Source organism: Rhinoderma darwinii, chromosome 1 (assembly GCF_050947455.1).
Source record: "Rhinoderma darwinii isolate aRhiDar2 chromosome 1, aRhiDar2.hap1, whole genome shotgun sequence".
NCBI classification, from domain to species: domain Eukaryota; kingdom Metazoa; phylum Chordata; class Amphibia; order Anura; family Rhinodermatidae; genus Rhinoderma; species Rhinoderma darwinii.
This window is the reverse complement of record NC_134687.1, coordinates 19902388-19974476: the sequence shown is the minus strand read 5'-3', so window position 1 is coordinate 19974476 and position 72089 is coordinate 19902388.

Here is a 72089-nt window from a genome sequence, read left to right as displayed (position 1 = left end):
TTAAGCATTGGACAAGGGCAATCAAATAATCATTGACAATGTTCTGTGCCAAGAGCTGAAAAGACATAACCCATTCTAGTAATCAAAGATTACAATTATAAGAGAGGAAAGATAACGGAACTGCTGAGGGACAGGCCATGCTGTGTTACTGTATTCCAAACTGGTTTTGTCATCAGAAGAAGAAAAACTTCATGTTTCTTGCCTTGACAGTTGCTGGTGATCTAAAGCCAAAGAGGTTGAGTCATCTAGACAACCCCTTTCCATAAGCCCTATTAGGACATTATAGTGGGGAGTGCTCTATGATCCAAAATGGAGAGCCACTAAGTAAAATTGCCTAATGTTTTGGTGGTCCCGAGCTATTCATGCTGCCTCAGATACCCTGGAACCCCCGGAGACAGCGGCTGATCGCCGAGGTTTCCAGGAGCCAGACCTATCTCAGTTTTCTCTGAGTTAGTGGGCGGAGCCTAATGGCTATCATGTCTTCTATACACTGCACATAGTGAGAAGAGGAGAATCATATCTCTATCTATTATATAGGTACAGTTAGGTCCAGAAATATTTGGACAGTGACACAAGTTTTGGCATTTAAGCTGTTTACCAAAACACATTGAATATCCAGTTATATAATCAATATGGGCTTAAAGTGCAGACTCTCAGCTTTCATTTGAGGGTATTCACATCATAATTTTAGGATGGGTTTAGGAATTACAGCTCTTTAATATGTTGTTTCCTTTTATTCAAGGGACCAAAAGTAATTGGACAATTATCTCAAAAGCTATTTAACTGGTTGCAGATGCAGGACGAGAATGCTCGTCCTGAGCGGCGGGTTGTTGCCGCATTTGGATGAGCATTCTCGTCCTGCAGTTAAACTGTCACCGCTTGTAAACAAACGGTGACAGGACAGTGACTTCAGCTGATCGTCACATCTATCGGCGGCGGGACCAATCGCGGCTCCCCCCCCCCCGGGATCGCTGTGATTGGTCAGTCTGACCAATCACAGCAGAAAAGTGAATTGCCGCCTTCCTCTGTGACAAATCTCATCATTTCTGTCACAGTTGTTACAGTTCTGAGGAGATCGGACCTGAGAGACATTAGTGTGTCCCCTCACAAGTGTAAAACACAACACAAACCCGTTTTTTAATTACATAAAGCTCCCTGATCCACCTCCCCTCCCCTCTCCTTTTGGGGACCTGTCAAAAGTTATTTTGTTTGTTAAAAAAAAATAAAAAAAAATATGTGTATATTATATGCATACATATATACTGTACATTATATAGTATATATATTATAAATATACGCTATATATATATCGCACGCAGATGTCTGAAAAGGAGTGTTAACCCCTCCTGCGCTGACGTTTTAGGAGCGGTTTTCTTTTTTAGCATAAAATAAAAAAGTTCAAATTTAAATAATTATTAGTAGTAGTTTAGGTAGGTTACACATATACTTATATACACACACGCATACACCAGATTTCTGATGACATTTCAGATGCGTTTTTTTTATTTGTCATAAAATTTTAAAAAAGTTTAAAAACATAAAAAATAGTTAAAAAGTCAAAAAAATATAAGTAGTTTTATTATAAGCTATACATTTAGTATAGTTTTAAAAGCATGTGAACTCCTTCTTGCGCTGACATTTCAGGTGCTGTTTTTGGCAGTCATAAAAATAAAAAATGATGGCTAAACAGAAGTACACTGTGGAGGAGGCCTACGCCATGCTGTGTTCAGCAGTGAGGCCAGCAGAATTATATCAGGACAGTAATTCCCAAGTGAAGTGCCCCCCACTGGGAAAAAGAGAAAACTATACAAAAAATGTTGCGTCTGTTATAAAAACGGAATGCGAAAAGACACGGGCTATCAGTGTGACACTTGTCCTGATAAGCCGGGATTGTGTATCAAGGACTGTTTTCGCACCTACCATTCCTCCCTAAATTAAAACATTTTATGACTTATTCTCTACGTTTTGTTTTTTTACCCCTTTTTGGCCTTTCACCACTATTTCCAGTACATTACTACCCATTTATGAATTGGACTTAAACAAAAAATAAATAAATAAAATACTTCATTATACCCCTAGATGAATACTGAAGGACAGTTTTTTCTGCTCAGTCACTTCAGAAAATCTGCAAATAAATTGTGCCTGGAATTCATCTAACTAGGCCCAAAAAGCCACAAGGCACTTCTTCAATTTTATGCTCTCCCGTAATTCTAGCTAAAAAAAACGACATGGTCAACATAATCACTATACGCCAAAATAAATACTTTCAGGGTGTAGTTTTCAAAATGGGATGACTTCTATGTTTCTTACATTGTTCCGCTAACTCAAATCCTCTGTAAGTGTGGAGTGGGGCCTATTAGTCATTCAAGCTATGTTCTGAAAGCCAGGGGGTATTACTATTACAGAGTACCCCTGTGCTGCCAATCAGCAGATTACGGCCTAAGTGGCGGTATTTTTGAACACAAGAGAAACCAGGCAATAAAAATTGGAGTACATTTCCTAAGTTTCATGTGCTGAATACGAAACAAAATGTCCTATAAATGACACATTTGTGCACCGGTTATGCATTAATTCCACAAAATGTGGGATCAGACTACTTACCACACCCCAAAATAAATTCCCTGAGGGGTGTAGTTTCAAAAATGGTGTAACTTTTTTGGAGTTTCCACGGAACTGGCACCTCAGTGGCTCTGTAAACATGACACGTGACATGACACCCGAAAACCATTCCAGCAAAATCTGTTCTCTAAAAGCGAAATGGCACTACTTCCCTTCTGAGCCACGCCGTGTGCCCACACAGCAGTTTACGACCACATAGAGGGTATTCCTTTGTTCGGGAGAAATTGCTTAACACATTTTGGGCTCCTTTTTCTCCTATTACCCCTTGTGAAAATGAAAAATTTGGGGTAAATGCTGCGTTAAAGTAGAAAAAAATGCAATTTTTAATTTTCACGGTCCAGTGTTAATCATTTCTACGTAACATCTGTAAGGTCAAAATCATCACTATACCCTTCAATAAATTGCTTGAGGGGTATAGTTTCCAAAATGGAGTAATTTTTGGGGGTTTCCATTGTACTTGTACTTTAGGGGCTTAATGAATGCACATGGCACCTGAAAACTATTACAGCAAAATCCGTGCTCCAAAATCCAAATGGTGCTCCTTCCTTTCTAAGCCCTGCCGTGTGTCGAAGCAGTTTATTACCACATATGAGGTATTCCTGTAATTGGGAGAAGTTGCTTTAGAAATGTTGGGGTTCTTTTTATCCTTTATTCCTTGCAAAAATTAAAAATGTCTACGTTATTTCAGAAAAAAAAGTAGATTTTCATATTCAAGGCCTAATTCCACTAAATTCTGCAAAAAACGTGTGAGGTCAAAATGCCAACTATACCCCTAGGAAAAGTTCTTGAGGGGTTTAGTTTCCAAAATGGGGTCACTTTTGGGGGGTTTCCACGGTTTTGTTCCCTCCAGGACGTTGCAAACACGACATGGCACCGAAAATCATTCCAGCAAAATCTATGCTCCAAAATTCAAATGTCGCTGTTTCCCTTCTGAGCCCTGCCGTGGGTCCAAACAGCAGTTTATTACCACGTATGGAGTATTGACATAATTAGGAGAAATTTCCTTGCTATACAAACGTTGGAGTTCTTTTTCCCCTTTATTCCTTGTAAAAATTTAAAAACAGGGTGGATTTTCAATTTTACAGACTATTTCCAATACATTTAGCAAAAAAAACTGTGGGGTTAAAATGCTAACTATACCCCTCGATAAATTCCCTGAGGGGTGTAGTTTCCAAAATCTTTTGGGGGGTTTCCACTGTTTTGGCACCACAAGACCTCTTCAAACCTGACATAGTGCCTAAAATATATTCTAAAAAAAGAAGGCCCCAAAATCCTCTAGGTGCTCCTTTGCTTCTGAGGCCTGTGTTTCAGTCCTAGACGACACTAGGGCCACATGTTAGATATTTATAAAAACTGCAGAATCTGGGCAATAACTATTAAATTGCAATTCTTGGCTAAAACCTTCTGTGGTACAAAACAAATCTATTACAAATGAATTTTGGCAAAAAAAAAAATGAAATTAGTAAATTTCACTTCTATATTGCATTAATTCCTGTGAAACGCTTAAAGGGTTAAGAAACTTTTTCAATGCTGTTTTGAATACTTTGAGGGGTGCATTTTTTAAAATGGGGTGATTTATGCTGGTTTTCTAATATATAAGGCCTTCAAAGCCACTTCAGAACTGAACTGGTCCCTGTAAAAATAGCCTTTTGAAATTTTTTCAAAATGTGAGAAATTGCTGCTAAAGTTCTAAGCCTTGTAACGTCCTAGAAAAATAAAAGGCCATCCCAAAAATTATGCATACATAAAGTAGACATATGGGAAATGTTAACTAGTAACTATTTTGTGTGGTATAACTATCTGTCTTACAAGCATATACATTTAAATTAAGAAAAATTCAATTTTTTACAAATTTTCTCTAAATTTTGGTGTTTTTCACAAATAAATACTGAATTTATCGACCACATTTTTTCACTAACATCAAGTACAATACGTCACCACAAAACAATCTCAGAATCGCTTTGATAGGTAAAAGCATTCCAGAGTTATTACCACATAAAGTAACACGTCAGATTTGAACAAATCGGCTGTGTCCTGAAGGCCAAAACAGGCTGTGTCCTTAAGGGGTTAATGGGCTTCATGGGCTCTTCCCTCATTAATCCATCATCAATTAAGCAGGTAAAAGTTCTGGAGTTGGGGGGGGCGTGGCCTGGACGGACATGGAAGGAGTAGCATAAACGCTGAGCTCCTGAGGTGAAAGCCAAATCCGGCTCAAATAAACCTGTCAAAGCTGACTTACCTGCTCCCTGGTCGGTGGAGTGGACCGCGGCAGTGCTCAGAGTCCCGTCCAGCGTGTCGGGGAGCGGCTCCGGCGCCGGTGAAAGGTCTGGCCCTTGTATCGTGGAGGCCGAGGAAGGTGGCGGCCATCTTCTCCTTCTTCTTCCCCTCCTCCTAACGGCGCGAAAGTGCAGGAACGGCTGGGAAGGCAGTGAACGGCGTCTTGTCAGGGTGAGTGAGGAGGGAGCAGGGCACATCTTGAGGTGCTGGCCGACAGTTAATGAGGAGTAGAGCACAGGGAGAGGATTTACAGCAAAATCTCCTGTAGGAAAAACGACCCCCCCTCCCCCAGCGGCCATCTTAACTCAGATTGCCAGCAGCAGAGAACCACAGGGCTGGGAGTGGCAACAACAAAAGTGTATCTGTACAGTACAGAGAGTGAGACACTACACTGCTTCTTCCCTGACACTGATTAAAACCTGTTGGAGTATTACTACGCTTCCAAGAAGAGAATACCTGAAGATTTACTTATATTACATTGGTCTTCTGTGGAAGATATTTCAGTATTGTTGCAGCTTAGAATGAAACAGCGATTTCCCGTGTCACAATGGGGGGCACATCTAAAAGAAATACTAAAGCAAAGCCGTCTAAGCTCACAGAGTTTTTCCCCTCGTCCTCTTCTCAACAAGTGGTGGTGAACCGCCGAATTTCCCTCCCTCCCTCCTCCCCTGCTCCATCTTCTAGGGACGCATCTGTAGAACGTGACACGCAAGTTGACACGGAATCTCAGCCTGTTTCGGAGCATATGATAAAACGTCTTCTGAATTCTTTGAGAGACTCAATCCAATCAGATTTACGGCAAGTTATTGGAGACTTAAGAGGAGATATACAAGCCATTGCCTCGCGGACCGATCATGTGGAGCATAAATTGGAGGAATTTGTGAAATCTCATAACTCGCTCATAGATGCGAACTACACTCTGGAGGAAGAAGTTATGCGTTTATCCACCAAAGTTTTGGATCTGGAGGACAGATCCAGAAGAAATAATGTCCGTATTAGAGGTATACCTGAATTGGTAACACCAGATCTACTAGTGACATTTCTCACGGATCTTATGGGAATCGTTTTACCGCAAAAATCGGCCCTGGATCTCACCATAGATAGGATTCACAGAATCCCTAAACCTAAGCACATTGCCGCTCACCTACCAAGAGATACAATTGCTCGAATCCACTTCTTTCATATAAAGGATGAATTTCTCAGAGGATTGAAGAACTCTCCTGACCTAACTGACCGTTTTAAGGACATTACTTTATTCCCGGATTTATCAGCGGCGACTATGCTACGCCGAAAAGAATTTGCTGTGATGACAAAACTTCTGAGAGATAACGGTATATTGTACAAATGGGGATTCCCAGTAAAACTAATAATCACCAGGAATGGCACGCATCATGTCTGCCTCTCACCAACCTCGGCAAAAGACCTGTTGATTTCTTGGGGGCTCATGGCGTCCCCGTCTTCAAATCCCTGTCCCAGAAATCCTTCTAAGCCGGAGATGATTTCGCCATTGTGGTCTGATGCAAGGAGTAAACCAGATCGGAGACCGCCTGATTGAAAATTGAGGCTTCTAGGGTACGAACGGCACTTCAAGGCTTTCGGAGTTCTCAGGTGGACGGTTCTTTTCTGTCTACAGTTCTTAGGCTGAACTTTTGCCTCCATTTTTCTTTTCCCTGCAAGAGGGAATTTCCTGATTGCAGTGAATGTGCTATATAGCATATTCATATTGGTGGTTTTTCCAAGTTTCCTGTTGTAAGATGTTCTATGTTGGTTCTCCATTGCTATGCATTAACCATAATTACTTTTCTCTTATGTCTTAATGGGTCTTACAATACTTTCTGTAAATGCTCATGGCTTGAATTCTCCCTTCAAGAGATCTTTACTTTGGAAAGAAGCATTCAAGTCTAAGGGAGATGTAATATGTTGCAGGAATCACATTTGTCCTCTAAAGATTGCCATCTATTTAAACATAAAACATTTCCCCATGTGTACTTTGCCTCTAACAGCGGAAAGAAGGCGGGGGTAATTATTGCGGTAAAAGAGTCACTTGCTTTTAAATGCATTTCTGTTGTTTCTGATCCACAGGGTAGATTTATTATTTTAGTATGTGAAATTGATAACCTCTCATACACGTTGGTATCTGTTTATGCCCCTAATGTACGACAACTTCCCTTCCTTAAAAAGGTACTGTCAAAAGCTAAATCGGTGCAGAAAGGGGGTTTAATATTATGTGGGGATTTTAATATAGTGGTAAACAAGGATATAGATCGCTCTGGGGGAAATAAAAGATTGTCTCATGACTTGAGTTCCTGGGTGCAGGAGGAAGACTTACATGACGTATGGCGATACCAGCATGCTTCTGAAAGGGATTACACATTCTATTCTTCCCCACATAAGGTGTACTCTAGGATTGACTATTTTCTGGTGGATAGAGAAGTGTTAACAAATTCGGTGACCTCCTCCCTTGGCCTGATAACCTGGTCAGACCATGCACCAATCTTGCTTCAACTTTCAGATCATTATATTACACCTCAGAGCTCATCTTGGAGGTTGAACACATTTTTATTAAATTCCCCAGATCTCCAAGCCAAAATAGACTTAGCTTTGAAATAATTTTTGGAGATTAATGGCCCATCGGCCTCATCACCTGAACTCCTCTGGTGTACACATAAGGCGTTTGTAAGAGGCCTGTTTATTCAGGCTGCGGCTAAAGCTAAAAGGGCAAGAAATAAAGAATTTGAATTCCTTATCGACAACATACAGAAATTAGAGGCAAAATTAAAAGTTTCTCCGTCTCCCACCTTACGTGACGAGCTAAGACACTTTAGGGACAAACTGCGCAATCACCAACTTTTCCTATATGAGAAAACTTTAAAAAAACTCAAATGGAACTTCTATATCCAAGGTGACAGACCCAGTAAAATTCTGGCAAAAAGAGTGAAACAGCATGTTGCTAAATCCAAAATTTCATGGTTGAACACTTCAGAAGGGACAAAAGTGTATGATCCTCAGGAGATTACCGACGCATTTGCGTCTTATTACAGTACCCTTTATAATCTAAATCAGGATAAACACCTCCCTGAGGTATCCGAAGCGGGGGTGAATAATTTTTTAAGGCAAATTCAATTGCCAACGTTATCAGAGGCCCAAATTAGTCAATTAAATTCTCCTTTTGCGGTCGAAGAAATTAAACTGACCATTCTGCGATCTAAACAAAATAAATCCCCGGGACCGGATGGGCTGCCAAATGAGTACTACCGAACTTTCGCAGACTCGCTGATTCCATATATGCAATCTACTTTTATGAGTATCGCGAATAAGCAGGCCCCTCCCCCTGAGATGTTACAGGCCACGATAGTCACACTCCCTAAGCCGGGTAAATCCCCTGATTCCCCGGCCAATTTTCGTCCAATATCCCTATTAAACTGTGATATAAAATTATTTGCCAAAATATTGGCGAATAGAGTGAATGATTGCTTACCATCCCTAATAGCGCTAGAACAAGTAGGGTTTGTCAAGGGCCGGAAAGCTTGTGACGGGACGCGCAGGATGTTAGATCTTATACAGATAGCCGGAGAATCTAAAAGTGCCTCCCTCTTTATTTCTCTAGACGCCGAAAAGGCATTTGACCGTGTTAACTGGCAATACCTGGAAAGCACATTAGACAAATTTGGTTTCCATTCATTTATAAAATCAGCCATACTTTCACTATATTCCTAGCCCTCGGCTAGGGTTCTGTCTTCCGGGATTCTTTCTAGATCTTTTAACATCACTAATGGGACTAGGCAGGGTTGCCCTCTATCCCCACTAATTTTTACCCTATGTATGGAACCATTTGCAGAAATGATTCGAAATTCTACAAAAATCTCGGGTATAAGGGTAGGAGGAAGAGAACACAAAATCGGATTATATGCAGATGATGTTATTGTGACCTGTACTTCTCCCCTCATATCTCTGACAGAACTACTCAGCATCATTTCTAAGTATCATATTATAAATTAAATGTCTCAAAGTCCATGATGTTACCAATTCATGTAGAGCCTCAATTGAAACGCACTTTGTCCAACTTTGATTTGGCATGGGCAGAATCAGGGTTGGTATACCTGGGGATAAAACTCTACTCCTCGTTGTCTCTGGTTCTGCAGGAAAATTACTCAGGGCTAATAGCAGATTTACGACTGGAGTGTAAAAGACTGAACAAGTTCCAGTTGTCCTGGATTGCTAGAGTCAATTTGGTTAAAATGTTACTGCTTCCCAAATACTTGTATTTTTGTAGGACTATTCCACTGTTAATACCTACTAGCATCACCTCTCAAATTCAACATATGTTTCTCCAATTCATTTGGAATAATAAAAGAGCGAGGGTAGCCAAATCTTTATTGTATCAGAAGGTCAAGGAAGGGGGTTTGAGAGTCCCAGAGGTAACGGCATATAACGTAGCAGCCATCCTAGACCAGTTAGGTTCGTTATGGAACTCCTCGGCTACGTCACTTTGGGCCCAGTTGGAAAATGAGATGTTTCCCCGTTCCTCCATACGTAATCTGATGGCCGCGACATATGTGGGGACAGATAGGTCTAAGGTGTTCTTGGTAACCACATCTGATGCATTGAAATGCTGGAAATTAGAAGTATGCGCAAATCGCTGTACTTATCTAATGATCATATACCATTGCAAGCGTTTCAACCTTTGGTCCCACATGTATTTTTGCAGACATGGGAATCGCTGGGCGTAACAGCCCTCTCAGATTTATATGAGGGAAAACTCTTCAAATCCTTTGAGCAGTTGGTAAAGGAGTATGACGTAAATAAATCCATGTTTTACCAGTATCTCCAGATACGAGATATGATACAAACAATAGCCATCTCAGCTCAACCCACAATTCTTTCTCCATATCATAAATTCCTGTTCAAATGGCAAGGTCATAGTAAGGGTCTAGCTTGTAGCTATGATCTAATTTTGAAAAAACAGTCCTCGGGGAAGTCAGTTCACATATTACGATGGGAACGGGAGATGGGTTCTACGTTTTCCATGGCACAATGGATGAAGGCCTATAGTTGGATTTCTCGTCACTCCAAATGTGTTAACCATATTGAACTCACCCGTAAAATCCACATGAGATGGTACCTAACACCTTCCAGATGTGCACACATATTCCAAGGCAGTTCTAATGGCTGCTGGAGAGGATGTGGTTCCCTGGGTTCCACATTGAATATGTAATGGTCCTGCCCTAGGGTGGGGGTAATGTGGAGGGAGGTTTTTCGCCTCATATTTGAAATTATAGGAGAATCTATTCCGTTCTGCCCGGAATTGGCTATTTTAGACATTGGCTTGGAAGACATAATGGCGAAGCATCGGGTACTGATACACCATGTTTTCATTGCTGCTAGAATGGCAATAGCTAAGTCATGGAAATCAACTATCTCCCCTTCTTTATCGGAGGTGATAGGCAGGGTAAATATAGCATGTCATCATGAATCCATGCTTTTACAATCTACCTCTGGGTATGCCAAGATTTCACGTTATTGGGAGCTTTGGGTAAATTCGAAGTATTACACTTAAGTGCAGAAAGATCGCTGGCACTATGACATAATTAATATTAACATTGGTTTGAAAATGGCATAGTAAAGTTCTTAAGTTCTTTTGTGGTTGTTTTCTGGTTATGATTATGTATATCCTTCAATGACATATCACATGTATGTATTATTGTACGCAGGTCCATGTTCTGGGACCAAGGATGGTTTATATTGTTTGAAATAAGTTGTAAAAATGTTTCAATAAAAATTTATTGTTTTAAAAAAAAAAGTTCTGGAGTTGATTCCAGGTGTGGCATTTGCATTTGGAAGCTGTTGCTGTGAACCCCCAACATGAGGTCAAAGGAGTTCTCAGTGCAAGTGAATCAGACTACGCTAGGCTGAAAAAAAATGAAGACATACATTAGAGAGAGAGCACAAATGTTAGGAGTGGCCAAATGAACAGTTTGGTACATTATTTAAAAAAAAGAGCGCACTGTGATCTTGTGACCTCCAAAAGGCCTGTACTTCCACGGAAGACAACAGTGGTGGGTGATCACAGAATCCTTTCCATGGTGAAGAAAAGCCCCTTCACAACATCTACCAAAGTGAAGAATACTCTCCTGGAAGTAGGTGTATCAGTATCTAAGTCTACCATAAAGAGACTTCATGAGATCAAACACAGAGGGTTCACCACAAGGCGCAAACCATTAATCAGACTCAAAAATAGAAAGGCCAGATTAGACTTTGCCAAACAACATGTAAAGAAGCCGCCCAGTTCTGGAACAGCATGAAACTAAGATCAACCTGTACCAGAATGATGGGAGGAAGAAAGTATGGAGAAGGCTTGGAACGGCTCATGATCCAAAGACACCACATCCTCTGTAAAACATGGTGGAGGCAGTGTGATGGCATTGGCATGCATGGCTGCCAAAGGCACTGGGTCACTAGTGGTTATTGATGATGTGACTGAAGACAGAAGCAGCCGGTTGAATTCTAAAGTGATCAGGGATTTACTTTCTGCTCAGATTGAACCAACTGCACAAGGTTGATTGGACGTCGCTTCACAGACAAAACTTAAGGCAGATAGACCCACAAACAAGCAACAACTGAAAACAGCGGCAGTAGAGGCAAAGTCTATGGGAATGACGAAAACAGTCAAGCACATTGCTTTCCATCATTCTTCTAGATATTGAATGGAGCAGCGCACTCATGCTTGACCGTCTCTCTAGTCAAGCTCCTCCTAACTGCGAAGAGTGCAGTGAGGAGGAACAGTGGTTTTGGACCCTGTTCTCATGATCGGTTGTGGTCCCATAGGATAGGTAATAATTGTCGATTCTAGCAATGCCCCTATATATAAAATAATGATGCAAATGATTGGCTAAAGAAGGTCACATGAATGCTATTCTAGGCATTCTAGCCTCAGTATGTATTACATCATTAGCTGTCGTCACGTAAGACGTCTGTATAAATCACGCGAGTGTCACTATGTTGAGACTCTAGTCTCACAGTGATGATGTAATTATGAAAGAGGTGTATATGACAAGTGACACTAATGTTACGCTAGATTAAAAGGTAAAAAAATATCAAAACAGTTCAGAGAGTAAAAAAACTCTGACAACTCAATAACAAATTAAATGTAGTAACATTAAGGTGAAATAAAGATACCAATATTACATGCTTAGTGTATTACGTAGTATATACAGTATGAGTCTCCTGGTAAAGTCAGGATATTAAAGCTCCTATTCCATTTATTAATCAACTAGATTGGACCCCATACCTGCTCTTTCATTGGAGTTATAGAGGAACAATAAATTAAGATCACAGTTTTTTTTATCTTTGTATTTGCTTATGCAGCTGCCGTTTGGCATTGAGCACTGTTACAGTACCTAGATTACTGTTAACCAATATAACTACTGTAAGTCCTTATCTTGCTCTGTTATTTCCATATACACAGAGGCAAATTTACTAGGACTGTTGTCACTTTCGGGTCCCTCCGGTTCTCACTACAGGCCCTTATGCAGAGCAGCATCAGGGTCTTGTATGCAACGTAGCACTCAACATACTGAGTAGTGGGGCTATTCTTATGAGGGATAGTCTGATCGTGGGGGGCAAGGTGCGGGGCCTGGCATGGGCCTCTACCTTGCTACGCTAGGTAATGAATTTAATGGGCCACTATGGCCCCAGCCCTTCTTGTAGACCACACCCTTGGGTCTTTTATGGCTTTTCTACACCAATAAAACTAACGTAGAGAGGTTGATAGATTTCGCCTTAGTGCTAATAATATTTGACTATTATAAACAGAAGAAAGCCTGCACAATTTCAGATACTTTGAAGAGACTGAATAATTGTAGAAAAATAAGCACATTATATCCATTATTAGAGCATGTTAAATCTGTCAATGTTTTCGCAAATAGATAACAGAATAATCTGGTTCCTGCAGCTGTGTTATTGATGGTGAATGCAGCTATTGTATCAAATATTCTTGAGAAATCTTTGTGAATACGACTTTTACCTGCACATGCTCTGGGATTTGCATGAAAACTCACGTCATAGAATGATAAGGGGGTTATCCAGTTCCTAAATATTAATGTCTTATCCTCAGAATAGGCCATCAATATCTGATCGGTCGGGGTCCGACTTACGAGGACCGTCGCCGATCAACTGTTTTGAAGACGCTGCAGCGCTCATACGAGAGCTGCTTCCCCTTCATTCCTTATCTACTTGTACTGTGAATCACCGACACGCTTGTAGGAGCTGATCACAGTACAACAGCTTTGTCCCATTGAAGTGAATGGGAGAAGACTGTAGTACTGTGAACCGTCGCTACAAGCGTGTCGGCGATTCGCATTACGAGCAGATAAGAAATGAAGGGGAAGCAGTGCTCGTACTAGCGCAGCAGCCCCTTCAAAATAGCTGATGGACCCCGACCAATCAGATATTGATGGCCTATCTTGAGGATGGGCCATCAATTTTTAGGGACTGGACAAAACCTTTAAGTCAGCAACCTTATGCTCTCAAATGTAGCACAGAAATATAAAACATAATGATGTTCCAGCTTGAAGTGTAAAAAAATAATTCAGACATCCTTTGTGGAATCACTTGGAACCTGCAATTTACACTTTAGAATATATTTAGTATCTATTTAAAGGAATTGCTTATAAAAAAAAATCTCTAAATGGTGCATTCTATAGAACTAATACCATTATGTTTACATTTTCTTGCAAATCCACAAGCAGATAGTAGTAGACCGCCATGCAGGGGCGTAACTAGGAAAGACTGGGCCCCATAGCAAACTTTTGACTGGGGCCCCCCCTCCCCTGGGTGTCACACAACCCCCCCCCCCTTGTAGATAGTGCCATTTTTACAGCCCCCGCTGTAGATGACGCCATACAGCCCCCCTGTAGGGAACACCATACAGCCCCCCCTGCAGGGAACGCCATACAGCCACCCCCCCCCTGTAGGGAACGCCATACAGCCACCCCCCCTGTAGGGAACGCCATACAGCCACCCCCTGTAGGGAACGCCATACAGCCACCCCCCCTGTAGGGAACGCCATACAGCCACCCCCCCCCCCCGTAGGGAACGCCATACAGCGTCCCCCCTCCCAACAAAAATGTGACCTACAGTGTGTCCTACAAAATACATGTATCCCCTCTCCACAGGATCTCCACAGGACAGGGGATACATGAGTGATCGCTGTCAGCGATAGGGAGAACGGGGGACTGAAAGTCCCCTGAACTTCTCCATGACTAACCTCTGACTTCCGGCGTCTGCGCAGCTCAATAAAAATGAAAGGAGCGCTGGTCACGCATGCGCACAAGCACGACCGGCGCTCCATTCATTTCTACGGAGAAGCCGACATAGACCCCGGAAGTCTGAGGTTTGTGATGGAGAACTTCAGGGGACTTTCAGTCCCCCGTTCTCCCTATCGCTTCCAACGATCACGCATGTATCCCCTGTCCTGTGGATGTCCTGTGGAGAGGGGATACATGTCCTGTGGAGATCCTGTGGAGAGGGGATACATGTCCTGTGGAGAGGGGATACATGTCCTGTGGAGATCCTGTGGAGAGGGGGATACATGTCCTGTGGAGATCCTGTGGAGAGGGGGATACATGTCCTGTGGAGAGGGGATACATGTCCTGTGGAGATCCTGTGGAGAGGGGATACATGTCCTGTGGAGAGGGGGGGGGATACGTCTTTTGCTCTATTTTGCGCCTTCAGGACCAGACACCGTTTAGCCATTTTTAGCACGTGTTAGTTAAATGGCTATAACGTTTTTATTTGTTGGGCTAACGACATGATTTTTACGACGTTTTTTTCCGTAGACAATGCAGGTTTCTTTTTTTATCGTTTTTATACACACCTTTTTTGCTATTTTAGAATTTTTATTCATAAAGTTTCAAAATAATAGTAAAAAAAATAAGCTTTTTTACGTTTGAGCTATTTGTTTTTGGTAATATAGTTTTACCCTAAAATAGACCTTTTATTTGTGATCGTCATTGTCTACCGTAAATTTTTATATATTACATGTCTATATTAGCGTAATTGGGTCAGTGCTAGCGTTACAACAATGATTGGCGGAGGGAACGTTTTTTTTTTGGGGTGGGTATTTTATGTGTATTTATTATTTACATTTTTTTTGCACTTTATTATTTTTTTATTACTATGGTCTGTTCCTCAAAGGTCAAAAAAGACCTTTGGGGAACTTTATATATTTTTTTTTCTTTCTTTTACACCATGTTTTTCCACTGTAACTGGAGCTGCACAGCAGCCCCAGTTACAGGTGAAATCAGCCCTCTCATAGTGACGATTGTCACTAATAGGGCTGTGCTGGGTCTAGTAAGACCCAGCAGCAGTCTGCCACTAACGGTACCCGGTGATCATGTGACCAGTCACATGATCACCGGGAGGAATAGAGACGGCGCCGCTGCTGCTGTCTCTATTCCTGTACACAGCGCGCATTCAGCGCTGTGTACAAGTCATCAGAGAAGACAGAAGCAGCGAAAGCTGCTTCTGTCTTCTCCTCAGGGTCCCCGGCAGTCACTGACAGCCGGAGACCCGACATTCAGCTGCCCGATCGCGCGGGCAGCAAGTTAAAACCCGAGCCGTAGAAAGTCTATGGCTCGGGTTTTAAGGACCCGTCCCTGACCGCTGGCCGTAAAAATACAGCCAGCGGTCGGGAACCAGTTAGTGGCAGAGCGGGGAGATACCTCCCCGCTCTGCCGTAGTGATCAGTGGCGTCCCGCTGTAGCAGCCATAGCGGCTGCTAGCGGAGCCTCCGGCCATGGTGGGGGCCCGTGCTGGCGGGCGACACGGGCCCCCTCATGCCGCGGGCCCCGTAGCAGCCGCTACTGCTGCTACGGCGGTAGTTACGCCACTGCCGCCATGTACATTAGTCTGTAATTTGTGGACTGCCTTAAAGGCTATGTACACCCTTGAAATAAATATATATATATATATATATATATATATATATATATACATTGATAAAAAATGTATGTTTTATGTGTTTTAAGCAACTTTTAGGGCATGTTTACACTGGGCGGATTAGCTGCGGATTTAATTGCGGAAAATAAGCAGCATAATACAGAAACAGCAAAGTGTTTTTTTAATTTGCAACATGTCAATTTAATTAACGAGCTCATGGCACTTCTGTTGCAGTTTTTCCCATTGATTTCAGTGGGGAGGTAAAAGAAAATGTTAGCAATAGCAAAGGTTAAAAAAAAATATATATATATATTTTTCAAGTTTAAATTAAACTGGTTCCCGACCGCTGGCTGTGTTTTTACGGCCAGCGGTCAGGGTCCTTAAAACCTGCGCTATTTACGGCGCGGGTTTTAACTTGCTGCCCGAGCGATTGGGCAGCTGAATGTCGGGTCTTCGGCAGTCAGTGATTGCCGGGGACTCTGAGGAGAGGATAGAAGCAGCCTTCGCTGCTTCTGTCTTCTCCGATCTATTTACACAGCACTCAATGAACGCTGTGTATAGGAATAGAGGCAGCGGCCACGCCGCTGTCTCTATTGGTCCCGGTGATCATGTGACTGGTCACATGATCGCCGGGATGCCGTTAGTGGCAGACTGCTGCTGGGTCTTACTAGACCCAGCGCAGCCCTATTAGTGACAATCGTCACTATGAGAGGGCTGATTTCCCCTGTAACTGGGGCTGCTGTGCAGTCCCAGTTACAGTGGAAAAAGATGGTGTAAAAGAAAGAAATAAAAATATATAAAGTCGCCCAAAGGTCTTTTCTGACCATATTAATAAAAAAATAAAAGTAAAGTAAAGTGCAAACAAATTAATAATAAATACACATAAAATACCCACACCAAAAAAACGTTCCCCCGTCAATCATTGTTGTAACGCTAGCGCTGACCCAATTACCCTAATATAAACATGTAATATATTACAATTTACGGTTGACAATGACGATCACAAATAAAAGGTCTATTTTGGGTAAAACTATGTTATTACCAAAGAAAAATAGCTGAAAAGTAAAAAAGCTTATTTTTTTACTATTATTTTCAAACCTTAAGCCTAAAAATTCTAAAATAGCAAAGAGGATGTGTATAAAAATTATAAAAAAGAAACCTGCATTGTCTACTGAAAAAAACTTCACAAAAATCACGTCGCTAGCCCAACAAATAAAACAGTTCTAGCCATTTTACTAACGTGTGCTAAAAAGGGGTAAACGGTGTCTGGTCCTGAAGGATCAAAATAGCCCGGTCCTGAACTGGTTAATAAAAAAGTCTATGCAAACCTCCCCTTGTGTTGTCAAAGCAATGGCTCCTTGTTGTTCCAACTGTTCTCTGTGCAACCCGGCCTCCTAAGATGACTTCTGTAGCCAATCACAGGCTGTAGCAGTTATGTGGGCTGCATTTTCAAATACTCTAACAGGGCATTCTGAGTTAAGGGGGCTCTCCTTTCAGGGCCCTTATCTCTTAGCCAGAGTGGAGAGTGGTTACAAGGAACATCTCTCATTCTGGAGGACCTGAGATGCTACGCAAACAGCCCATTGATTTCAATAAGAACTATGAAATGCTTAATTTTTCCTGTAGGGGCACCGCAGGGGAATTGAACACTTGTAAGGGCACGTTCAGACGTGGGGGAATTTTTCCAGTGCAAATGTTGGTGGAGATTTGGTGCAATTACGCAACGAATCTGAACCAACATTTGCATATTTGACAGGTAATTCAGATGTTGCAGATATGACAGTGGACTTGCCAAAGATTTCAGTTTATGCATTGCAAAGGCTGAAATCCGCAGTGAAATTCCGCTTCTTCTCTGCAATGGGAAGAGCATGCTGCGGAGGGAAAATTCTGCACCGCAGCCTAATTTCCGCACAGTTACTTTCTGCAACGTCTGAACTAACTTTCATAAAAATGTATAGAAAAAAATGGCTGCTGCAGAATTCCACTGCGGACTGTCCGCAGCGGAATTCAACAGCAATTCCGCCACATCTGAATGTGCCCTTACTTACAATAACTCCCCTACAGATTACAACTCATCGCTGGAAATCTCAGCAAGAGGACACCCTGTGATCAGCTTTACGTTAGTGGACCCTTGTAAAAAAAAATAATAATAATTGTCCAAAGCAGACAAGCCCTGGGTGTTTTAATCTTGAACATTTATGGCATATCCACAGGATAAGCCATAAATGTCCAATAGATGCGGGTCCCCCTTCTGGGACCCACACTTATTTCTAGAACAGGGCCCCCTAAACCCCGTTCTACCTTGCTCGGCACCCGCTGACTCCCGGCCACTTCCCGATTAGGTGGTCGGGATTTATGGAAACAGCCGAGTCCGCTAAGCTATGCTGTTTCCGTACCTCTCATAGAAGTGAATGGGAGTTATGGTAACAGCGAACTGTGCTGTTTTCGTATCTCCCAAGTTCCTGAAAATGCATTGTTCTCCGTGCTACGCCATTCCTGTAACTCCCATTCACTTCTATGGGAGTTAGGGAAATAGCGTAGCTCAGCGAGCTACTTTTAATAATCTTCCCCATAGTATTTACTCTTTTTTTAGTATTAGTGAAAAATGCCAAATTATTTTTTTAATAACATAGGGAAACCCTAATTTACAATTTATATTTGTATCAGCTATTGTCTGCCATTTATTTGAGATATACAGTGACATGTCCATTCATGATGACTGAGATGAATAGAAGTAGCGGCAGTGCTCCCTGCGGTGCTCATTAGGGGGTGTATATAGAAATAAAAAAGGCAGCAACATTAAAAAAATTACCCCTCGTGGGTATTTCTGTATTTCTGACAGCGGGGCATCTGACCAGTGGCTGTATGATTTTCTTTGCTGCTGCTTTCTGCGGCAGGTGGTTGGTAGGGGGTTAACATAAAAACTTTTTCGCAATGGGACATTTTCTGTCAATAGATTCCCTTTAATCCTATAAACCAGTGTTTCTTTTAAGCATTTAAGTAGAACTTGTAGTAAAATATAATGACCAGCTGTGTAAATCCGGTACTTGGTAGCCAGCTGTCTTTTACTTTGAGCCAAATTTGACAATAATTACCAAACAGCTTGGGTATGTTATTCCTCTTTATCCACTCACGAGAACCAGATTTTGGCTGAATAAAAATTAAAAAGTGACATTTGACACAAAACATCTGCTTTGATAAGAGCTTTCAAAAAGTCTGATTGAATTTATCTATAGTAGTTTCATAAATCATTGCAAAATAAAAATTAGCCGTTTTAGGCCTCATGCCGTGTTCAAGGAGGCATACGGAGTATACTACGGGCTTATATTATAGATCAGTAGACATTCCATTTGCCGCTGTACTAATGGCGTATCTTGAAGCTTCTGATCCCCAATGCAAAATGTGTAACAGGACCCCCAATTACCATATGTTATTTATATTACTGGTGTCTTCTTATGTTACAGAGAGGGCTTTGCGCCCTCTGTAACTGGGTGCCTGGGTGGGACTGATTCCTCTGCAATCTTTACAGCTTTGCCCCTATGCAATATGGTGCCTCTGTAAGATATCATATTCTCCCCTAGAAGTAATGCTTCTGTGACAAATGAAAGGCAAGGGAAGTAAGCATGATGTTGTCTCCTTGGCCTACCACTCTGTCTACGGTCCTCAACATTGACTGTTTCTTTGTGCTTCTTCTAAAGAGCTTGAACAGCCCCAGTCTGCTTTGAAATCTTTGCCGGGGAGAGACTTTGCTGATGCAGTATAACTACCTTGTGTCTTGTTGCTGTGCTCAGTCTTGCCATGGTGGACCTGTGACATTAAGCTGTCTTCCACAACCTCACCTTTGTAGCAGAGTTTGGCTGTTCTCACCTAGTTTTAAGCCTCCTACACAGCTATTTCTGTTGTAGTTAATGACTGTGTTTCAACCGAATTTTCATTTTAACTTCAACGCGTTGGATCACTGGTTTTCCATTTTTCCTCCTTCATTGCTGTGTGCCGTCGCGGCGATCCTGGCGCAGCCCGTGGTTGAAATCTACTAATGGTAAGCTGGAGGATTCCTCCCAATATTTCTTGTGTTTCAACCTACTTATTAAAACGTTGATCATTATCAACTGTTTGGTATAACTGGTTAATCAAACACCTGACTATAATCTTACAAAATCTGTGACTGGATGGTTACACCAAATATTGATTTAATTTCGATTTCTCTTCTGTTGATTCACTTTGTATTTTGTTAATTGTTAATAAAAACTATTAACACTTCTATTTTTGAAAGCATTCTTACTTTGCAGCATTGTTCCACAACCGCTTTTTATATATATATATATATATATATATATATATATATATATATATATATATATATATATATATATATATATAGCAACAATTCCAAAAGACAAGACAGCACTCCAAATTCAGTGATAGATAGGATCACTTTAATCACCTCTTGCGACGTTTCAACACTACTCAATGGGGTCTTTCTCCTATATGTTTCTTGTACTTCTCCTTACTTTGGCTGAACATTACTGGATAATCACTTGAACAAGTTGGACTTCCTATAGAATACTTACTGAATTTTCCAAACTATATTAATCATCCCCTATAATGTAGGATACAATACTACCAACAGGACTCTCTATTGATCCCAGAGAGTCCTAAAAGTTCATTATAATTCTTGAAGATTTTTTAACTCCATCAATGTTTCTTATTGTTCTCGGTGCTTTTATACAAATCTTCAGACCTTGAACAACCTGAATAATTTGTCAACTCACTATTAAAATTGCTTGTGGACTGTTTCAAGGGGCATTCAGACCAGACCTTTGAGATTTCCAAACTAGTGCACAAATAAAAAAAAACAACAATTATTGCAGTTTAATGTTACGGAGACCTCTATAAAAAGCAGTCACAAATGCACATATTTTTTTTTACCAGGGCATCAAAAAGGGGACTCAATGGGGGGAATTTACAAAGACTGACTTTTCATACACCAGCCTTAATAGACTGAAAAGCTGGAGTAAGCTCAGACACAAATATTAAGAGGCAAAAGCCTCTTTCGACCAGGCCATGCTCCATACATTTGGCCAAAAAACTAAAAAAAACACATATACTCACCTCTTCTCTCCTAGGTCTCCCCCATCACTGCAGTGCTGCTTGTACAAGGACCTGACACCGAGCAGTGTCAGGGCCTTTATATGCAACACAGCACTTTAACGTCATCAGTGCGGCGTGCATACAACGTCCTGACACTGCCCGGCATCAGTATCTTGTATGAGAGCTAGTCGAATAATGAGGGGAGCCGGAGGGAAGAAGAGGAGCGGTGAATATCATTTTTTATTATTTTTATTAATTTACCCCTCCAATGGAAGGGACAGGGGATTGTCTGGTCAGGGGGCGGTAAGGTGGGTGTCCAGTGCGGGCCTCTACCTTGCTATGCCTCATAGAGTGGAATCTACGACACCTATGAGCCGATTTCCAGTATAATTTATATCAGTTTTCTGGCGTAAATTATAATAAATTTGTCGTCAGTGGTGGTCACGCCCCCTTTACATGAGACCACGCCTCCTTTCCGCAGAAGTGGTGGGATGGCACAAAAAGGCCAAAAACTTTCAGGCCCTTTTGCAACTTTTTTTGTGTCAGAAATCTGGTGTAGAAAGTTAGATAAATAGCCCCTTGTGTAAGGAAAATTAAGATGAGTGGTCATCAGCCAAAACATGAATACTAATGACTAAAGTACAGGTTAGATGCACAAATATACTAATAAACTACTGTGACTTCTGTAAGTATAAGGGCAAATTGATGGAAACATATTACCCAATTGTCTCCCATTACTCCTTTAATGGAAATAAATAGACAAAAAAAAGTCATGTATGTGGTCCTACAAATGCAAAAAACAGTCCAGAAATCATTTCCATACCCAAACCCACAATACTGCGAGAAAACAGTAGAGACCACTGAATCAAATCTACTAGCCTGACACCAAATATTATCACATCAACTAACAACACATAAATATTATAAGCACTTCATTATGATGATTAATTTGGTTGTGCAGGATTACAAACAGCGCCACTCTTCTCCATGGCCTATATGTGGTATTGCAGTTGCGTTTCATTCACTTAAATAGGGATGAGCTGCAATCATAGACACAAGCCTTGGACAAGAGTAGGTCTGTTACTGGAAATGAAAAGACCCTATCTTCTAATATCCTTTAACCCCTTCCCTCTGCAGCCATTTTTCTATTTTTCATATCATATTCACTTTTTTCACCTTCCAAAAGCCATAACTTTTTTATTTTTTTTTATTTTTTAGTCAATACAGCTATACGAAGGCTTATTTTTTGAGTCATAATTTTTCACGGCACAATTTATTGTACTCTACAATGCACTGGAAAACTGAAAGAAAAAAATAGTGGGGTGGAATTGGAAAAAAGCAGTGATTCCTCAATTGATTTTTGGGTTTCGTTTTCACAGTGTTCACCGTGCGGTAAAAAGTACATGTTAACTTTATTCTGCAGGTCAAAACGATTGCGTCGATACCCAATTAATGTAGTTTTTTTTTAATGTTTTACTACTTTTACAAGAAAAAAACCTAATTGTTAAAAAATAAAATTAGTTTTCTATTGCCATATTTTGAGAGCCATAACTTTTTTAATATTCCATCCGTTGATTGGTGTGAGGCTTATTTTTTTGCCGGACGACCTGTCGTTTTTATTGTTTCCATTATGGGGTGCATATGACATTTTATTAATTTTTTTTGTGGGAAATGCAAAAAAACACGATGTAGATAAGTATATATATATTTTACACTGTAATTACCATGCAGGATAAATAATGTAATAGTCTGGAATTTTACAGATGCGGCGATACCAGTTATGTTATTTATTTATTTTTGTACATATTTTTTGGGGGTAAATTAGAAAAGGATTTTTCTTTTTACTTTTAACATTTTTCTTTTTTTATATCTAAAAAAACTTTATTTAACTTTTTTTATCAGTCCTTGGGGACTTGAACCAGCGATTGTTGGATCGCTTGCACAATATGTATTTGTGGTATATCGTGAAATTTACAGACTCCAGAGCTTCATAGGAGTCGGTAAATATCACAAAATACCGCAATACATATTGTGCAAGCGTTCCAACGATCGCTGGTTCTGCCTGCCTCTGACAGGACTTAATAGAAGCACAAACACGGCAGACCTGGGGGCCTTCATTAGGCCTGCCAGGCTGCCATAACAACCATCTTCACTATTCATATAGCCGACAATCTGAACTTATGGAGCCTGTGAGATTGCCCCCCCCCCTGGCCTCCGCTGTATATATATATATATATATATATATATATATATATATATATATATATATATATATATGTATATATATCTAGAAGAGGGTTAAAAAGAGTATTGCCAAACATGTGTTAATGACTAAGTACTTTGTGCTCTTAATACTTGCAGTCATTTTATTCAACAGCACACCCAGTGGTCAGGCATGGTACAGCAATTTATAAGTAACGTTTATACAGTAGTTTTAGTGTTTTTGATGTCACACTCACACTGTATTAAATAACACTTTTAAGCATGCTACAGATCCAGTACACAGCAGTGGCCATACCACAAATAAATACAGTCTATAGTTCAGTATATTTGCAAGGAAATAAACCAGTGGATTAAGGTTTACATTCACAGATTATATCATATCTATAGCAAACTATAAAGCTTTGCAGAGGCAGGGACAACCTAGAGTTTATATTTTTTCCTTAGTCTTCAATGTATGGCACAGCAGTTCTGAATGTACTACAGGGTCTGGAGAAATTCCCCAAGCAGTATGTGAAAATACCATTAAGGTACTGGAGATCACGTTAAATTTCCCATAATGAAGGCAGAATAAATACCCATATGGCCAGGGACCACCAGTTGGCTAATAACTCTCGAAAAGAAATTATTATAATTGCACTGGAGAGTATAATTTCCCTAACTGTAAAACTGTGTATCCCAATTTGTAAAACCCACATAGACATTTACAGATCTATAGGGACAAGTGTGGAGCGGTGAGAAGTGCTGGGAGGCATCTTAGTCTGGTCGGCTCATTTCTAAAAATGCTATGTGTGTTTTATGTATGCTGCTCACAGTACGTTCTATAAAAAGTGAACCCAAGCCAAACACTGGACAAATAAACTACTCTGGTTATACATTGCTCAAAGAAAATGACTCTGAAAAGTTTCGGTAAGAAGAAAACAGGTTGGAAAATAGCAAATTTCATAAAATATCATAGAAAACATGGCATCAATTACCTCTCTTCACCCTTCACTGCTTTAATTAGCTGAAAGCACCAAGCTCCAGTGGATTTAGAGCAAGAGACGTGCCATGGAATTCTCTGTTTTGGAAATTCCACTTCGAATCAGCTAGGAAAAGATCAAACTTATATAAACATGCAAAAGTAAAGTTCATCAGAAAAAATAAATAATAATCTGCAAAGGATATGATTGAGTAAGTACCATTGAAACATTTATAATAATAATAATAATAATAATAATAATAATAATAAATTACTGCGTTGTTCTGGTTTTACAATTTTCTAATACACTTTCTGTTTTTACTTTCTGTATCTCTTTTCAAAATCTCTGCTTGCTGTCATTCAGTGGGGACCTTAAAGGTGTTGTGCCATCAATAGAAATGACAATATATAAACTCAATATAGATTTTAGAGTAACTTTGTAAAGTATTGTTATTTAAAAAAAAAATGTTTCCTTGCAGAAATATGGCAATTATCTGCTTTTAATAGCACCCCCTGGTATTCAAATCTACAGGTCTCTGCAGGTCATTCTAGTAAAGCTCTGTTAGACGTGCAGCTTCTGCTCTTATCAGTGAAACAAACAGAGAGAAAGAAAGCCCAGCGGGCAGTAAGAGGTATACAGACTGCAAGCAGTGAGGAAAAAAGCCATTAGGTAAGCACTTCGCTGCTTGTGCTGAACCATCGTTCTTATCTCTGTCCCTGATAAGGAGGAGAGCAGCATGGACTAGTGAGGAGGTTATCTAACGGCTTGAACCCTTACTGCAGGTAGTCTGTGTACTCTGAGATGTAGAAGTAAGGCATATGTCTAGCCTTAAAGATATGCCGTTTTTTTAACTGTATTGTACTGTGCATGCACATCTGACATTCTTACATTCTCTAGAATGATGTGCATAGACCTATACATTTGAACACCAGGGTGTACTATTACAAGCAAATGATTTATGTATAGAGACATTTTTTTTAATAACAATACTTTACAAAGTTACACTAAAATCTATATTGAGTTTATATATTGCCATTCCTATTAATGGCACAACCCTTTAATTGTTTACTTCTAGTGGATATATATCTGTCCTGGTCATGAGGTGGACACACAGTTGAATGGCTTACTGCAGTAAGGGTATGTGTACATGATTAATTTTTTGTCAAGATTTTTGCCATGATTTTTGTAATTGCCAAAAATCGCATTATCAACTGTGACCAAAAACGAGTCACGTAAACATACACTTATAGGGCATTATCAGGGTTCTGTCTTCTAACAAGCAGAGCACCCGTGTGTCCGTCTCATGGCCAGGAACAATTTGTATCCATTGAAAGTAAATAATAAGAGTTCCTACTGAATGACTGCAAGCAGAGATCTTAAAAACCACCGGTAATTGATACAGAAAGTATATTGGAAAATTGTATAACTTTTCATTATACAAAGTATAATCTTTAATAGCGGACACTGGAATATCCCTTTATCCTAGAGGTTGAGACACAAAAGTCTGTATAATCGTAGGAAATTGCCATGTTAGGCTTAATTTACACAACATTTTTACTTAAAGTTGGAACAAAAAGGATTCCTGACGCAGGGGTGCACAACCTTTTCTGGCTTGATGGCTACTTTGTGAGAATGTATCACTCCTAAGGGTTGCACTAGAACTTAAAGGCTATGTAAACCTTTGAAATTATTTTATTAAATTTTTTATTAAAAACAAATGTGTGTCAGTGTGTTTGGTGCAACTTTCTGAATACTTTTTATTTAAAATTATTTTAACTTTTTGAGATATAGCGGTATTGTATCCTGTATACAGAGCAGCTGTATCTAGGGATGAAACCTGTATCTGTCAGATCAGCGGGACTGACGGGTTCAGTGATAGCGGCTCCTGCGTGTCTCTGACACACAGGATCGAGCTGTTATCGATCACATACTAGTTCATAACTTAGATCTGATAGATTACAGGTGGATACTGTGTGTCAGGTACACGCAGGACCCGCTGACACAGGACCCGTCAGTCCCGCTGACCTGACATACACAGCTACCAGCCCTATATACAGCTGCTCCATATGCAGATTCCAAACCGCTGTATCTCAAAAAGTAAAAATATTTTTTTAATAAAAAAGTATTTAGAAAGTTGCGCCAAACACACTGATAGGCATATATCTATATATATTAAAGATGTATTTAGCCTTTAAAAGAGTAGTGTCATCTTAGACATTCATAGCACTGTAAAAATATACACTTCTCAACAATGAAATTGCAACACCAAGGTGGACAAGCCGTAAGGTTATGCAAATAGAAGAAGTAGCAGGTGTCACTAAGATGTGCATAAAGTACCCGGCGGCCGAGTGGGCCCCTAGAAGAGCAGTGGGCCCCAGCACTTGACTGCGTTCGCCGGGTGCTGACACCGGCCATGCTTCTGGGAGTAGCCTGCATGGCCTAAACATGCTAATATGGCCTGCAGCCTCTCCGGACATGTCTTCCATCCATCACATCTAGGACGTCATTGGTCGGCAGTTGCCAAGGGAGCTGCCAGCGGTCAATCTTGATGATTTGCGTGCCCAAGTGCATTCAGCGTGGTATAACATTCCTTCAGACAACCAGTAATAACCTCATAGATAGCATGCCAAGGTGTATTTCTGTGCGTGGCGTTCATGCTCGATACTGAATAAATCAAAATGTTTGGAATATTTTGTTTAAATTTTTTTATCATTTGCATATCATTAACATTCTATCGATCCTGTGATTTCCACAATTGCAAAACTTTTCCTTCTTGGTGTTGCAATTTCAATGTTTAGGATTGTATATCATAAATGTAGGTTGGGGTTCCACTACTGGGGCTCCCAATTATCAGGAGAATAGGACTCTCTTGCTTCCCCTGTTTGGCATTCCAGGGAACATGTGCAGCCAGAAAACAGGAAATGTTAGCATATTGTGTTTTTTCTAGTGGCCAGTGTGAAAACTGGAATATTTAAAGTTTTTTTTATGCGGAAAGTCCAATTTTTTTTATTATGGCTTAGTAAAACCTCCAAGTGGGGCCCTACTGTACCTTCACATGCTTTCAATTTCAAAAAGAGGCATAAGAATGTTATTTCTGTCAGATTCTGTAGGAATTCGGTATATTTTTTATTTTTTTTGCCATGTACCATCAGATGTCATATTACGGAGCTTTTCTCAACTTCTAGGAATCAAAGGGGCTCTGTGCACCTCCATACAGACTCCGTGCCATGTGCATGAAGCCTTTGAGCAAGAAGGAGAAAAATGGCATCTAAAATAAAGCCCTCATAACTTCAGTTCAGGTCCATGAAATACTAAAATTGGTGAAATAATTGTATGTGTTTTACCTACGGTAATATAAGAAGTTATAATATTAGCAATATTTCTTATCTATTATTTTTACATGAATACAAAATACAAGATTTTTAATTAAAGCTTTAGAAAAGATCAGTTTCTAGTAGGTGAATCACAATTCATTGGAATCTTAAAGTATTAAGATAATATATATCTGACCCTATTGACAGCTAAATGAAGAGTGAAAAAAAAAGAAGAAATGTTATTTGAGATATGATTTTAATCATTAAATGATAATTTATTATTTTAACGTATAACTATCAAAATACCATTTTAATCCTCATCAATCCTCATCATCATCATCATCACCACAACATAGTGATCTTCATCACACCATGGTGGTCATGATGATCAAAATGTCATAGTAGCCATCAACATATAAAACATGGTGTCCACATTAAAAAACCTAAAACTCCCTAGCAGCAGCTCTTCTCGTTAAGAATCTATTGTCTAGCCCCTTAAAGACGCCGCCTAGTTTTGGCCTTAAGGCTCAGAGCCCATTTTTCAAATCTGACATATGTCATTTTATGTGGTAATAACTGTGTCATGCTCATACCTATCCAAATGATTCTGAGATTATTTTCTTGTGATACATTGGACTTTATGTTAGTGGTAAAATATTCAGTGTTTATTTATGAAAAATAGCAAAAGTTTGAGAAAATTTGGAAAAATTTGCATTTTTCTAAATTTAAATGTATCTTCTTGTAAGACAGATAGTAATACCACACAAAACACAACATAGTTTCTAGTTAACATTTCCCATATGTCTAGTTTACATTTTCATTGTTTTTTGGAACATTCTTTTATTTTTCTAGGACGTTACACGGCTTAGAACGTAAGCAGCAATTTCTCATATTTTGAATAAAATGTCAAAAGCCTTTTTTTTAGGTACCAGTTCAGTTCTGAAGAGGTTTTGAGCATCTTATATATTAGAAACGCCCATACAGCGCCCATTTTAAAAACTACACCCCTCAAAGTATTCAAATCAGCATTCAGAAAGTTTAACCCTTTAGGCGTTTCACAGTAATTTACAGCAAAGTAGAGGTGACATTTACAATTTTATTTTTTTGACAGAAAATCCTATGTTATTCAATTTTTTTCTGTAAAACAGAAGTTTTACCTGAGAAACGCAACTCAATACTTATTGCCCAGATTCTGCAGTTTTTAGAAATACCCCACACGTGGCTCTAGTGTGCTAATAGACTGAAGCACCGGCCTCCGAAGCAAAGGAGCATCTAGAGGATTTTGGGCCTAATTTTTATTAGAATCTATTTTAGGCACTGTGTCAGGTTTGAAGAGGTCTTGTGGGGCCAAAAAAGTGGAAAGCCCCCAAAAGTGACCCCATTTGGCAAACTACACCACTCAAGGAATTTATCGAGGGGTATAGTGAGCATTTAGACCCCACAGGTTTTTTTTTGCAGCATTTTGTGGAATTAGACTGTGCAATTGAAAATAACATATTTTTCAGATAAAAGGTACACATTTTTTTTTTTTACAAGGAATAAAGGAGAAAAAGCACCCCAAAATTTTAAAATCAATTTCTCCCGATTACGGCAATACCCCACATGTGATCATAAACTGCTTGTTGGACAAACAGCAGGGCTCCATGTAGATTTTGCTGGATTGGTTTCTGGGCACCATGTCGCATTTGCAGAGCTATTGAAGTACCAATACTGTAGAAACCACCTAAAAGTGACCCCATTTTGGAAACTAGACCCCTTGAGGAATTCATTGTAGTTTTCATGGGGTGCATGCGACTTTTTGATCAGATTTTATTCTATTTTTTATGGGGCGTGGTGACTAAAAAACAGCAATTCTACTATTGTTTTTTATTCCTTTTTATTACAGTGTTCACTATAAATGACATATTCACTTTATTCTGCGGGGCGATACGATTACGGCGATACCAGATGTTTATAGTCTTTTTTTATGTCTTATGGCGTTTGCACAATAAAATACTTTTTTTATAAAAAATCCTTTTCCTTTTTGTGTTACCTTATTCTAAGAGCCAGAACTTTTATATTTTTCCAACAAGAAAAGCAGTGTTAGGGCTTGTTTATTGCATAATGAACTGCACTTTCGATCAGTACCATTTTTGGGTACATGTGACTTTTTGATCTCTTTTAATTCCATTTTTTGGAAGGTGAAGTGACCAAAAAATTGTGATTCCGGTAGGGTTAATTAATATTTTATTTTACGGCGTTCACAGCGCGGGATAAATAACAAAATAGTTGTGTAGATCATGCCATTACGGACGCGGCAATACCAATTATGTATAGTTTATTTGTTTATTTATTTTTTATTTTTAACCCCTTTCCTCTTTAGCCACTTTTGACCTTCCTGACAGAGCCTCATTTTTCAAATCTGACATGTTTCACTTTTTGTGGTAATAACTCCGGAATGCTTTCACCTATCCAAACGATTCTGATATTGTTTTCTCGTGACACATAGGACTTTATGATACTGGCAAAATTTGCTCGATATGTTCAGTATTTAATTGTAAAAAACACCAAAATTTAGCGAAAAATTGCAAAAATTCGCATTTTTCTCAACTTAAATGTATCTGCTTGTAAGACAGGCAGTTATAACACACAAAATTGTTGCTAACTAACATCACCCATATGTCTACTTTATATTGGCATTGCTTTTTGAACATCCTTTTATTTTTCTAGGACGTTACAAGGTTTTGAACTTTAGCAGCAATTCCTGACATTTTCAAGAAAATTTCAAAAGGCTATTTTTACAGGGGCCAGTTCAGTTGTGAAGTGGCTTTGAGGTCCTTATATATTAGAAACCCCAAAAAAGTCACGACCATTTTAAAAACGTCACCCGTCAAAGTATTCAAAACGGCATTTAGAAAATTTCTTAACCCTTTAGACTTTTCACAGGAATTAAAGCAAAGTAGAGGTGAAATTTACAAATTTCATATTTTTTTGCAGAAATTAATTTTTAATACAATTTTCTTTATAACACAGAAGGTTTTACCAGAGAAATGCAACTCAATATTTATTGCCCAGGTTTTGCAGTTTTAGGAAATATCCCAAATGTGGCCCTAGCGTGTTACTGGACTGAAGCACCAGCCTCAGAAGCAAAGGAGCACCTAGTGGATTTTGTGGCCTTATTTTTATTACAATATATTTTAGGCACCATGTCAGGTTTGAAGGGCTCTTGTGGTGCCAAAACTGTGGAAATCCCCCAAAAGTGACCCCATTTGGGAAACTACACACCTCAAGGAAATTATCTAGGGGTATAGTGAGCATTTTGACCCCACAGGCTTTTTACATAAATTGTTGGAAGTAGGCAGTGAAAATTAATATCTAAATTTTTTCAATGAAAATGTAGGTTTAGCATTTTTTTTTCTCATTTCCACAAGGACTAAAGGAGAAAAAGCAGCACCAAATTTGTAAAGCAATTTCTCCCGAGTAAAACAATACCCCACATGTGGTAATAAACGGCTGTTTGGACACACGGCAGGGCTTAGAAGGCATGGAGCACCATTTGGTTTTTGGAGTTCACATTTAGCAGGAATGGTTTGCGGAGGCCCAGTCACATTTACAAAGCCCCTGAGGGGACAAAACAGTGAAAACCCCACACAAGTGACCCAATTTTGGAAACTACACCCATTGAGGAAATTATCTAGGGGTATAGTGAGCGTTTTGACCGCACAGGTTTTTTACAGAAATTATTGGAAGTAGGCCGTGAAAATTAATATCTAAATTTTTTCAAAGAAAATGTAGGTTTAGCATTTTTTTTTTAGAGCCGGGCACCACATATTGGCATATCTATGGAAAAAATCCTCTAATTATTATGTGGTTTTTCCCGGTTTTAGAAACACCCTACATGTGACCCTAATCTTTTGCCTGGACATTTGACCAGGCTCAGGAGTGAGAGAGTACCATGCGAAATTGAGGCCTAATTTGGCGATTTACAAAGTATTGGTTCACAACTGCAGAGGCTCAGATGTGAAATAATAAAAAGAAACCACTGAGAAGTGACCCCATTTGGAAACTGCACCCCTCAAGGCATTTATTAAGAGGTGTTGTGAGCATTTTCACCCTCACAGGTCTTTTCCATAAATGAATTTGCTGCGGATGGTGCAAATTAAAAATGTATATTTTTCCCTAGATATGCCATTTCAGTGGCAAATATGTCATGCCCAGCTTATGACGCTGGTGACACACCCCCCAAAAATTGTTAAAAGTGTTCTCCCGGGTTTGGCGATGCCATATATGCTGAAGGAAACTGCTGTTTGGGCACGCTGTAGGGTTCAGATGGGAGGGAACGCCATTTGGCTTTTGGAGCGTGGATATTGCTTGGTAGTAGTTTTGTTTGAGTATTGCTGGTGTTTCCGTTTGTAATGTGGGGGTACATGTAAGCCGGGCGGAGTATATAAGGGGCATAGTCAGGTGGTATAATAATGGGGTAAAAAAACAATAAAATGATCCATAGATGTGTGTTACGCTGTGAAGCAATCCTTTCCGCACAGGCCGGTGTCGCACTGATATATGTCCTTTCTTATGCCCCTTTTGGTCCACACTCCGCACCTTTGCAGTTTGGGGAATTTTGCTGGAAAAGTGTTGTCCTGGTATAATACGGGCACCCTCGCTTCCAGTGGACATGTTTGGGCCCTCCCTTTCCTGGTTCCCTAATTTTAGGTCCTTGATAAATCGCCTCTTCAAACAACTGCATATTTTTTATTTCCTGACTTATTGGAGCCATAACTAATTTTATTTTTTTCATAAACGTAGTGGTATGAGGGTTGTTTTTTTTGCGGGACGAGCTGTAGTTATTATTGGTACCATTTTGGGGTACATGCGACTTTATGATCACTTTTTACCCTATTTTTTGTGAGGCCAGGTAAACAAAAAAACGCAATTCTGGCATAGCTTTTTTAGGTTTTTTTATACAGCGTTCACCAAGCGTTATAAATTACATGTTAACATTATTCTGCGGGTCAGTACGATTCCGGCGATACCTATTTTATAGGACTTTTTTATGTTTTGCAACTTTTTGCACAATAAAACTACTTTTGTTAATATAATGTATTTTTTCTGTCGCCAAGTTGTGAGAACCATAAGTTTTAAAAAACATTTTTGTCGACACAGCTGTATGAGGGCTTGTTTTTTGCGAGACGAGCTATAGTTTTTATAGGTACCATTTTTGGAATACGTGCGACTTTTTGATAATTTTTTATTCCAATATTTATAGGTCAAAGTGACCAAAAAACAGAAACTCTGGTATAGTATTTTACGTTTTTTTTTATGCGGTTCACCGCGTGCAATAAATAATATAATATTTTGATACCTTAGGTCATTACGGTAGCGGCGATACCAAATACGTATGGTTTATTATTTTTTTTCAATAATAAAAGGACTTGATAAAACGCAATCCCCTTTTACTCTTATTTTATTACTTGCAACTTTTATTGTTTTCAAACTTTAATTTTTTTCACTTTTTTTTTTACACTTTTTTTATACTTTTTCTCAAGTCCCACTAGGGGACTTGAAGTTCCAGCTGTAAGATTTTTTTTTTCTAATACATTGCACTAACTACGTAGTGTAATGTATTAGATCTGTCAGTTATTCACTGACAGCAAGCCGATTGGGCTTCGCCTCCCGGCGGGGCCTAATCGGCTTCCGTAATGGCAGAGCAGGAGACCATTGTGTCTCCTGTTGCCATAGCAGCAGTCGCCAGTCCCGATTGCCTGTCAGGGCTGGCGATCTGTTAGTAACCTCCACAATTGCAGCAATCGCTTTTGATTGCTGCATCGAACGGGTTAATGGCAGGGATCGGCGCTAGCTCCGGTTCCTGCCATTACAGGTGGATGTTAGCTGTAACATACAGCTGACTTCCACCGCTGATGACGCCGGATCAGCTCCTGACCCGGCGCCATCTTGCCGGCGGCTACGAAAGCCGATCAGGCTCCGTCGCCGTGCGGATCTTGACCGGTTTCCGTGCTAGCCAGTATTAGGCCTCCGGTTGCCATTGCAGCCACCGGAACCCCGGCAATTTCATTTCTGGGGTTCCGATGAGCTACAAACACCTTAAGTGCAGCACTCGCGTTTGAGCGCTGCACTTAAGGGGTTAATGGAGGGGATCAAAGCTAATTTCGGTCCCCGCCGTTACAGTCGGATGTCAGCTGTAAGATAGAGCTGAGATCCGACGATGATGACACCGGCTTCTGAGCCGGTGCCAAACATTTGGCGTATGGGTACGGCAAAATGCGGGAAGTCAATGCTTTCCATGGCGTACCCATACGGAAAATGTCGGCAAGGGGTTAATAATAATAATAATAATAATAATAATAATAAAGGACTTATGAGGGAAAAAGGGTGATTTTTACTTTTAAACTTTTATTTTGTTATTTTTATACAACTTATTTTTTTACTTCCATTAGGGGATTTGAAGGCAGGAGGCCCTCATCGTAATTCTAATACACTTGCAGTGTATTAGAGCTGTTATCCACTCACTGACAGCAAGCATAGTGGGTCCTGACTTTGTCAGGAACCACTAGGCTTCCGTAAATGGCATAGCCGGAGGCCATTGTTAGGCCTCCAGTTGCCATAGCAACCATCCGCGCCCACGATAATGTTGCGGGATGTCGCTTTAACCCCTAAAAAGCCACGATAGTTATTGAACGCGGCTTCTAAGGGGATAATCGGCGTGGACCACTGCGATCGGTCCCTGCACACTTAGCAGTGATAGCCTGCTGTCTGAAATAGCAGGTATCACCGCACAAACACACTCCAGGAAAAGATGGCGCTGTGTAAAATCAGGTCAGTACTATTACTGAGCTGAGCGTGAACAAAGCGCGCACGAATCGCTCAGCACGACATAATTGTACTGAGCCAGCTTCTCTTGACTTTTGCCTCTCTGGATTCCTTCTCTTGATTGTTGATTGGTTTTATTGTGCCGGATTACTATATAATCCTGGCTCTTGTACTTCCTGTTTGCCGGACTATTTAGCTCCCTAACTGTAGCCTAGTCCCTTGTTTCATCTTTACAAACTGTTGCTGTTTATCTGTGTACCAAATTTAAATTGTTTCCTGACTGTCTCTGCCTCATGCCAAAACCTGTTGCCACTTATCTATGTGCCAAACTTGAATTGTTTCCTGACTATGTCTCTGCCTCATGCTACAACCTGTTGCCACTTATCTAGGTGCCAAACTTAAATTGTTTCCTGACTATGTCTGTGCCTCATGCCACAACCTGTTGCAGCTCTTTTGTGTATCGAACCTGCAATGTTACTTGTCTGCTCCTTCTATTAAAACCCTCCTGCCTAATCGTTTCAGCCACTGGACTCCCAATCTGCTACCCATGGTAGACAACATCCTCATAATCAAAACATTGAGGTAGTCATTCTCATCACCCTCATCATTAAAATAATAATGATAATAATAGTAAAATAGTAAAAATAATATTTAAATAATAAAAAAAATATAAAATAATAATATAATATTAATATAACAATAAAAATAATAAAATAATAATAAAGAGTTTGGGGTGACTCATAGGATATTCCATACACACAGGAAATTTGCTGCACAAATTGCCCCTCTTTACCTTCATTTTAAAAGAGTAAGGTGACCGACTACATATCAAGAGATGAGAGGAACGTAAGGAAATGCACATCTGAAAAGGTAAACATTGTCAATGTAGCACCGCTCATCTCTGACTAAATGTCAAGTTCTGACCCCAGAATGTGATGTTTTTCAAAAATTTCCATTGACATTTTTTATAATAATAATAATGTTATACCGCACTATAAAAACGTGATATAATAAAAAAATAACAATACTTCTCTTGGGGTATGTAATATATAAAATATGATTTAACACCCATTTTAATATCTATGTAAAGGATCTGCCAGGCACAGCTTCTGTGTATACGCCCATAGGTAATCAGTCTGCACCTGCTTCTATGTCTGTGAGACTGACTCCATCTTCCACCACTCGGGATGGCAGGCTTAGGAGTGGGAGAGCCTATCACAGCCTGGCCAGACGGAGCTAGCTCCCGCCCTCTGTCTATTTATACCTGCCTTTCCTGTTCCTCCTTGCTTGTGATTCTTCTCGTGTGGTTTCCTGGCCCTGCTGCAGCTTCTGAACTATTTGACCCTGCTTCATACTGACCCTGGCTTACTGACTACTCTCCTGCTCTGCGTTTGGTACCTCGTACACTCCTGGTTGACTCGGCTTGTTCACTACTCTCCTGCTCAGCGTTTGGTACCTCGTACACTCCTGGTTTGACTCGGCTCGTTCACCATTCTTGTTGCTCACGGTGTTGCCGTGGGCAACTGCCCCATTTCCCTTATCTTTGTGTACCCTTGTCTGTTTGTCTGCCGTGCACTTACTGAGCCCAGTTGTACCCCGTCGCCTAGGGCGGGTCGTTGCAAGTAGGCAGGGACTGAGTGGCGGGTAGATTAGGGCTCACTTGTCTGTTTCCCTACCCCCACCATTACAATCTAGCTGAGTAGTATACAGTATTTATTCACATTACTGTCAAAAAGTTTTAGGCAGTTGTGGAAAAATGCTCCAAGGTTAGAATGCTTTCATAAATAGAAGTGTTAATAGGTTGCACAATACTATATATATATATATATATATATATATATATATATGCGCCTTAATATCTCATCGGAATAAATACAGGATAAATGTGAATTACTTGTTAATACAATAAAAGAATGAGAATATTATATGTACTCAATCTACTTTATTGTTACAGCCTCCTAATAATAAGCCTCCTGTATCTGACAATGAATATGAGGCAATTTTTATCAATTTATTGCACCCACACAGTCTTTTTATGCTTTGTATATGGTTCATAAACCATGCAATCAACAATGAAATAGTGCCTATAAAACCAATCTTTACAAACACCTCTAATACCGACGCCATTGTTCCTGCCAATAATACATCTTATCAAACGACAACGTGTGTTACATTTTTAAAGTATATTAGCGCTTGTCGTGTTCAAAGCGACATAAATCTTGGGTTCCTGTTGAGTTAATTAATGGAAATCTAAAGGTCGTAATACATTCAGGTAGACATTAACATTTATAACAATCAAGTATTTTTACACAACTTCCTAATTTAAGGCTCTTTTTACTCTCAGCTACTTTTTTTGTTGCCATGTCTAGTTATTATATATTTTAATAATAGTATTATATTTTCAGAATGTATTCATAACACACACACACACACACACACACACACACACACACACACACACATATATATGTGTACCGTTTAAATAATGGGATAATGGGTAAATGAAATAATAGGTATACAGTTTAAATAGTATTTTATAGAATAACAAAATAATTTAGTACACTCTCTTATAGGCTCACATTGGCGGTCCCACTAGTTACACATCGCTATAATCTAGTTTTTACACTTTGGCACAAAGTTCTTTATTGCCATTCATTTCTTGGTTGCTTCTTTTATGAACTCAATCAAGTTATCACCCGTGCGTGGTTTTCTTGAATATTCTGTAATGACGGGGTAGGGAGACAGACAGGTGAGCCCTAATCTACCCGACACTCAGTCCCTGCCTACTTGCACGGCCCATCCTAGACGACGGCGTACAACTGGGCGACGGTCCCTACGCTCAATAAGTGTACGACAGAAAAACAGACAAGGGTACACAGAAGCTAATGGAAAAGGGGCAGTTTCCCACGACAACACTGTGAGCAACAAGAGTATTGAATGAGCCGAGTCAAACCAGGAGTGTACGAGGTACCAAACGCAGAGCAGGAGCGTAGTCAGTAAAGCCAGGGTCAATTTGAAGCAGAGGTCAATAGTACAAGCAGGAACAGCAGAGCCAGGAAACAAGACAGAATCACAGGCGAAGACAAGAAGCAAGTGAAGGTATAAATAGACCGAGGGAAGGAGCTAGAACCGTCTGGCCAGGCTGTGATAGGTTCTCCCACTCCTAAGCCTACAAGCCTGAGTGGTAGCAGATCGAGTCACTCTATCAGACCTAGGAGCAGATGCCGACTGATTAGTCATGGGCGTCGACACAGAAGCTGTGTCTGACAGATCCTTTACAGTACCCCCCTTTTATGAGGGGCCACTGGACCCTTCCTAGGTGGACCTGGCTTATTGGGGAACTGAAGATGGAACCTCCTAAGCAATACCTCAGCGTGAACATCCCGGGCGGGTACCCACGTCCTCTCCTCAGGCCTGTATCCTCTCCAATGGACCAGGTACTGGAGGGAGCCCTGAAGCATCCTGCTGTCCACAATCTTGGCCACCTCGAATTCTACCCCTTCAGGGGTGAGAACAGGGACCGGAGGTTTCCTCGAGGTAGCCATGGACGGGGAGCAGCGTTTCAGGAGGGAGGCATGAAACACGTTGTGTATTTGAAAAGATGGGGGAAACCCAAGCCGGAAGGAGACAGGGTTAAGGACCTCAACGACTTTGTACGGCCCTATAAACCGGGGAGCAAATTTTTTGGACGGAAACTTAAGGCGCAAATTTTTGGAAGACAGCCACACCAGGTCCCCGACCACAAACAAGGGGTTAACAGAACGTCTTCTATCTGCCTGAATCTTTTGTATGCTCTGGGACGCCTCTAGGTTCTTCTGAACCTGGGCCCAGACTGTGCACAGTTCCTGATGAACGACATCTACCTCGGGATTGTTGGAACCACCAGGTGAAACGGAGGAGAATCGTGGATTAAACGCAAAATTACAGAAAAAGGGTGAGACCCCTGACGAGTTACTGACCCGGTTATTAAGGGAAAATTTGGCGAGGGGAATGAAGGAGACCCAATCATATTGACAGTCAGAGATAAAACACCTAAAATATTGTTCTAGAGACTGATTAGACCTCTCAGTTTGGCCATTAGTTTCAGGATGGAAGGCCGAGGAGAAGGACAGATAAATTTCCAACTTTTTACAGAAAGCTCTCCAAAACAATGAAACAAATTGTACCCCTCTGTCAGAAACAATATTGACAGGAACCCCATGGAGACGCAGGATGTGTTTGACAAACAAGGTAGCTAACGTCTTGTCATTGGGTAGTTTCTCGAGGGCAACAAAGTGGCACATCTTACTAAAGCGGTCTACTACAACCCACACCACCGACTTGCCTTGAGATTGAGGCAGATCGGTGATAAAATCCATGGAGATATGGGTCCAAGGTCTCTGGGGAATGGGCAAAGAACATACTAAGCCCGCTGGTCGGGACCTGGGAGTCTTGAACCTAGCACACATTTCACAAGCGGCGACGTAGGCCTTAACATCTTTAGGCAACCCAGGCCACCAATAGTTTCTAGCAATGAGGTGCTTGGTACCCAGGATGCCTGGATGGCCAGATAGTGCAGAGTCATGAGTTTCCCTGAGTACCCTTAGCCGGAATTGCAGGGGAACAAACAGCTTGTTCTCAGGAAGGTTCCCGGGAGGTGAACCTTGATCGGCCGCAATTTTGGAGACTAAGTCTGAATCAACAAAGGATATTATTATGCCTGGGGGCAAAACACAAGCAGGATCTTCCTCCGAAGGAGGGCTGGCCATGAAGCTACGCGACAGTGCATCAGCTTTAATATTTTTAGACCCAGCCATATAAGTGACCACAAAGTTGAATCTAGTAAAAAACAAGGTCCATCGTGCTTGTCTCGGGTTTAGCCTCCGGGCAGATTCTAGGAAAACCAGATTCTTGTGGTCGTAAGGACCGTTACCTGGTGCCTAGCCCCCTCCAAGAAGTGGTGCCACTCTTCAAATGCCCATTTAATGGCTAAGAGTTCGCGGTTGCCCACGTCATAGTGGGCGAGAACTTCCTGGAGAAGTAGGCACAAGGACGGAGATGGGTGAGGGACCTGGTACCCTGGGACAAGACAGCACCCACTCCCACCTCGGAGGCGTCAACCTCCACGATGAATGGCTCAATTTGGTTAGGCTGAATCAGCACTGGGGCAGAGATAAAGCACTTCTTAAGGATCTCAAAAGCCTGGACCGCCCTGGAGGCCAGTGGAGGATATCAGCACCTTTGCGAGTAAGATCCGTAAGAGGCTTAGCGATGACCGAGAAGTTGGCAATAAATCTCCTGTAATAATTAGCAAACCCCAGGAAGCACTGTAACAACTTCACGGAGGCAGGTTGGACCCATTCAGCCACAGCCTGAACCTTGGCAGGGTCCATGCGGAATTCATCAGGAGTGAGGATTTGACCCAAAAATGGTATCTCCTGCACCCCAAACACACATTTTTCGGATTTAGCAAAGAGTTTGTTTTCCCGAAGGGCCTGGAGCGCCTTCCTGACATGCTCAATGTGGGAGGACCAGTCCTTGGAAAACACAAGTATGGCATCAAGGTACACTACAAGAAATACCCCCAGGTAGTCTCTTAAAATCTCAATTATGAAATTCTGGAAGATCGCGGGAGCATTAAACAACCCAAAGGGCATGCCGAGGTATTCAAAATGACCTTCGGGCGAGTTAAACGCAGTCTTCCACTCATCCCCTTCTCTGACTCGGATAAGGTTATAAGCCCCCCGAAGATCAAACTTAGAGAACCATTGGGCCCTCTGAACCTGATTGAAGAGATCAGGAATCAAAGGAAGGGGATACTGGTTCCTTACAGTGACCTTATTCAAGTTTCGGTAATCGATGCACGGCCTAAGACCACCATCCTTCTTCCCTACGAAGAAGAAGCCAGCACCTACCGGAGAAGTAGAGGGGCGAATGTAACCCTTGGCCAGGCTTTCCTGGATATATTCTCTCATGGCCTCACGTTCGGGACAAGAGAGATTAAATATTCTACCGTTAGGGAGCTTAGCTCCTGGTACCAAATTGATTGCGCAATCATATTCTCTATGAGGAGGTAACACTTTGGAGGCCTTTTTAGAAAAACATCAGTGAAGTCCTGAATAAACTCAGGTAGAATGTTCAGCTCCTCAGGGAGAGAAATAAAATTAACAGAAAAACAGGACGTCATGCATTCATTACCCCATTTAGTAAAATCCCCAGTACTCCAGTTAAACGTGGGATTATGCATCTGCAACCAGGGAAGGCCTAAAACCAAATCGGATGATAATCCCTGCATCACCAGTACAGAACACTGCTCCAAATGAATGGAGCCAACAATGAGTTCAAAAACAGGGGTATGCTGTGTAAAATAACCATTAGCAAGAGGAGTGGAGTCGATACCCACTACCGGGACAGGTTTAGGCAAATCAATCAAAGGCATAGCTAGAGACATAGAAAATTCCACAGACATGATATTAGCAGAAGACCCTGAATCCACGAAGGCACTGCCGGTAGCAGACCTACCACCAAAAGAGACCTGAAAGGGAAGCAAGATTTTATTACGTTTCATATTTACGGGAAATACCTGTGCGCCCAAGTGACCTCCCCGATGATCACTTAGGCGCGGAAGTTTTCCGGCTGCTTATTCTTACGCCTAGGACAGTTGTTCACTTGATGCTTGTCATCCCCACAGTAGAAGCAGAGACCATTCTTAATGCGGAGCTCTCTACATTGTTTGGGAGACACGGAGGCCCCAAGTTGCATTGGTTCATCCAAGTTTTCCGTGGAAGAACGAAGCAACGGAACCTCGGGAGCCATCATTGGGGAGCCAGAGGAGAAGGTACAAAAACGTTCAAGTCGTCGTTCCCTGAGACGTCGGTCAAGACGTACCGCTAAAGCCATAACCCGATCTAGCGAGTCAGAAGAGGGATAGCTAACTAACAGGTCTTTCAGGGCGTTCGACAGACCCAATCTAAACTGGCACCTCAAGGCAGGGTCATTCCAGCGAGAAGCTACACACCACTTCCTAAAGTCAGAACAGTACTCTTTAACGGGTCTCTTACCCTGACGTAAGGTCACCAGCTCAATCTCGGCAAAGGCAGTCTTGTCAGTCTCGTCATAGATGAGCCCGAGAGCGGAAAAATAGGTCAATAGAGTAGAGTTCAGGGGCGTCAGGAGCCAAGGAGAAGGCCCATTCTTGGGGGCTGTCCTGGAGCCGGGAGACAATCATACCCACTCGCAGGCTCTCAGAACCTGAAGAGTGGGGCTTTAGATGGAAATAGAGTCTACAACTCTCCCGAAAGGAGAAAAGAGTCTTCCGGTCCCCTGAGAACCGGTCAGGCAACTTGAGATGGGGTTCAAGAGGTGAGATGGAGGGCACTAGCTGGTTAGCATCACGCTGGTCGCACCTCTGAGCCAGGGCTTGGACCTGTAGGGAGAGCTCCTGCATTTGCTAAGCCAGGGTCTCAAGGGGGTCCATAGTAGTAGGAACCAGGGTAGAAAAGGTATATGGGCCTGTGATTATGTAATGACGGGGTAGGGAGACAGACAGGTGAGCCCTAATCTACCCGCCAATCAGTCCCTGCCTACTTGCACGGCCTGTCCTAGGCGACGGCGTACAACTGGGCGATGGTCCCTACGCTCAATAAGTGTACGACAGACAAACAGACAAGGGTACACAGAAGTGAAGGGAAATGGGGCAGTTGCCCACGGCAACACCGTGAGCAACAAGAGTAGTGAACGAGCCAAGTCAAAGCAGGAGTGTACGAGGCACCAAACGCAGAGCAGGAGCGTAGTCAGTAAAGCCAGGGTCAATTTGAAGCAGAGGTCAATAGTACAAGCAGGAACAGCAGAGCCAGGAAACAAGGCAGAATCACAGGCAAAGACAAGAAGCAAGTGAAGGTATACATAGACCGAGGGCGGGAACTAGAACCATCTGGCCAGGCTGTGATAGGTTCTCCCACTCCTAAGCCTACAAGCCTGAGTGGTAGCAGATCGAGTCACTCTATCAGACCTAGGAGCAGATGCCGACTGATTAACTACGGGCGTCGACACAGAAACTGTGTCTGGCAGATCCTTTACATATTCCTTATCTTTGATAACTCCCCAAAATAAAAAGCTCATCGGAGCAAAGTCTGGTGATCGTTGTGTCCATTCAACCGGGCCATTCAACCGACCCAATCTACCTATCCACCTATTGGGTCATTTTTCGTCAAGAAAATTACGCATTGCGAAAGCTTAGTTAGGAGAGCTCCATCTTGCTGAAAATAGAAGTCTTCATTTTCATGCTCCAACTACAATTGTGGTATTACATTTTCTCGGAGCATGTTAAGGCCCAGGTCTGTGGTAACCGTTGTATTGTGGAAGAAAGGTCCAATTACCCCTTTACATGACAGGGCCGCCCAAACTGTATCCCCAGGTTCATTCAACTGTTCTTCAATTGTTGCAATGGGGTTTTCTGTTGAGTAATAAACACAGTTTTGCCTATTAACAGCACCGGAAAGTTAGAAGTTGGCTTCATTGAACCAAGTTATTTTTCTAATAATGCCGTCTCCTTGTGTTTCTTCATTTAAAATTGCCTTTAAAAAATCTCCCCCTGTATACTTACTTATGCACCCCCTGTGTATATATTGTACGTATTTTATTTTCTAAAAGCTCTTTAGTAAACAGACAATATATATGTTCTATAAGAATATTTCAGAGTACTAAAAAATGATGTGACTTATAGTTTATGCACATACATAGCCTTATTACATAATACAGCACGTATAGACTACATACTGTATGTAGGCACAGTGGCCTACTCATTATAGCGGCAGACCACGTGAGAAGGGGGCCTTGCACTGTACTTCTGCTTCTCAACAAAAAGTCATAGCATTTACTTCAGCTACCACTAGGGGAGCTCACTGCATAGAGATTTGTATAGCTTTTATTGAGTTTAATGGTAGCTGTATAAATTTAAATGCAGTGAGCTCCCTATAGTGGTGGCCAAAGTTATTTTTTTTTAAAGTTTGTACTCTATGAAAGGAAGCAGGGAATTTAGAGCTGGATGGAGCAGCTTTATCAATGTGAGTCATGCATAGCAATACTTGTTTGGTATACTAGATCATTCACTTTTCTACTCCACAAAAGTGTTAGAAAAGGTCCGTCCTGACATTTTTCGTCTTAGCCAGGTCTATGAAGAGAAATTGCATCTTGCTGGTAAATCTGTTACCACTTGTATAATGCGTCAATATTAACGGAGCTCCTCTATGTCTGAAAATAAGAACTTCAACCCCAATATAGATCTGTTATTAAACTATAAATGAACATTAACTTCAGTGGGGCGGGGGGCATACTAGATTTTGCCATGGGGCCCTATAATTTTTTTTGTACACCCCGATGTAGGCATACAGAAGTTTTTGTATTTTGTATAGATAGAGTTCTTTTGCTAGAATTTGCTAACTGACTTTTCTTTCTTCAATTGTACTTTTCCTATCTGAACTTACTATAGATAGGAGAAAGATACAGATATGTCTTTCCTTACCTTTCCTATTATATCCTGAGATGTGTTACACAAGATGACTAGCTTTAAAAAAACAAAACCATGACTTGTGATATGATATGTGCTTATAGGTGGCCACCCAGTTGTTGTGATGTGAATTTCAGCCTTAAATGGTTTTGCTAGCATGTCGTGATATTGTATTGAATTGGGTTAAAGAGAATTCAGAGTACTTAACTAAATTCAAGCAAAGGTAAGGGGGCTTAACAATGGCCCTAAAAGGATACCTGACATTGAGTGGGTAATCTACAAAAGAAATTAGACAGAATTAGAGAGTACATGGTGTGATGGATGGTCAATTTGTTTATATTCTCTGTATTAAATTACATTGTGAATTATCAAGCAGGATGCCAGATTCTATTCCACCTGCAGTGACCTTCTCCTCCCTTTTTTTGTTTTGTTTGCATAACCTTGATAAGTGAGCTGTAGGCAATTTGTCTCAACGCCCAGACATAAAGTTATCACATTCCTTATTATTTTTTGCTATCCTAATATTCATATGCACATGTGAATATTACTCCTCCACACCTCCCCCATCTTAGAAGAACAAGCTATTGTATTCCAAATAGAACAGCTGCAAACCTGACGTAAGCATCTAATGAAGAATTTTAGCTTTACATTTGAAATGTATTGTCTGTCTGTGATTGGCTCAATAGGAAGTATTCTCATTGTATGCTATTGGCTGAATCAGAGTTATTATCATATTGTAAATAATTGGTTAACCTCAAGCCTACACCCTTTTTGAATGATATTATTGTGATTGATTTTGGCAATAAACCTCAGAGGAGTATTTTTGTGCACAGAAGCAATGTCTGTGTGTCTTACTCCTTTCCGATATATCGATATAATCTATCTATTTTAAATTACAGTCTAATATATTTTGAGCCATGACTTCCCCAACAATGGTAACTGAATACTTCAATTTACAAAATGTAAGGTTCACATTGAACTATGTAATAGTTACAAAGTATATTGTAAGTAATAATTTCTTTTTTTTTATACATGAGACAGATATTGGACAGATATAGGACAGATATGAGACAGATAGATAGAAATACAAAAGGTAGGCAGCACTCCACACCAAGCGACTTCAAGCGAAAAAATGCATTTTATTCACCCATAGACAGTGTAACATTTCAGCCTCAGCATGGGCCTTTCTCACTGCTTGAGAAAGACCCATGCTGCGGCTGAAACATTGCACTGTCTATGGGTGAATAAAATTAATTTTTTCACTTGAAGTCGCTTGGTGTGGAGTGCTGCCTACCTTTTGTATTTCTATATATTTTGAACCGGAGGTCGAGGTCCCGAGGCTTGCACCCTATAAATTTCCACTAAGGCTTTGTGCCTCTATGTGTTGCTCTCCTTTGTATTTTCTAGATAGATAGATAGATAGAGAGAGATAGATAGATAGATAGATAGATAGATAGATAGATAGATAGATAGATAGATAGATAGATAGATAGATAGATAGATAGATAGATAGATAGATAGATAGATAGATAGCAGAGAGGAGCAGATAAAAAAATTTAAAAAAAACTCACCCCTACACGTTCCCACGACGAGCTGAACGGTCCCGTCACTGCCTTCTTACTGGTACTTGGCGCCATAACAATGCGTTGCGGCGCAGATGACGTAATCATGTCCCGCTGACATGATTACATCATCTACGCCCACCGCTTTGTTATTGTGGATGTCTAACAGACAGAATCACACATGGGCCCTGTATCTAAGCCTATCATGTGTAACACTATCTGCAGGGGCTATTTATCTAAGCCTATCATGTATGATACTGTCTGCTGAGAAAATGCATCCAATTCTATCCAGCGGTGTAGCTATACGAGGCTTGGGATATGCTATCTCCGATATGTATGTAAGTTTATTTATTTTCCGGGGGGGGGTAAATATATGTTTTAGGGCTTGTGCCCCTGATCTTTTAAGACCCTAGCAGCGCCTCTGGGCCTAACTAATATATGGGGGCACATAGGAGAACTAAAAATCTATAGGGACCCAAAGGGTGCCTTACTAATATATAGGAACACAACTAATATATGGGGGCACGAAAGAGAACTACTATTCTTTAGGAGCAAAAATGGGACATTACTACTGTGTGGGAGCACATAGGAAGGTATTAATTTGTAGGGAGTAGAAAGGTGGCACTAAAATTTAACAATAACTATTTTCTTAAAGGTCACCTTTTTTTGGGGGTTGGTGCCCTGTAAGGGACAGTATAGGTGGTATTGGTAGAGGCAGTTTATTAACATCAAGTTTACCTCTAATTCCTCCAGGTACTGAAATACTCAAGCCTACAGATACCAGGTCTTCCAGAAATCGCAACCTTCATGTAACAGGTACATCATGATTCACACATTGCAGAAACGGCACCATCTGGATTGATTGGCCCATGACTTACATGTGAATGGTAAGTGATCCATGGTTACATCCTTCTAGCATTATGTTTCTGCATTTATACTGCACCCGCTCAAGTTGCACCGCAAAGGGGCCCACTAAGGTTCTGTCGCCCAAGGGCCCACATAAACCTGGAGCCGGGCACTGGCAGTATCCATACGACAAATGGTGGACACCGGCTCAGAAGCTGAGCGGTTGCCACCATCCCCAGGTGTCGGCTGCATGTTATAGCTGACACCCTGGGTTAATGACAAGGACCGAAGTTTGCTCCGATCCCCGCCATTAACCCATTAAATGGAGCGGTCAAAAGCGATCTCTGCATTTAAGGTGTTTGTAGCTCATTGGCACCCCAACAATGAAATTGCCGAGATGCCGGTGGCTACAAGGGCAATCGGAGGGCTAACACTGGCCTCCCGGTATGCTTAGTATGGAAGACTTTCAGGCCCCGACCGGAGGCGTAGGCGGGGCCCATCAAGATGGGGCCGGCTCAGTTGCTGAGTCGGCATTATCAGCGGTGGATGTCAGCTGTATGTTACATAGTTACATAGTGAAAAAAGACACATGTCCATCAAGTTCAACCAAGGGATGGGAAAGGGGAAGTGGGATGGGAAAGGGGAAGTAAAAAATTTCTACACATAGGAGCTAATATTTTTTTGTTCTAGGAAATTATCTAAGCCTTTTTTAAAGCCATTTACTGTCCCTGCTGTGACCAGCTCCTGCGGTAGGCTATTCCATAAATTCACCGTTCTCACAGTAAAGAAGGCTTGTCGCCTCTGCAGGTTGAACCTTTCTTTTTCCAGACGGAGGGAGTGCCCCCTTGTTTTTTGAGGGGGTTTTACATGGAACAGGATTTCACCATATTTTTTGTATGTGCCATTCATATATTTATATAAGTTAATCATGTCCCCCCTTTGTCGTCTTTTTTCAAGGCTAAATAGGTTTAGTTCTTTTAATCTTTCCTCATAACTTAGATTCTCCAGGCCCCTTATTAGCTTCGTTGCTCTTCTTTGTATTTTTTCCAACTCCAGGGCATCCTTTCTATGAACTGGAGCCCAGAACTGGACTGCATATTCTAGATGAGGCCTCACTAATGCTTTGTAAAGTGGTAATATTACATCCCTGTCCCGCGAGTCCATGCCTCTTTTGATACACGACAATATTTTGCTGGCCTTTGAAGCAGCTGATTGACACTGCATGCTGTTATTTAGTTTATGATTTACAATTACACCCAGATCCTTCTCATCAAGTGACTCCCACAGTGTAGCTCCCCTAGGACATATGATGCATGCAGGTTATTCGTACCCAGGTGCATAACTTTACATTTATCTACATTAAACTTCATTTGCCAAGTGGACGCCCAAACACTTAGTTTGTTTAAATCTGCCTTCAATTCACAAACATCTTCCATAGTCTGAACTACAGGGTGGGCCATTTATATGGATACACCTAAATAAAATGGGAATGGTTGGTGATATTAACTTCCTGTTTGTGGCACATTAGTATATGGGAGGGGGAAACTTTTCAAGCTGGGTGTTGACCATGGCGGCCATTTTGAAGTCGGACATTTTGTATCCAACTTTAGTTTTTTCAATGGGAAGAGGGTCATGTGACACATCAAACTTATCGAGAATTTCACAAGAAAAACAATGGTGTGCTTGGTTTTAACGTTACTTTATTCTTTCATGAGTTATTTATGTCATTATGGGTGTCAGGTCCGAGCATTCCTAGATGAACAGTTTCCTGGAAAGTGGATTGGTCGTCGTGGGCCAGTTGAATGGCCCCCTAGGTCTCCCGATCTGACCCCCTTAGACTTTTATCTTTGGGGTCATCTGAAGGCAATTGTCTATGCTGTGAAGATACGAGATGTGCAGCAACTGAAACTACGGATACTGGAAGCCTGTGCTAGCATTTCTTCTGTGGTGTTGCTATCAGTGTGTGAAGAGTGGGAGAAGAGGGTTGCATTGACAATCCAACACAATGGGCAGCACTTTGAACACATTTTATAAGTGGTCAGAAACTTGTAAATAACTCATGAAAGAATAAAGTAACGTTAAAACCAAGCACACCATTGTTTTTCTTGTGAAATTCTCGATAAGTTTGATGTGTCACATGACCCTCTTCCCTTTGAAAAAACTAAAGTTGGATACAAAATGTCCGACTTCAAAATGGCCGCCATGGTCAACACCCAGCTTGAAAAGTTTCCCCCCTCCCATATACTAATGTGCCACAAACAGGAAGTTAATATCACCAACCATTCCCATTTTATTTAGGTGTATCCATATAAATGGCCCACCCTGTATATTGCATAGCTTGGTGTAATCTGAAAAAATAGAAATAGTGCTATTAATCCCATCCTCTATATCATTAATAAATAAGTTGAATAATAGTGGTCCCAGCACTGAACCCTGTGGTACACCACTTATAACCGGGGACCATTCAGAGTAGGAATCATTGACCACAACTCTCTGGATACGGTCCTTGAGCCAATTCTCAATCCAATTACAAACTATACTCTCTAAACCTATAGTCCTTAATTTACCCATTAGACGTCTATGGGAGACAGTGTCAAATGCCTTTGCAAAGTCCAAAAACACTATATCCACAGCGGCCCCTCTGTCTAGGCTTCTGCTTACCTCTTCATAAAAACAAATCAGCTTGGTTTGACAGCTTCTGTCCTTTGTAAAACCGTGCTGGCTGTCACTTATAATACTATTTATTGTCACATAATTCTGTATATAGTCCCTCAATAGCCCCTCAAACATTTTCCCCACAATTGATGTTAAGCTTACTGGTCTATAATTACCCGGCGAAGACCTAGAGCCCTTTTTGAAAATAGGTACCACATTTGCCCTGCGCCAGTCCCTTGGCACTATACCAGTCATGAAAGACTCTCTAAATATTATGAAGAGGGGAACAGAAATAACTGAACTAAGCTCCGTAAGAACTCTAGGGTGTAACCCATCTGGTCCATTTTATTTAATTTAGCTTGCACCATATCTACATTCATCCAATTCACTATATCAACTGATATATTAACAGCACCGGCAGCGGCTACATCAGCTGCTCCTTCTTCTGTTGTATATACAGAGCGGAAGAACCCATTTAGTAACTCTGCCTTCTCTTGATCCCCTGTGGCCAACTGACCATTACCACTATCTAAAGGTCCTACATGTTCAGACCTTGGCTTTTTTGCATTTATATGCTTGAAGAATTTTTTAGGATTTGTTTTACTATCCTTGGCCACCTGCCTTTCATTTTGTATTTTTGCTGATTTTATTATCTTTTTACAGATTTTATTAAGCTCTTTATATTTTACAAAGGCTACAGTTGTACCCTCAGATTTGTATTTTTTAAATGCCCTTTTTTTGTCATGTATTGCCCCTTTCACAGAAGGTGTAAGCCATGTGGGGTTTAATTTTAGTCGTTTATACTTGTTACCTGCAGGAATAAATTTTGCACTATAATTACCCAAAGTAGATTTGAAAATCTCCCATTTATCATTTGTCCCATTATTTAACATTAGTTCTTCCCAGTCCATATCCTGAATTGCAGCCCTCATCCTGGGCAAATTGGCCTTCTTAAAATTAAGTGTTTTTGCCCTCCCAGCCTGTGTTTGTTTTTTATAGTATAGGTAAAATATTACTATATTATGATCACTGTTACCAAGGTTTTCACGAACATTGATATTCCCAACAAGATCTGCATTATTAGAAATGACCAGATCCAACAGAGCTTCACCTCTAGTCGGGTCTTCCACAAACTGGCCCATAACATTTTCCTGCAACAGGTTGAGGAAATGTCTCCCCTTTGCAGTTGAAGCCGAACTATGACACCAATTAATATCCCGGTAATTAAAATCTCCCATTATCACAACAGTACCCGCCTGTGCAGCCCGCTCCATCTGTTTAAATATTTGACCTTCTATCTCTTCAGTTATATTGGGGGGTCTATAGATTACACCAAAAGTAATTATTTCAGTGTTTACCTCCCTTTGTAATTCCACCCACAAGGTTTCAACCTCCTCACAATCTTCACCCTCTAATGTCTCTTTCACACTCGCCTTCATATCATTTCTCACATACAGACATACACCACCACCTTTCCTATTTGCCCTGTCTTTCCGAAACAGTGTAAAACCCTGTAGATTTACAGCCCAATCATGTGAAGAGTCCAGCCATGTCTCTGCAACACCAACTATATCTATATCTTCTTCCAGTATCAAGGCCTCCAGCTCCCCCATTTTACTTGCTAGACTTCTGGCATTTGTGAACATACACTTTAACTTGCCTTTAAATGTTTCACTTTCAGTATCAGAAATGTGATTATTTGACATTTGGGCCTTTTTATTTTCACTGCTATTTTGTAACGAAAGGATCTCCTTATCTTGTTGCCTATTCCTCTCCCCACCGTCTGTTTCTCCCCCCACCAATATAGTCTGACCCCTCTCTAACCTAACTACCCCTTTATTTTCTACATTGGCCTCCCTCCTCAGCCCTAGTTTAAACACTCCGCCACCCCAGCTAGAATTCTCTCCCCATGTTACTTGGTGTTATGGTTATTTGGGCACTGTATGTTGGTGTTATGGTTATTTGGGCACTGTTTGTTGGTGTTATGGTCATTTGGTTATTGTATGTTGGTGTCATAGTTATTTGGGCACTGTTGGTGTTATGGTTATTTGGTTACTGTATGTTGGTCTTATGATTATTTTGGCACTCTATGTTGGAGATATGATTATTTGGGCACTGTATGTTGGTGTTATGGTTATTTGGTTACTGTATGTTGGTGTTATGGTTATTTGGTTACTGTATGTTGGTGTTATGATTATTTGGGCACTGTTTGTTTTGTGTTATGATTATTTGGGCACTGTATGTTCAAGTTATGATTATTTGGGCACTGTATGTTGGTGTTATGGTTATTTGGTTACTGTATTTTGGTGTTATGGTTATTTGGGCACTGGATGTTGGTGTTATGGTTATTTGGTTATTGTATGACACTGTATGATAAACTACACTATAAGGGGAGGCTCTAACAGAAGGTGCTGAAGTGGCACAAACCAACGTAATGTCAGCCCTGATTAGTTGTAATGTAGACACAATAGTAAATGCACACACATTTAGAGTCGGTAATGTAAGGATCGTGTGTCGGACTTTGGTTAAGTTTCCGTCTGTCGGTCTACAATCAACTTGATTTTGTAAATAAATATTTTTCCTCCTCACATATAAAATGGTTTTACCACACAACTAATGAACTAAAAAAACATAAAAAAGTATAAAAATATTATTACAATTATGAGAGCGTAACATTTTGTGATTATCAAAACATGCTCCCTCAAGATCTTTTGAAGGTTTTCTTCCTTTTATTTTCCTTACGGTCATATCCCTTCAAAAACTCCATCTGAATTTCCAGCTGCCGACTTCTACAATACAAGGCTCCTCTATTATAAGACTATAATTCCCAAATAATTATTTTCAAACCCTGTTAATTTTGCCAGTCCATTCCCTGTTAGGTTCTATACTTATCTGTAGCTTTCTCTCTTGTTTCTTTGGAGCTTTCAGTCATCTTCTCCTGTACAATGCAGGGGGCAAGAGCTCTAGTGGGACATCATTAGAAAAATAGGCAGAAAGAACGAAAAAGATCCAGCATTGTCACCAACAACCTCATATTTTTGTTACATAATTCAGATTCTGGTGAGAAAAGAAGGGAAAAATTACTTATTGGGGACTGGAAGTCTATAGCAATACCAAGATAATAAATGACACTAGGTAATGAATTTATCACTGGAGTTTTCCTTTAAACATAGTAATTTGGTGGTGATCTTTGAAAAAATAAATAAACAATTGGATAAATAAATTACAGAATAAATTGTTTTTAGTTTATTGTATTTCAGAATTATTATTATTATTTCTTTTTTTATTTTATTTTTATTTATATCCTTTTGAAATGTATCATACTAAAGAATTAAAAAAAACAAAAATGTATTTAGTAAAAAATATATATTAGGTCATATTCAGATGTGTCGGATTTGCAGCGGAATTACGCTGTGGACAGTACTCAGCGTAAATCCGGAGCAGACTTTTATTTCATTGGTTTCTATAGTTTTTAGTTTACTTAGCGCAGATGTTGCAGAAAACAATGGTGTGTAAAATAGCACGCGGCATGCTCAGTTTGTTGCGGAGAGGCAGCGAATTTTCACTGTGGGTTTCAGCATTTGCAATGCAAAGGCTCAAACCACTGCGAAAGTCGCCATGTCTGGATGAACCCTCGCATATGCAGATTTTGTAACTGATTGGTTGCATAATTGCTGCAAATTTTGTGCAAAATCCGCAGCGGGACATTTCCGCATCGTCTGATCATGCCTTTAGAGTTACTTGATACTCACTCTTATATTTTGGTTATTTAAAGAATTTGAAAGAGTGTTCACCTAAATTTAATTATTTTGTTGGTGAGGCAATTGCCTCATTCGTAAAGGTTGGCGAAAACCCAACAAGCTTTCTAGTAGGCTTTCTTATGATTTTTCCAGCCAATGCCACCAAGTAAATTAATACGTGTTTTCTGCAATTTATCATCAATGACCTGTCCTTAGGATAGGTCATCAATGTGTGATCATAGAGTCCACAAATCAGCAGAGAGAGGGGGCAGGTACCTGACGTAGTGATGTCCATTCATGTGAGGCTGTTTTTGGTTCTGCAGCACAGTCCATTGTGAGTAAATACAGAAGTGAAGGAAATGCAGTGCTCCAGTGAGTGTCACTGCTCCTGTATACTGATGATTGGTGGGGGTCCTATGGGTAGGACACCCACAAATCACCACAAATCAATGTAAAATACCGGAAAACCCTTTTAACTACCTTGAAGAGGGTGCCTTGCGACGACGTTAGTAGTTCCATTATGGCTCTACTGAGAAAAATTTTTATGCGCCTTTAGTTAGGAACCCATATTACATTTTTCTATCTATTATTTATTATATAACATATTACTTTTTTTTTCTTTATAATACTCCAACTTTTTGTATTAGACAATTACATGTTTATTTTTGTATTTCCGTCTTTACTTTAATTCAACACTTTAGTTACTTATTTAGTTGAAAATAAATCCTCAAATTCACTTAAAGCACCACTTAAATACAGAATGGCAGTCAATTAGCGCCCACTAATATATTTCAGAATAGTTATTTATTACACCTTCACAAATTTTAGTTTGATCAATGTTTATGTTAGTCTGACTTGTTACAAATGAGTGAATTTGTGCTAAAGATTATTTCTCCAGCACATTTATTGTCCAGAGCAATATGGCCCCTGTTCTTTGTCATGGCGTAGAAAAGCTCGGGTAGCATTGAGCAGTGAAGTGATATTTTTCAAGTCAATGAGTCTATCTGTCTGGCTTGACAGTTTTATGTACTACTGTGCAAATAAGATCTTGTGAAATAAATTGCTTGGAACCTTTACAGTTCTTGTGTGGTATTACTTTCATCAATTTTTACAATAAGAATAAATTATGCTGGAAAAGAAACCTGTTTTTGGTCCTATAGAATAAAGTATAATGTTAAATATAGCAAAAGTCATAATTTATTGTTAATGCAAATGTCATAAAATATTGAGGAATGCATTTAATAATAATAAAAAATAATAACAATAATAATAACAACAATACTAATAATAATTAATAAATTAAGTAAAAAGGTTGTCCGGAAGTCTAAAAAAATAATTTGGAAAATAGCATGAAATGTCATGAAATAATAAAAATAAACATTATCACCTGTTAAATCCCTGACGTTCTTGTGCCGACGCTTTGGTTGTCCACAGCAGTCTTTGTTTAACTTTGCTGCAGCCAATCACAGGCCGTAGCAGTGACATGACGTACATGCTAGCATTATTGCTGAGGCCAGTGATTGGCTGTAGTGGTCATGAGGATGTAGGGCACGTCATTGCTGTAGCAAAGTAAGCAATAATTGACGGGACCACTAAAGCGGTGGGAATTTAACAGGTCAGTAATGGCTATTTTTATTGTATCATGTTTCCTCTTGTTTGCTTAAATTTTTTAAAACTCCTGGACAACTCTTTTAAATAAAAAATATAAAAGATTAACACTATATTAATTCTAAAATTAATGATAGTGATGATGATAATATTTATTATTATTATTATTATTAATAAAATTATTATTGTTATTACAATAAATAAATTCAACTAAAAATAATAATAACTATAAGTCCTTAATGACTTTTGACGTACAGTTTCGGGAAATGACTGTGGGTAATGACTTCCCGCAACTCAACGTAACTGTACGTCGTGGTGATGGTGCAGGCTCAGAAGCTGAGACTGCGCCATCACCAGTGGTTATCAGCTGCATAGAAAAGGGAGAGCTGCATCTATGGGGTTGCTAGCCAAAAGGTACCCACGCAACGCGATTGTGGGGTTACCGCTGGCTGCTTCGGCAGCCAGAGTCCTATCAATGGCCTCCTGTCTGCCAAGGATGGAAGCCTGCTAAAAGGCTTCCGGTCTCAAAAAGGCGATGGTGTGGGCTCAGAAGCTAAGCCTGTACCATCAGCCGCGGTGTCAGCTGTATGTTACAGCTGACACCCTGCTGTAATGGCAGGGAACGGATCAAGCTCCGATCCCTGCCATTAACCTCTTAGATGCCGTGATCAAAAGCGATCTCTGCATCTTAACGGTTTGTAGCCGATCGGCATCGCTGAGATGTGATCGAGGGGGTGCCGATCGTTGCTATGGCACGTACGAATGCCTTTTAGGTCCCGCCCAGAGGTGGAGCCCAATAGGCTTGGTATCAGTGTATGACTGACAGCTCTAATAAATTGCACTACGTGGGTAGTTCAATGTATTAGAATAAAGATCGGAGGTGCAGGCTTTCAAGTCCCCTACTGGGACAAAAAAAAAGGTAAAAAAAGTTAATAAAAATCTTACACAAAAGTATAAAAGTTACAAGCTTCAAAAAAACCTGTCTTTTTTCCTATAATAAAACTTTTATTATAGGAAAAAAAATGAAAACGCTAAAAAAAAGTACACATTTGGTATCACCGCACTCGTACCGACCAAAACTATAAAACTATGTTATTTTTTCCGCACATTGAAAACTGCAAAAAAAATAAATAATAAACAATGCCAGAATCACAATTTTTTTGTCACCACCCCTCCCAAAACATAGAATAAAAAGTGATCAAAAGGTTGCATGTACGACAATATAGTACCAATAAAAACTAAAACCCATCCCGCAAAAAGCAAGCCTTTACACAGCTTGCACTAGTCTCACGTCTGTGGATTAGAATTTATTTACTGCATTATTATACCATCTTATTATACACTGATGTACTCCGCACAGATTGCCGTATTTTTCGGACTATAAGACGCACTTTTTGTCCTAGAATATGTGCTATAATGTTGTGCCGTGTCTTATAGCCTGAAGAAACGAGTGTGAAGACGCAGTACATTGAGCTCTGAGCTTCAAAGGTCCATGCAGTGCAGTGTAATTGAAGCAGCATGTCATCTGCTGTGTGTAAAAAAAATCTCTGGGTTATCTGCTCACTGAACAGCCACATATTACACACAGAATAATGTCATCTCACTGTTCAGTGAGCAGATAACCCAGACATTTGTACATACAGTACAGTAAATCTGTGCAGGTACTGATCTACAAGGACCTTCTAGCCACGCCTCCTCCTATGTACAGAGCAGCATGAAGAGCAGACTTATCACTATTAACCCCTGCCTCTCCACACCTTTTATGTCTGGTGAGCTCAGAGCAGTATAGTTGAAAAATATCTTGTATTTCTGTGGCTGGCATTGTATTGGGGCACTGTGGCTGGCATTGTGTATAGGCACTTTTGCTGGCATTGTTATGGGGCACTGTCTCTGGCATTGTATTGGGGCACTTTGGCTGGCATTGTGTTGAGGCACTGTGGCTGGCATTGTTATGGGGCACTGTGGCTGGCATTGTTATGGGCACTGTCGCTGGCATTGGCTTGAGACACTGTGGCTAGCATTGTATTGAGGCACTTTGACTGGCATTGTATTGAGGCAATGTGGCTGGCATTGTTATGGGGCACTGTGGCTGGTATTGTTAGGGGGCACTGTAGCTGGCATTGTATTGGGGCACTGTGGCTGGCATTGTTTTGACGCACTGTGGCTGGCATTGTATTGGGACATTGTGATTGGCATTGTATTGGGGCACTGTGGTACTGTATCTATACCCTATTGTCTTAATATTATCCAGGAAATGTACAGTTAAAGGCAAAACCCTTTTTCTCCTCTTTTATGCTACAAATTATGGGTGCGTCTTATGGTCCAGTACGTCCTATAGTCTGAAAAATAAGGTACATATGTCCCCGCATTAAAGACTGAAATACCAGTAAAACGCCTAATAGAAATACAACCGAGCAAAATCTGCACTCCAAAAGCCAAATGGCGATCCCTCCCTTCAGAACCCTACAGTGTGTGCAAACAGCAGTTTATGACCACAAATGGGTTATTGCCATAATCGTGAGAAATTGCTTTTCAAATAGTAGAGTGCTTTTTCTCCTTTATTCCTTGTAAAAATTAAACATTTCCATGTTTTATCAGAAAAAATATAGATTTTCAATTTTACGGCCTAATTCCACTAAATTCAGCAGAAAACCTGTGGCGTCAAAATGCCCACTATACACCCCGATAATCAGGATTGTCGTTTCTAAAATGGGGTCACTTTTGGGGGGTTTTCACTGATTTGGTCCTGCAGGGGCTTTGCAAATGTGACATGGCGTCTCAACCCATTCCAGCAATATTTGAGCTTCAAAAGCCAAATGGTGCTCCTTCCCTTCTGAGCCATGCTGTGGGTCCAAACAGCAGTTTATTACCAAATTTGGGGTATTGCCGTGCTCAGAAGAGTCTTCTTTACAAATGTTGGGGTGCTTTTTTATCATTTATGTATTGTAAAAATTGAAAAATCTGAGCTAAAACTAAATTTTATTATAAAAAAAACTAGATTTTCATTTTCACGGCCTAATCATACTAAATTGAGCAAAAAAAAAACCTGTGTAGTCAAAATGCTCACTATACCCCTTGATAAAATCCTTGAGGCGTGTAATTTGTCAAATGGTGTCTTTTTGGGGGTGTTTCCACTGTTTTGGCACCACAAGTCTTCTTCAAACCTGAGATGGTGCCTAAAATATATTCTAATATAAAGGAATCTCAAAAATCCTCTGTGTGCTCCTTTGCTTCTGAGGCCGGTGCTTCAGTCTATTAGCGCACTAGGGCCACATGTGGGACATTTCTAAAAACTGTAGAATCTAAACAATAAATATTGAGTTGCATTTCTCGGGTGAAACCTTCTGTGTTACAAAAATAAAATGGATTAAAACAGATTTTCTACAAAAAAATATTTAATTTGTACATTTCACCTCTGCTATATTTCGTGTGAAACGTCTAAAGGGTCAAAAAACTTTCTAAAAGCTGTTTTGAATACTTTAAAGGGTGCAGTTTTAAAATGGGGTGATTTATAGAGGGTCTCTAATATATTGGGCCCTGGGCAATTGCCCAGTTTGTCCCTTCCTAACGCCGGCCGTGCCCAGACCCCGCACTGAGCAGCTGTTCTGCAGATATTCTGCAGAAGATGTTCTGCAGCGGTTGTTGTCAGAAGCAAATGGCTTCATACATTGTGTAGCGGCCGTGCTGGGTTACTGCAGCTCTGCTCCTATTCACTTGAATAGGAGCAGAGCTGCAGTAGTGCAGCACGGCCTCTATAGTGTAACTGGATGACCTATCCTGTGGATAGGTCATCAGTATGAAAAAACACCCCGTGCCGCGACAAGCCCTTTAAGTGTGGTAATTTTCAGTATCAATAAACCTAATGCATTCATTGTTTTAAAAAATGAAAATGATTATAGAAAAAAACAACATAATTTTGTTAATGTTACATTTCAGAATTTACACAAAAATTCTACCACTAAAAAACTGCTAAAGGAGTTGTCAATATAAAAGTTGTAAACTTAGTCATTTGCATATTACTCAACATGTCATAAAAAGTTCAGAGCTTTTAAGTATTGAAATGTGAAATGTCTTATTTTTCATTTTCATTGGGGATGATATGCAAACAAGTTTGCACTGGCAGTAAAAGAATATCACATAAACACATAATGTATGCCTCAGGCCATTTCAAATAGCAGTGAATTACATAACTGTGCTTCCATTCAAGTCACATTGCTTTAGGCTCCCTCTCTGTCGGCTCAGTGTAGACCATCAGTGGAGGTGTCCATTGAGAAGGGTTGAAGTTATAGAACATCTCATTCAATTTCTCAGTATAATAATAATAATGTGAGAAGTGACAAAGGGAACCAATGCTATTCTGTAACTCAAGGGGGCACTACCCTTTCAGCGTACGTTAAGTGTATGCTCCTGGACGGTGCATGCGCCATAGACTATGGTTGGATCATAATTGAAAACAGCATCATGCATGAAAGCCCACTCATTAGAACGCTGAACATGATGTGCTCTATCAGCTTGCTTTCTGGCCTGGGTTCGGGCAAGAGTCTGCGCTTCTGAGAGCCACCTGTCTGATCTGTTGCTGAGAAAGCCAGAGTTTGCTGAGGCGTTTCAGCAGCTCGAGGAGCAGTATGACTCATTTGATTAGCTTGCAGTTGGGCAAGAGGAGTGTCTGCAGCTAGTAATGCAGCTTTACTCCTGGCCATCAGTAATCTGATTGGTTTCTATGGGTAGCCGATTCCCTGTACCTTCCCATCTAGGGAAATCTTGTAAAGTGCACTATCTGCTACTTCCAAAAAAAAACATCTTTACTATAAAAGCGAATGTCTGTATGCACTTTTATAGAATTGGATCGGGATCATGTGATAATGGCTGATAACAGAGAACAACGGCAAGGTCAGGACCTTTACGAAAACCTTACTGAACACCCAACGTACCTATGTGCCAAATTTGAGTTCAAATAGTTCAGGTGTTTGGATGCCTATAGAGGACGACAAAAATACATTTGCTATAATGGCTGATAACAGAGAACAACGGAAAGGTTGGGACATTTACGAAAACCTTCCCGGACACCCGATGTACCTATGTGCCAAATTTGGAGTGAAATGGTTCATGCGTTTTGATGCCTATAGATGATGACAAACAAGCATTGTCTTATATAATATAGAATAGCAGAGATCCCCGGCTTCACACGGGTCCATTTGTTTGATGTTTGTGTGTGTGGTTAAAATCTCAATTTCCTACTGATATGACATATCCAATAAAGTCCAAGTGCAGGTTCCAGTTGGTCTGAATGAGAATGCCCTAATCCAGTATTGGTACAGTTTGTTTATGGCGAGTAACACGTCGAGTAAAGAAAAATTGCTTGGTTGTTATGCAAACCTGGCCTAAAACTGTATGTATGTGAGTGAGGCTAAGAATAAAGGACCTGCATGCTTCTATTGGCTAATACAAGTCATCTGATGTGATGTGATATGGAGGAAGGTTCTTGATAAATACGTTGAACAGTAGGTCCTAGAGAGCTAAAACCTTCGGTAGCGCGTAATTTACTTATCTGCCAAATTTGGTGCATATTGGCCGTACATAAAGAACAGTCAACAAACATCAGACAACAGACAACTAAAATTAATTACTAATAGTAAACAGGCAGTAGATGGGGAGTACCTAAAAACAGGGATATGGACAAACAGCCCTGAAGTCCTTCATTGGACCCTAGACTGTTAAACCCTTTCCTTCCGCAGCCATTTTTCAAATTTAGATTTTTAGCATTTTCCTCCCCACATTCCAAAAGCAATATATTATTATTTTTTTTTGTCGATAAAGCCGTATTAGGACTACAAGTTGTAGTTTAGTAGACCAACATTAAGGCATTAAAAATCATTTTTGAATTTGGGCTTATATAATATTCAAATTTTCTGTGACACTAAATTTTGGGTTTTCATTAACTGTTCCCATAATCATCAACATTAAAAGAAAAAAAATGCTGGAAACAGATCACTCTGCCTGTAATGAATCTATAGAATATAGGAGTTTCACTTTTTGAATTGAATTACTGAAATAAAATAACTTTTTGATGATATTCTAATTCATTGAGAAGGTCTAGTATATATATATATTTTATGTATTACTACTTTTATAAGGACAAAACAGATTGTTAAAAATAAAAATTGCCAAATTCTGAGAGCCATAACTTTTTTTTTTCCCCGTTGATTTAGCAGTACGAGGATTTTTTGCAAGGCGAGCTGTAGTTTCTAAAAAGAGATTCTGTCATTTAAATTATTTTTTTTACGGCCTTCACCGTGTGGGTTAAATAATGTTATATTGTGATAGTTCAGACTTTTACGGACACGTCAATATCCGTTATATTAATTTTATTTTTACATTGTTTTTGGTGGAAAATGTAAAAAGGGGGTTATTTGAATTTTTTATATTAATTTTTTTTATATATGAAAAAGCTTTAACTGTTTTTAAGTTTCCAGACAAAGATGGCAGACCTGGGGGCATTCATTAGGCCTCCAGACTGCCATGCCAACTATCAGCACCCTATGATCGCGTGGGGGTGTGATGGCACATCAGAGGGTGCCGCCTCCCTCATTCTATCGGCTTAGATGCCGCGGTCGCTATTGACTGTGGCATCTAAGGGGTTAAACAGCTTGTGAGCCTGCTCCATACTTCTCCACCGTATATATAGAGTGAATGTTGGGAAGTGGTTAAATATACAAGATATGGGCCCCAATTGCTTTACAGGCATTCCCTATGATGCAATAAAAAGGGTGGAGGACCTCAGTCTCTTACATTGTATACTGCGATCAGCATTGATTGTGGCATACAAAGGATTAACTGGCAGATATAAAAGGTTTTTATTATGTTCTCCATAAGGCTATTTTCAACTGTTTTACGGGCCGTAATCGCCCCGAAAAACGGCTAAAAATGCAGGGGCTGAACGCCTCCAAACATCTGGCCATTGATTTCAATGGGAAAAATGGTGTTGTGTTCCCACGGAGCATTTTTTACACGGCCGTTTTTAAGAACGGCCATGTAAAAACAGGCCTTGTAAAAAGAAGTGCATGTCACTTCTTGAGCTGTTTTTGGAGTCGTTCTTCATTGTTTCAATAGAAAAACAGCCGTAAAAAACGCAGCAAAAAACGCTAGTTGCTTAAAAAACGGCTGAAAATCAGGGGCTGTTTTCCCTTGAAAACAGCACCATATTTTCAGACGTTTTTAGTTAAGCATGTGAACATACCCTTAGAGTGGGGCGGCTGCTGCTGTGTCCTCCGGCCCTGCCCCACAGTCCTCGCATGTTACTGCCTGCCATTCATGATGAGAATACTCATCATGTGTCCTCAAGTGGTTTAACAAAACATTTACAGCTAGGCCATTTCCTTCTGTGGAAAAAGTAAGAAGTGTAAATCAAAAAGTATAGAACCAGTGCATCAGATAAGGTGAAAATCATTACAACATTGGTACAGAGACTCTTGGAGGAACCTGACTTATGTTAACCTGAGACATTTAACAGGTTGTTTAGCAATTTTGTTACATGTATCACCAGGCATAGATCAAAAAAAACCTCTCAGACCTTCAGAAAAAAGGTTATAAATTCTAATGAGGGATTTAAAAAAAAACACCAGACAATTGGACATCAATCATCTATGATTGCAAAGCATTTTATGTCTTGGCAACCTACCTGGCCAGGCCGTCCCAGCAAGTTCAACCGGAGAGCAGATTGCAAGATGCTGAAAGAAGTCTATAAGACCCACAGAATTTTATCACAGGTCCTACAAGTAGCTCTCGTCACTATTGATGTCAAAGTGCATGATTCTACAATGAGAAAGAGGCTGTACATCTTAGATCTACATGGATGGTATGCCAGTAGCAAATCTTTTGTTGTCTAGACAGACCATGAGGCAAGACTAAAGTTTACCCATGAACACCTCAGCAAACCCCAGGTCTTCTGAACAGGGGCGTAACTAGGAAAGACTGGGCCCCATATCAAACTATTGACTGGAGCCCCCCTCCCCTGGGTATCACGCAACCCCCCCTTGTAGATAGTGCCTCCCTATAGATTTCCGACACACAACGCCCCCTATAGATAGCACCATACACAGCCCCCTGTAGATAACGTCTTACAGCCCCCCCACAGATAACGTCATACAGCCCCAAACCCCCCCTGTAGATAACACCATACAGCCCCCCTGTAGATAATGGCATACAGCCCCCCTGCAGATAACAGCATACAGCCCCAAACCCCCCTGTAGATAACACTATAAAGCCCCCCTGTAGATAATGCCATACAGCCCACCCCTTGTAGATAACACCATACAGCCCCAAACACCCCTGTAGATAATGCTATACCCTCCCCCCAAAAAAAAACGGCCTAAAGTTTGTCCTACAAAAGAGATGTATCCCCTATCCACAGTGGCAGTGAAAAGGAGAACCGGAGTCTGCGCATGTCCATAAAAATGAAAGGAGCGCTGGTCACACATGCGCACAGGTGCGACCGGTGCACAATTAATTTCTATGGAGCTGCCGACAGACCCCGGAAGTCCGAGATTTGTCATGCAGAACTTCGGGGGACTTTCGGTCCCCTGTTCTCCTTATGGCTGGGCGTCCCAGCGATCACACATGTATCCCCTATCCTGTGGATAGGGGATGCATGTCTTTTGTAGGAACAACTCCTTCAGTGGTGTCACGCTGTTGCAGCCATAGCGGCTGCTAGCGTAGCCGCCAGCCATGGGGGGGCCCGTGTCGGCAGGCGGCATGGCCCCCTCATGCTGCGGGCCCCGTAGCAGCCACTACGGCTGCTACAGCAGTAGTTACGCCACTGCTTCTGGAATAACAAGGCAAACTCTTGACCTCTCTGTCATGTAGTAACAATTTTTTTTTTTTTTTTAATACCTTCTTTGAACCTTTCAGGACCGAGCCGATTTTCGCCTTCAGGACCAGCCCCATTTTTTTCAAATCTGACATGTGTCAATTTATGTGGTAATAACTCTGGAATGCTTTAGCCTATCCAAGCGATTCTGAGAATGTTTTCTCATGACATATTGTACTTTATGTTAGTGGAAAAATTTGGTCAATAAATACATTGCTTATTTGTGAAAAACACCAAAATTTAGAGAAAATGTGCAAAAATTATGATTTTTCTAAATTTAAATGTATCTGCTTGTAAAACAGATAGTAATACCACACAAAATAGTTACTATTTCACATATTCCATATGTCTACTTTATATTTGCATTGTTTTTTTAACATTATTTTATTTTTCTAGGACGTTAACAGGCTTAGAACTTTAGCAGCAATTTCTCACATTTTCAAGAAAATGTCAAAAGTCTATTTTTCAAGGACCAGTTCAGTTCTGAAGTGGCATTGAGGGCCTTATGTACTAGATAGACACCATAAGTCACCCCATATTAAAAACTGCACCCCTCAAAGTATTCAAAACAGAATTAAGAAAGTTTCTAAACCCTTTAGGTCCTTCACAGGAATTAAAGCAACAGTAGAGCGGAAATTTACAAATTCAATTTTTTTTGCTGAAATTCATTTGTAATACATTTTCTTCTGTAACACAGAAGGTTTTACCAGAGAAACGCAACACAATATTTATTGCCCAGATTCTACAGTTTTTTAGAAATATCCCACATGTGGCTCTAGTGTGGTAATGCTCTAAAAACAGGGGTACAATCACCACTGTGAAAAAGCCCCACCGTGTGCATTAAAAACGTATTTAACACATACTCCAATTACTGGTTCATTTGTGAACCCTCTCTAACTGGGTATACTTGAAAGATACAAATATGGGATCAGCATTTTAACATTGGTGTAACAGTGGATTAGACCCTAAAACACACCAGAGCCTGCAGTTACCGCTCCTAAATCACCTGGTGCTAGGGTGAACAACAGTTGCCGCTGTAACCTACGCTATGATCCCTCACTGACCTGACCCTAAGCGTTTCTATACATATATTTCATCAGGGGTCTGTAACTTGGTCATTCTGGCTAGGGTGCCAGCGATATTCAAACATTAGCAGATATTCTGCTGTACAACACGGAAGCATGCGCGCATGGATGTCAGCGGCACGCTTCACTCGGGACCCAGAGTTGATATAGCTAATACTCCTCCCCCCGGGCTTCGGCAGTGCACTTCGATACAGCCAAACACAATGGCCCACCTCATTCGTGACGTCTGACCATGTGACTCCCGGCCGTCAGCTGACGTAGCCGGAAGTAACATCGACAACATCAACCGAACGCGCAGGCGCAATGGGAGGCTGAAAGCGCATCTCTTTACTGCACATAAACCCATTCTCATCAGGGATAGAGTATGATAATAACATTAGGGTAAAAATTGCGGATCAGCTCAAAACCGCAACTCAGCTGCCGTAGATAAGGCACCTTCTCTGTAAATACACTTTGCATGTGTATACGACTCAGGGTGCGTCCCTTAAATCCACTTTTAAAAACCTCACTAGATTGCACAAGGATTATATAAACTGGTGGGAAATTCAGAGTCTAGAGAACTATCTCAAGAATAAAATAGTACCTAGAGGCCTGAGAGTCCATATTGCCCCAGCCTCTAGATTAAAGACACCTAATATAAGAGAGAGGTGGGAGCAGGAGATTACAGGGAGTTCACTGAGACCAATGCAAATTCTGGTAGAGGAGGAAAAAATCCAGTTTGAGCATATCAATATTGAATTGAAAAAAGAGATTGAAACAGTTAAGACTCTGGTAGATACCCCAGGTTTTGATAAGAAAGATAAAACCTTGCAACAATCTTTAGAGAGGTTTACTAATCATCTAAAAGAGCGTAAGCACTTCCAGTTCCAGAGAGATCTGCAGGAGTTCAGGGAGAAAAAAGCTTACGATTTTGTAAATCAACAACAGCAACAGCAGCAAAGTAGGGGTTTAAGAGAATCTGACCCTTCCACATCTGAGAGTGAAACTACAGACTCTGAAAGAGTGGGCCTATTCTTTGGGACTAGTGGCGGTAGACAAAAATATAGGGGGGGTGCCAGAGGCAGGAATAGAGGCCGGGCAAGAGCTTCTTCCAATAGTGGCAGTAATTTTTTATCCAACAATCCCCCCATTTCCCGCTACATGCTGAGGGGGCAAAAGGATTTATAAAGGGAAGAGGAACAGATAAATTACAAATTATTAATTTATCAGAATACAGTTTAAGTCCATCTGAGATCATGCTTCTGGAGAAGGGGCTTTAATTTGTCCCCACAGTGAAATTTGATTCATTTACCTGGGTGAAGGATTTGAATTTGTTTGCTCATAAATTGAAATGGATAAAGTTCTTTAAGCATCACAATAGAAAGAAATGTCTGGAAATGGGTTTAGAAGAATCTGATTTGGAAGGCCTAGAAGCCTTGGAAGGGTTGCTTGAGGAATCAAGTAGAGCTCCAGGACTAGGTCCATTTACCAATTTAAAAACTAAAAGTAGGAAACTACCGCCACTGGGAGACTTTACAAATGTTGATCTGTTTGTTGACTTGGTGGGAGATGAGATTAAGGCTTTGGGTCAGGATGGGAGTGGAATAGACAACAATCTGTCTTGGTCTGAACGTGCAGCTCTTACCACTTTAGAAAAAAGACAAAACATTATTCTTAAAGCATCCGATAAGGGTGGGAATATTGTGGTTATGAGTAGAGAAAACTATAAGAAGATGTGTGAGGACATCTTGCTCAATCCTGACTGTTACACCATTTTAAAGGAGAACCCCACAGCACAATTCAAAAAGGAGCTTTTAGGCATCTTGCGTGATGCAAAGAGTAGTTCCCTGATTAGTGCTAGTGAATTCAACTTTTTGTTTCCACAATTTCCTATCATGGCATGTTTTTATAGCCTGCCCAAAATCCATAAAGGGTACCCTCCCTTACGTGGTAGACCTATTGTATCAGGTATTAATAATCTAACCCAGAATGTGAGTACATACATAGATGAAGTGTTGCGTCCCTTTGTGCTAGGCCTTACATCATATGTGCGTGACACTATGGATGTTTTAAAACAAATTGATGGTATTACGCTGCAACAAAATAAATTTTTGGCTAGCCTTGATGTGGAGGCATTGTATTCCTCTATTCCGCATGGGCTTGGTTGTGAGGCAGTGGAATATTTTTTAAGATCTCGAGGTACTCAATATGTGGCTCACAACCAGCTTGTGTTGCAACTGTTACATTTTGTGTTAGAAAGGAACGTATTTATCTTTGAGGATCACATTTTTCATCAGCAACGTGGCACAGCAATGGGGAGTCCTACTGCTCCCACCTATGCAAATTTATATCTTGGCTGGTGGGAAGAGACAGTAGTGTTTGGGGAAAAAATTGCAAAGTGGACTTCATCAATAGGTATCTGGATTAGATACATTGATGACGTGTTGTTGCTTTGGAATTCCACAGTTGAGGAATTCAATACCTTTGTGGCAGCCCTTAATGTAAACAATCTAGGGCTGAGGTTTACATGTGAAATCAGTGATCAGGAATTATCTTTTCTAGATCTCAAGATTAGGAAAACTAAGGAAGGCACAATTCGTACTAAAGTACACCGGAAGGAGACAGCTACTAACAGCTTTTTACAATGGGATAGTTGTCACCCTTATCCCCTCAAACGAGGTATCCCCAGAGGCCAATTTATTAGAGTACGCCGGAACTGTAGCTCTATGGATGATTTTGAGATACAGTCACAAGATCTCACAAATAGATTTAAAGAGAGAGGCTTCCCCAAGGGGGTAATCAAAAAAGCCTATGAGGGAGCTAGGGATTCAGACAGGCAGAGTCTTTTAGTCCCTAGACAACGGAAGGTAGAAAAGGTTACGAGACTTATTGGTACCTTTGACTCCAAACAATCTGAGATTATGAAAATATTAAAAAGATACTGGCATATCCTTAGTGCAGATGTGGACTTGGCGGATCAGATTACACAATGGCCTTCAGTCACGTTCCGTAGAGGCAAAAACATCAGAGATAGGGTGATGCACAGCTGTTTTGACCCTATAACACAAAAAGGAACTTGGTTGAATAGGCAGATACCAGGCACACATAGATGTGGCAGTTGTAAAGCTTGTGACTTTATTCAGAATGGGAGAAAATTTAAAAGTGTTACCACCAAAGTCGAGTATGACATTCGAGACTTTGTTAACTGCAAAACAGCAGGGGTGGTTTATTTGATAACATGTCCATGCCCACTGAATTATGTGGGCAAAACGGTGCGGCAGTTTCGGCGCCGGATTAGAGAACATGTTGGAGATGTTATTAATGAAAGAGACACTCCCATATCTAAACATGTACATGCAAAACATCAGGGCAGAGCAGAATGTTTAAAATTCCAGGCGATTGAACTGGTGCGTCCTCCAAAACGGGGAGGGGACTGGGACAATCTCATTCTACGCAAAGAGGCCCAGTGGATCTATAGGCTGTCTTGTGTACAGCCTGAAGGTCTTAATGAGCAAACAAACTATACCTGTTTTATTTAAATAGATATCCCAATGTTACAACTTACGGTTGTTTAAATATATGTGCAGCTGTCAATCCTGGATATCATACAGTTACTTGCAGTATACCATTTATTGTCTAACAGGTATAGTTGTTCCTTTCTAAATAAATGATTCAGATCCTTTAGTATGGCAAATGTGAATATCGCTTATTTATCCATGCAAAGTGTATTTACAGAGAAGGTGCCTTATCTACGGTAGCTAAGTTGCGGTTTTGAGCTGGGGTAATAGGGACTCTCAGGCCTCTAGGTACTATTTTATTCTTGAGATAGTTCTCTAGACTCTGAATTTCCCACAAGCTCCTTGTATAATCCTTGTGCAATCTAGTGAGGTTTTTAAAAGTGGATTTAAGGGACGCACCCTGAGTCGTATACACATGCAAAGTGTATTTACAGAGAAGGTGCCTTATCTACGGCAGCTGAGTTGCGGTTTTGAGCTGATCCGCAATTTTTACCCTAATGTTATTATCATACTCTATCCCTGATGAGTATGGGTTTATGTGCAGTAAAGAGATGCGCTTTCAGCCTCCCACTGTGCCTGCGCGTTCGGTTGATGTTGTCGATGTTACTTCCGGCTACGTCAGCTGACGGCCGGGAGTCACATGGTCAGACGTCACGAATGAGGTGGGCCATTGTGATTGGCTGTATCGAAGTGCACTGCCGAAGCCCGGGGGGAGGAGTATTAGCTATATCAACTCTGGGTCCCGAGTGAAGCGTGCCGCTGACATCCATGCGCGCACGCTTCCGTGTTGTACAGCAGAATATCTGCTAATGTTTGAATATCGCTGGCACCCTAGCCAGAATGACCAAGTTACAGACCCCTGATGAAATATATGTATAGAAACGCTTAGGGTCAGGTTAGTGAGGGAGCATAGCGTAGGTTACAGCGGCACTGTTGTTCACCCTAGCACCAGGTGATTTAGGAGCGGTAACTGCAGGCTCTGGTGTGTTTTAGGGTCTAATCCACTGTTACACCAATGTTAAAACGCTGATCCCATATTTGTATCTTTCAAGTATACCCAGTCAGAGAGGGTTCACAAATGAACCAGTAATTGGAGTATGTGTTAAATACGTTTTTAATGCACACGGTGGGGCTTTTCACAGTGGTGACTATACCCCTGTTTTTAGAGAGTTATGAAATACAATTGATACGTTTTACTCATTCACCACTTCAGTGAATTACAATTTCCTATACCTTGTGGGAGCACAAGTGAATATATCGTAGAATACAGTGAACTATCTAGTGTGGTAATGGACTGAAACACCGGCCTCAGAAGCAAAGGAGCACCGAGTGTATTTTGGGGCCTCCTTTTTATTAGAATATATTTAATGCACCATGTCAGGTTTGAAGAGGTCTTGTGGGGCCAAAACAGTGGAAATCCCCCAAAAGTGATACGGTTTTGGAATCTACACATCTCAAGGAATTTATCTAGGGGCACAGTTAGCATCTCGACCCCACATGTCTTTAGTGGAGTTTGTCTGTGAAAGTAAAAATCTACTTTTTTTCTGAAAAAATATTAAAAAAATATTTGCAAGGAATAAAGAATAAAAAGCACCCCAAAACTCGTAAAGCTACTTCTCCCGATTACAGCAATACCCCATATGTGGTACTAAACTGCTGTTTGGACCCATGGCAGAGCTGAGAAGGGAAGGAGTGCCATTTGGATTTTGAAGCGCAGATTTTGCTGGATTGGTTTTCAGTGCCATGTCGCGTTTGCAACACCCCGGAGAGACCAAAATAGTGGAAACCCCTCAAAAGTGACACCATTTTAGAGACTACACCCCTCAAGGAATTTTCTTGGGGTATAGTTAGCATTTTAACCCCACAGTTTCTTTGCTGAATTTAGTAGAATTAGACCGTGAAAATGAAAATCTACTTTTTTCTGAAAAAACAGTGGAAACACCCCACAACTGACCCCATTTTGGAAACTGCACCCCTTAAGGAATCTATCTAGGGGTATAGTGAGCATTTAGACCCCACAGGTCTTTTGTAGAATTTATTAGAATTAGGCCGTGAAAATAAATATCAAAATTTTTTCCACAAAAATGTTAATTTTTTTCATTTTCACGAAGGATAAAGGAGGAAAAAGCCGCCCAACATTTGTAAAGCAATTGCTCCCAAGTACGGCAATACCCCACGTGGTCATGAATGCTTTTTCAGTAGAAATTAATTAACCCTTTCAGGACTGACCCATTTTTTTGCTTTTCCATTTTAGTTTTTCCCTCCCCGTTTCCAAGAGCCATAACTTTTTTTATTTTTCCGTCAATAGAATGGTGTGAGGGCTTATTTTTTTGTAGGAGGAGTTGTAGTTTCTAGTGACACCATTTAAAGTACCACTTAATGTACTGGGAAACTGAAAATAAAATTATTTGCAGGCTGAAATTGGAAAAAGCTGTGATTCTTCCATTGTTTTTTGGGTTTCGTTTTTACGGCTTTCACTGTGCGGTAAAAACAACAACTCAATTTTTTTCTCAGACTTAATACGATTACAGTGATCCAAATTTAGACTGTTTTTTTTATATTTTACTACATTTACAAAATAAAAACTATTTGTTAAAAAAAAACAAAAAAAAAACGTTTTGTTTCACCACATTCTGGGAGGCATCAGTTTTTTTATTTTTTGGTCGATTGAGCGGTGTGGGGGCTTATTTTTTGCGGGACGAGCTGTAGTTTTTATTGGTACCCCTTTTTTAAATACACCTTCTTGATCACTTTCTATGAATTTTTTTTTTAAAAGCTAAGGTGACCAAAAAAACAGTGGTTTTGGCGTTTTAAATTCTTTCTTTTTTTACGGCGTTCCCAGTGCGAGTTAAATACTGGTATATTGTAATAGTTCAGACTTTTACGGATGCAGCGATACCAATTTCGTTTATTTTTTTATTTTTTACAATACTTTAGAGGAAACATGGGAAAGGGGGATTTTTTGGACTTTAAATATATTATATATTTTTTTCACTAATAATAACTTTTTTAACTTTTTTTTTTTACACATTTTATTAGTCCCTTTAGGGGAGTGGAACGAGCGATCATTAGGTTGCTGGTACAATACACTGCAATACTAATGTATAATGTCATTTTTACTGGCTCCTGTTACAGCGCGATCGCTAGTCCCGGGTGTCAGCTGTAATACACAGCTGACACCTGCAGAATATGGAGCGGACGCAGCGCATGAGCCCACTTCATATATAACCCCCCACACCACGACATGCTATTAAGTTGTGGTGCGCGAAGGTGTTAATGCGCAGCAGATGGTTCAAAGTGAAAATTTAAATTTTCCACTTATACGCCATTTTAATGCACAGTACGTTGTGCCCTGTTTGTGCTACTGAAGACAAATACCTCATACAATGTTGAGCGGGTTCTCCCGGATATAAAATATCATATATGTGGATGTAAGCTGCTGTTTAGGCACGCTGTAGGGCTCAGAAGGGAGGGAGCGCCATTTGGATTTTGGAGATTTTGCTTGGCAGTTGTTCTGTTTGGTGTTTTACTGGTATTTCAGTTTATAATGTGGTGGTATATGTAAGCTGTGTGGAGTACATCGGGTCATAATAAGAGGGTATAATCATGCGGTAAATAAATAATAATTCATAGATGTGTGGCCGGTGTCGCACCGATAAATGGCGCCCGATCTTATCCGCTTTTTGACACTGCACAATTTCTGTCCCTTAATTCTGAGAGCCAGAACTTTTTAATTTTTTCTCCACCGGAGCCGTGCGAGGGCTTATTTGTTAGTTACAATCTGTCGTTTTCATTGGTACCATTTTAGGGTACATGTGATTTTTTTTATCACTTTTTATTAGATTTTTTTGGCAAGCAAAGTGACAAAAAAACATAAATTCTGACAATGATTTTGTCTTTTTTTTTTACAGTAATCACTGTGCTCTATAAATTACCTTTTACTTTATTCTGCGGGTCGATACGATTACGGCGATACCAGATGTATATCGTTTTTTCTTATGTTTTGTGGCGTTTGCGCAATAAAATCTCTTTTCGATAAAATTATTTACTTTTTGTGTTACCATATTCTGAGAGCCATAACTTTTTTATTTTTCAGTCAAAAAAGCTGTGTAAGGGCTTGTTGTTTTGTGGGACGGGTTGTAGCTTTTATTGGTACTATTTTGGGGTACATGCAACTTTTTTATCAATTTTTATTCTATATTTTGGCAGGGTTGATGACCAAAAAAAATTGTGATTCTAACATTGTTTTTTTAATTTTTTTACAGTGTTCACCGTGCTGTAAAAATATAGTTTGTGTCGTTACGAATGCAGTGATACCAAATATGTGTACTTTTTTTTAACATTTTCATTTTTTTTCCTATAATAAAATACGTATTATAGGAAAAAAAAAATTTTCTTTTGTTACTTATAACTTGTTTTTACACTTTTATAAAACATTTTTATTACTTTTTTTTTTACTTGTTTTACTTGAAGACCTGCAGCACTGATCGCTGCTGTAATACATTACACTACCTA